At 39.7% G+C, this 58,650-nt stretch overlaps 2 protein-coding genes across 2 annotated transcripts; one reads left to right on the top strand and one right to left on the bottom strand.

The window, feature by feature from the left end:
• The first annotated feature begins 4,535 nt into the window (after positions 1-4,535).
• LOC106093452 (uncharacterized) lies at positions 4,536-11,183 on the top strand. Its single transcript, XM_013260508.2, has 2 exons — positions 4,536-4,629; positions 10,028-11,183. Exons 1-2 carry the CDS (start codon positions 4,585-4,587, stop codon positions 11,075-11,077), a joined length of 1,095 nt encoding a protein of 364 aa, XP_013115962.2. The 5' UTR covers positions 4,536-4,584; the 3' UTR covers positions 11,078-11,183.
• A 4,424-nt stretch (positions 11,184-15,607) lies between these two features.
• LOC106093363 (protein zerknuellt 1) lies at positions 15,608-41,273 on the bottom strand. Its single transcript, XM_059361560.1, has 3 exons — positions 41,184-41,273; positions 40,214-41,116; positions 15,608-16,528 (listed from the first exon to the last, which is right to left on the bottom strand). Exons 1-3 carry the CDS (start codon positions 41,271-41,273, stop codon positions 15,608-15,610), a joined length of 1,914 nt encoding a protein of 637 aa, XP_059217543.1.
• Between the last annotated feature and the right edge of the window lie 17,377 nt (positions 41,274-58,650).

Below are 58,650 nucleotides of genomic sequence, written 5' to 3'. Positions count from 1 at the left end.
GTAGATCGGTTTATATAAGAGATGTGCCTGGCTAAAGACAGATTCAGATCATATTTGACACGTTTGTTGAAGGTAATGGCGGAAACCGTTGTACAAAATGCCAAATCGGATAAGAATTGCGCACTCTAGAGGTTAAGAAGTATAATCAGGAAATCAGTTTATATGGTAATCAGGTAATGAATCGAAAAAGACCATGCTTGGCGCATATAATGCAAGCACCTACATACCGCTGGCCATTGGCCATGTTTTATAATATGGTGGACAATGCTGCATTTGCTGCATTAGCTGCATTTATTTCATACTTCGTGATGAAGCCAACAAAAAAAGTGACAGACGACGGTCATTCCTATACCAAACATAGAGGAAAGAGCGCTGAACAACCGCATATCCAAGGATGCGGAACGCAATGGAAGCATTTGATATAAAGGTAAGAAAAAATAATTATAATGCTCAAAAGCATAATAACTACATAATTTTGTCCTTTTTAGATATTATCAAGACCGGCCGAGGGAGCTGCACCGTCGTTTGCGTCTAGAACGAACAGACCGTCATATCGCCTATGCCGTTCTGAGTACGGATGGCAGCACAAAACAAGGGCCTATTGCCATTACTGTAACAATCCAGTTTGTTTGTGCGAATATGGTCAGGAAGAAGGAATAGGCTTTATAATTTATTGATAAAGCAAGGGGGCTGACCCTTCACCGTTACCCCAAAAACACCACCCAAAACCAAAAGTGGACCGATAAGGACAATATGGGTATCAAATGAAAAGTATGCGGGAGTTGATAACGAATCTGGCATACAAATTCATGTCGAAGTATAGGTGGTCACTCAACCCACAAAAACGCCCAAAATGGGCACATTAGCCAATCACGGATATATGGGTTTGTTTGTTCCGCATAAACCGAAAAACGCTGCATAATTTTTCGATATCGGAAGGGGGACGGACTCTTCCTCTTATTCCAAAAACACAACCCAAAATCAAAAGTGGATCGATCGGGACAAAAAAGGTATCAAATGAAAGGTATTGGAGTATAGAATACGAATATGGTATTAAAATTTGGGTCCATCGGGCCGCCCCAACCACAAAACTCCCCTAAACAGATATATTGGACGTTCATTTCAATATGGGCTCAAATGAAAGGTAGGTATTCGGGAGTAGATTTCGAATCTGGCATACAAAATCAGATCAAGGTATAGGGGGTCACGCAACCCCTCAAAATCCTCATTAGACCCATTATGACTATATGATACATGGCTGAACCGAATTTCTTATAATGTTCATAGATTGTGTACGTTTGTCTGGAGGCGGACGCTCCCCCTTACCCCAAAAACGACACCCATATCCGAAAGTGGTCCGATGGACACAATAAGGGTATCAAATGAGAGGTACTGGAGACCAGAATACGAATATGGTATTAAAATTTGGGTCCAAGTACCCAGCGGGCCCCCCCCCCCCCCAACTCCAAAACTCCTGTAAACAGATATATTCGAAGTTCACGTCAATATGGGACTCAAATGAAAAGTAATAGGCAGTTGATTACAAATATGGCATAACACATTAGGTCCAAGTAATGGGAGGTCGTCCACTCCCAAATGGGCATATTAGCTGACCATGGCTATATAGGATTCAAATGAAAGATATTTGGGTAGTAGATTATAAGTATAACATTAAAATTTGCGTTCAAGTCAAGGTGGCTCTTTTCCTCCTAAAAATACGCCGAACAGATAAATTGACCCATTATGGCAATATGGGACTCAAATGAAAGGTATTTGAGAGTAGAAAACGAATTTGAGATCCAATTGTGGGAGTACCCCTTAAACTGAACTTTATTTCCGACTATAGCAATATGGAGCTCAAATCATCGGTATTTGGGTGTAAAGAACGAATTTGATATCTATTTTCAGGGCAAAGTGCCGGTGGCCTGCCCAGCCCCAAAACACCCTCCAAACGGTTCATACTTACCGACCATGACAATATGGGGTTCAAAAATAAAGGGATTTGAGAATAGACACGAATTTGATATCCATATTTGAGTCGAAATGTCTCCCCTAAAAAGCACTCATTACTCTCATTACCCTAATTTAAAAAATACCAGATCTCGGAGATTGCTAATGCGATTAGTTCGAAATTTTTTGCACTCTAACAATAACCAAAAAAAACATGGTTTCTATTTCTATTGTTGGGGACGGGTGCCACGGGGATCGCTCAAAACCCGCTAAATGGATATATAGACCAATCACGACAATATAGAGCCATGTGTTTGGGGAGTCGCCCCACCCCACAATACCTCCCTATTATATAAAAACCATTTGGGGTGCAAAATTTATTGATTTTCGGGAAATTTATAAAGAGTGATTTGTTAAGAGCTTGATAACTTTTTTTTAAAAAAAAACGCATAAAATTTGCAAAATCTCATCGGTTCTTTATTTGAAACGTTAGATTGGTCCATGACATTTACTTTTTGAAGATAATTTCATTTAAATGTTGACCGCGGCTGCGTCTTAGGTGGTCCATTCGGAAAGTCCAATTTTGGGCAACTTTTTCGAGCATTTCGGCCGGAATAGCCCGAATTTCTTCGGAAATGTTGTCTTCCAAAGCTGGAATAGTTGCTGGCTTATTTCTGTAGACTTTAGACTTGACGTAGCCCCACAAAAAATAGTCTAAAGGCGTCAAATCGCATGATCTTGGTGGCCAACTTACCGGTCCATTTCTTGAGATGAATTGTTCTCCGAAGTTTTCCCTCAAAATGGCCATAGAATCGCGAGCTGTGTGGCATGTAGCGCCATCTTGTTGAAACCACATGTCAACCAAGTTCAGTTCTTCCATTTTTGGCAACAAAAAGTTTGTTAGCATCGAACGATAGCGATCGCCATTCACCGTAACGTTGCGTCCAACAGCATCTTTGAAAAAATACGGTCCAATGATTCCACCAGCGTACAAACCACACCAAACAGTGCATTTTTCGGGATGCATGGGCAGTTCTTGAACGGCTTCTGGTTGCTCTTCACTCCAAATGCGGCAATTTTGCTTATTTACGTAGCCATTCAACCAGAAATGAGCCTCATCGCTGAACAAAATTTGTCGATAAAAAAGCGGATTTTCTGCCAACTTTTCTAGGGCCCATTCACTGAAACTTCGACGTTGTGGCAGATCGTTCGGCTTCAGTTCTTGCACGAGCTGTATTTTATACGGTTTTACACCAAGATCTTTGCGTAAAATCTTCCATGTGGTCGAATAACACAAACCCAATTGCTGCGAACGGCGACGAATCGACATTTCACGGTCTTCAGCAACACTCTCAGAAACAGACGCAATATTCTCTTCTGTACGCACTGTACGCATTCGTGTGGTTGGTTTAATGTCCAATAAAGTAAACTGAGTGCGAAACTTGGTCACAATCGCATTAATTGTTTGCTCACTTGGTCGATTATGTAGACCATAAATCGGACGTAAAGCGCGAAACACATTTCGAACCGAACACTGATTTTGGTAATAAAATTCAATGATTTGCAAGCGTTGCTCGTTAGTAAGTCTATTCATGATGAAATGTCAAAGCATACTGAGCATCTTTCTCTTTGACACCATGTCTGAAATCCCACGTGATCTGTCAAATACTAATGCATGAAAATCCTAACCTCAAAAAAATCACCCTTTATCATTTTTGGGACAAAGACCCTGGGGTCCACCCTACCCTCAAACACAACTTTTTTACCGATCATGCCAATATGGGACTCATACGAAATGTTTCTGAAAGTAGAGTACGAATCTTATATTTAATATCATGGCCAAGTGACCACCCCCGAAATACCCCCTAAATCAGAAATCGGCAATATGGGACTCAAAAGAAAGGCATTTGAAGTAGAGTACACATTTGCCCAGGAACTGAGCAGGGCAAACTTTTATCACATCAATGAGTGCTTTCCGATTCAAGTTGAGTTTATCAACGATAAGGGACCTTTTTATAGCCGAGTCCGAACGGCGTGCCGCAGTGCGACACCTCTTTGGGGAGATTTTTTACATGACCATGCAAATGTCGCCAGCATTAAGAGGGGTAACCACAGTATTAAATTTTGTCCAAAGTTCCGCCAGGATTCGAACACAGGCGTTCTGTGTTATAGGCGGACATAGGCTACAGTAGCACGATATCCACCTTCAGGGCGAAGTGTCCCTACCCTAAAAAGATAAAGAGAGTTAAAAAGGCGCAGCTGTGCAGGCCCTGTCCAGCTAGTTCCTAATAAAATTGAAAAGAAATCTTTTTTTAAATTTCAGTCAAGGAAATAAATCAACTTATTCAATTTTATTATCAAATTTTTCATACACAACGATGTTAGTAAACAATTTGAACATTGCCAGAGATAACATTAAAAATCGTTGTATTGACTTAAATAAACTTTTTTTGCGATTAAACCTATTAAGGTAATCTAGTAGCAGATAACCAGTAGCGATATAGGGGCTTTAATGGATACAGCAGTTGTTGGCGATAGTGAATTTACGAACTTTGGGAAACCTCAAAACTTGCCAAAGTAGTTGGCTGAAATCTTTGCAAGTGTATGGATTAAAGAACTAAAAAATCGGCAAACATGGGACAATTTAAAGGGATTTTGCTGTTCATCGCTTTGATGTGTGTAAGTTTTTTTCTATTTTGTTTTTTTGCAAAGAGGAACCGTAAGAGCGGCATTCAATCAAGCGTCATTAAATGGCAAATAAATTTGGTATGAGGTTCAGAACACAAATTGCAGCTATATCGAGCTGTAGATCATGTTGACCAAATTTATCATTTGTGTCACGATGGTTTCCTAAGCTCCTTTTTGCAAATTAAAAGTAAGTAAAACTGTGCCAAAGCTAATATAAATGGCAAAAATATGGAAGACTATTTACAAGAGTAGTTTACTATAGAGTGAAAGAATTGGAGTTTCGCCTGGATTTAAGTGATCAAACACGGTAGCAAAAAAGAGAATGGTGACGCTCAGCACCTGGGTTCGAATCTTGGCGAGAACGTTAAAAAAGTTATCTCCTTCTAATGCTGGAGACATTTGTAAAGTACAATGCGTTGTAAAAACTTATTCCCAAAGAGGTGTCGCACTTCGGAACTGTGCGTCGTTCCGAAGTGCGAAGTGGCGCGGTTTGAGTTTTTTCTTTGCAAAAATCATATATTTTGAACTGAATAAGATAATTAAATGATTTAAACGGCATATGACTGATAAGTGTTCAGCCTATAAAATAAATGTTTGAAAGGGGTGCTAAGCTTTTTAGGTGCTTAGTTATGGCTTATCAAAGTCAAAATTTGTGCAAAAATGGTAAGTAAGTGGAGTAATTTTTTTTTAATTTTCGATTTTTTTCTCATTTAAAAGACTTTAATATTTTAAAATCATCAACCAAAAAGGGTATGTAATCCCAATCTTTCAACCACCGACTGGAAGATTGGTAGATTGGATGAGGCTGATGGTGAACGGAGACATGCAGTATTCGTATTAAACTCCGGGTGTCTCTGAAAATCTGAAGGGGTTGTATCCTATGGACTCAACAAGTTCAAACCGAAGGTCTATAGAAGCGGTGTGGTTGGGGAATCAAGAGACGACTCAGCAGTTGCCTTAGGAACTATCGACCACATCGGATTGCAGTAGACTGAAAATCCCCCGGCACAATCGAGACAGGAGGGGATGGCATCGAAATGGGACCCGACAAGCCCTGTGTGGGGGTCACAAAGTTGGACTGGGCTCAAAAAGTGCGCCAGCGAAGAAGCACGGAACTCAGAAAGCACTTCGACAGCAGCAGTTAGTGGATCATCTGAGGAGAAAACGTTCACACCGCAAGTGCCCAGTGTCCTGAGGAAGAGTGGTTCCACAGCTTTCTCACCTGCCCCTTGATGCAGGTGAGTGGTTCTACGAATCTTGTGAGGATGAACTCCTGGTGAAGTCAGAAGACGAGGTTAACACAACAGTGGTGAAAGTTCTGAATCCTGACTACGGTCCGGTTTCTACGGTTTAAAATTCTGAAGGGTACGGGGAATGGGAGACACAGAGTATGTATTTTTGCAAAGAGTAGTCTAAATGTTTTTCTTCTTCCGTCGCTAAGCACTGAAGATTTAGTAGTAGCCAGCCTTGAAATAAGTAAGTCTCATTATTGGCTGGCTTCCCTTTATATGACATACGATTCAGAGATGCCGCCTTTAAACCTTAAGTCGCTGGTTGATGCCGCATCTGTAGGGAAGAAAAGATTCATTGTAGCATGCTAATGCACATCACCAGATATGGGAAAGTTCGGATGTCAACGAAAGGGGTGAGCTTCTAATTGAATATATTATAAGTTGCAATTTGGCGATTTGTAATAAAGGGGATAAACCGACCTTTATTACCGGGAACAGGCAGGAGTTACTAGATATTACCTTTGTATCGGAAGTGGAAGAATATGCGACTGGCATGTGTTGGATGACCACAGCTTCTCTGATCATCGTTATATTAGTTTCAGCCTTGGAGAAAATACTGAAGTAGTGGTCCCTCAGCTAAACAGAAGAAAGGCGGATTGGGATAAATTTCGGCACAAATTCTGCACGTCTATCCCTTCTAGACCAGAAAAGAAAGTGGAAACTATGGAGGATATAGACAAAGTGATCAAGCGGATCACGAAGACCCTGAATAACTCGCTTGTGTCAGCATGCCCTAGTGCCTACCCAAGCGGACCACAGCGACCGCTATGATGGACCCCAGAGCTGGTTGGTCTAAGGAAGGACTGCAGAAAACTCTTCACACAGCAAAAGCCACAACTGCACCACACGATTGGGACGTCTATAAGGCTGAGCTTAGAAAATATAAGGGCGAGCTTAGAAAGGCTCAGAATAAATTCTGGGTAAAATTCTGCAGCTCCGTGGATGAGGCCTCTAGGCTAAGGAAGATTCTGTCCTCGCAACCTATTACGGTGGGGTATATTCAGAAGTCAGAGAATGTATGAATAATGTCTAGTGAGGAAACACTAGAACTACTCGTTGATACACATTTCCTGGGAAATTCTTCAACGGACAACGTGGCGCCAGTAGAGGTTGTCACTGGTATGCATTCGTCGGAGGCTATAAGGGAAATTGTGTCTGAGCCGAAAATCTTTTAGGCGATATAAGTTTCGAATCCTTTGAGCCGACACGCCCTGATGATGTATCACCGGTTGAATTACAAGATGTGTCTGATAGACTGGTTCCCTGGCTTAGGGAGATATACTCTGATTGTATCATAATGTCATATATATCTGTGGGATGGAGGGACACGAAGGTTATTTTCATTCCGAAAGCAGGAAAACCCTACTACGCGAAGGCGAAAGATTTTCGTTCTTTTAGTCTGTTATCCTTTATCTTTATCTTAGGGCAAAGATCCCTGGAGATCACCTGTCATGGTAGCAGCATGCATATAGTAAAGGCAAATCCACTGAAACAGCCCTTCACGACCTAGTCGGCTACATAGAGGGTTCTCTCGCTGTCAAGGAATATACAATGGTAGTATTTGTTGACATTGAATGTGCTTTCAATAATTTAAACCGACATCAATCATGAAGGATTTGGAATTTCTAGGCATCAACACTACCGTAAAAAAGTTTATTAATAACTTACTTACTAAAAGATATATTACGGCTGGCTTGGAATCTGTGGATCAAAAAAGATGGGTCAGCTGAGGAGCTCCTCAAGGAGGTGTACTACCTCCTCTACTTTGGCATATAGCCATTAACAATATATTACTGTCTCTGGAAGAAAAAGGTGTAAAAGTAGTCGCGTATGCTGATGACGTGTCAATTGCGCTTAGGGGAAAGCTCCCAGTACTCTACGATATATACTTCAGGAAGCTCTACGTGCAACAGCAAAGTGGGCTCCAGGTATAAATCCGTGTACGACAGAAGTAGTTCTTTTCAGCAGGAGATACAAGTTACCTACAGTGGAACCTGTCTCCTTAGGAGGAGAGAATGTTCCATTTACAGAAAGCGCAAAATACCTGGGTGTTTAGCTGGACTGGAAATTGAACTTCAATTCCAACATTTTGGAAAGGGCAAGAAAGGCAACTCTTGGCCTATACACCTTCAAGAGAGCCATTGGCAAAAGTTGGGGGCTTATAACGCGTGTCATGCATTGGGTATATATTGTAGTTGTCAGACCCATAATGCTATATGGTGTTGTGGTCTGGTGGACCCCGCTGCAAAAGTCCACCCACTACTCAATACTTAACCGGTTCCAAAGGATGGCTTGTTTGTGCATCTCAGCCGCACTGAGGACGACACCATCTGATGCACTGAATTTAATGCTACATCTTATGCCTCTGGACATTGTGGCTACCCAAATTGCAGCGACCACAGCCGTGAGGTTAAGGGAGCTCTCTCATTGATCATGTGGCGGCTACGGACACTGCGTTATCCTTGATACAATATCCGATGTTCCAGGCAGTGTGGATTACACCCTACCTGAGCCGCTTTTTGATAAAAAGTACTGTACCACTATTCCTGATAGAACCGATTGGAACTACGATTTCCCTGGTAACAGAAGTTACATTGACTTCTTAATGTATGGTTCCAAACTAAACGACCAGGTGGGCTTGTGGGGTGGGGTGTACTCTAAAGATCTAGAACTGGTCATATTGAAAAGGTTACCCTACCACTGCAGTGTGTATCAAGCATAGACAATTGCAATGAAGGAAGTGGTGGAATGGCTAAGATATAATGTGATTGCAACGATTGGTTTTGGCTAAAACTAAAGGCATTGGCTGCTGCGGGGCCATGGACGTCTTTTTCAAGATAGGTAATATCATCATATTGAGCCATCAGGCGGTATAGTGGCGGGACACTCGATAACGCCCAACGGACAGGGGGCCGACGACGAGGCAATCACCGACTCTCTTCATATTGGGAAGACTAGGATAGGGCAGTGCAGGAGTGAGAGACCCAACACAGCCTAACGAATGGGGACCCGACGACGGAACCATCAACGACTTTCTCGAGATTAGAAAGATCTAGGATGGAAAAAGATTCTAATGCTTAAACAGGCAGTGCAGTGATAGAGAACTCAATGCCGCCTAACGCACAGGGAGCCGACGATGAGACCATGACCTACTCCTAAGAAGCGTATTTATTCAAGATTCGGAAGACTAGTGTAGACAAAGATCCTAATATAGGAACATCAGGCAGTGCAGAGACGTTAGACTCAATACAGACTAATGGACTCAATACAGCCTAAGGAATACAATATGAGTACCAGAGCGGTAAAACGTGCCTCCTGGAAGCTTTTCTGCGAACAGGTCGATAGCGTTAATGACGCCGCCAAGATGAGACAGTTTCTCCCAAAACTCCATTGCCAACCTGAAATGTTATTAGACAATGACTTGAACTTTTTAGACCTCTCAAGATCCGTATCGAATTTGGTCCAAATCGGATTATAACGAAAGGTGGTTTTCATATATACCCGAGGTGGTGGGTATCCAAAGTTCGGCCCGGCCGAACTTAACGCCTTGATGCCTCTAATTCGAGATTTTCCCTTTCTATGAGAGTAATAAGGGTATTTGCAACTCTTGTGCTGTAGGAGATTTAATGATCCAATCGAAGCGGAACTGTGTAGAGGCTCTGATAGCAGCTCTCAGTTCTTCATAGACATTTTCCTTGCCAAAGCCCAACTTATGTAGCATGCAAACCAAAAATCAATCCTCAATTTCGGTAAAGTTTTTACCCTAATTATTACCTGCAAACTGCAAACGCCATAGATGGAAAGGCGTGGCATCTTTTGATCCAAACTTTTCTTGATGGACAAGCGTCTTTGTATTTTTCCCTGGAAAGAGTTGAAAAGATTTTTAGAAAAGTTAATTTATAATCAAATTATTTGCTTGGGGTAATAAGCATTTAAGATTTTAACCTAAATCCTTAAAAGATCTTTCTAACACCGTAGATAGACTTTAGGTCTATGGAACCTCAACTTTTAACTTTCAATATAATTTAGGTTTTTACATCACTAAAATATTCTGCAAAAAATACAGATTTTATTTCATCATTGCTGTTTCATTACAGCTCACGCACTGCTCGTTTGGGGCCAATGAGATGATCGGTTTGTTGGATAATTACAAAGACTTGACTGGTGATGAGATCAAAGCCTTGCTCCCCTTATTTGAACAGCTGCAATTGCAATACGATCTAATCATGAAGGAGGCCAATAAGGAAGATGTTAAAGTAGAAGGAGAATTTGCAAAAATTTATGAGGCCACCATCAAGGAATTTGATTCACAGTTTGCTTCCTTCATGGACGAGGATGCCACCACGGTCTATGACACATCATTGCCCACCGTTGAGGATATAATGGGAAAACCAGATTGGGAAAACATGACTCCGGAACAAAGGGATGAATTCCTGGACATACAAAGTATACTCCAAGACACCTTGGATGAGACAAAGGAGGGCCTTAACGAATTGGTTGCCCGGGCAGTGCAAATCGAAGCTGAACTTATAAAGATTAACAAACCCAAAATTGTAATGGGTGTACTCAATGGCTTGAGTGCCATATACAAAGTGGCCAGTCGTGTGGGTCGTGCTTCTTATTGTACCTACTCCCACATGCCCCAATTGAATGCTTCCTTGCATCAAGTGTATGATGGTGTGGACTGTTATCTCCTCACCACTTCCCTCATAGTGCGGATTCAAAATGAAATATATGACACGGTAAAAGTACTGCGCAAAACCATCTCCGATTTGGCTGTGGTTTATAAGAAAGTGGCCAACAAGAATACGCTAATGGGAAAAATTGTATCCATGATTATGAATATGAAAAAGGTGACTTGGAGTGTATTTGGAGCATTGCGTCAGGCGCATGATGTCATCGGACTTGTGGTTACCCAATTGCCGGAGACTACATCAAATATTTACAAATGTGGCACGAATATGCTGGACAATGTTCCATTTATAGTGGAAACGGTATCCAATGTGACCGAGTGCATTACATTTGTGGATAATTCCAAACCCGACTATGGTTTCTTGGATCCAGAGAACTCAACTCGTATTCCAGAGCTGTATCCCGATCCAGAAAGTGGTGAAACCGACAGCGATGAGAGTTGGGAATTGTTTTAATGATCTTATAAGACTTGAGAAAAATTGTAAATGTTTATATGTATGTTAATTGGTTTAGAGTAAAAAATAAATGAAATGTTAAAGCTTTTTATTATAGCAAAAATTAGTAGAAGATCTTTGAGCTTGTTGAATTTCTTTTTGTCATTTTTTGGTAAATATTAAATATTATTGAATTTGTTTGAAAACAGGGAAATCTTATATATAAAAATCAATTTGTGTTTGTTTGTTGGTTTGTTTGTGTTTTCTTATAGACTCAAAAACGGCTGAACCGTTGAAATTTGCACAGATGGTGCATAATGATCCCGTGGTGAAAATAGGGTACAAAATTTTTTGATATCTGAAGGGGGGCGGCTCCCTCCCCCTTACCCTTATTTTCAGAAACGCCATATCGCGGAGATGGGTAGTGCGATTTAAGCGAAATTTTTGTGGTCTCTTTTATTAGCCTAAAACCAAAAATATGGTATCCAAATTTTGGATGGGGTATCTAGGGGGGCCGCCCTACCCCAAAAACCCACCAAATTTATTTACAGACCAATCACGACAACGTGGGATTCAAATGAAAGGTATTTTCGATAAGAACACGAATCTGATACCCAAATGTGGGACCATGTGTTTGGGGGACCACCCCAACCTCCAAAACACCCATATATCGGAGATATTTACCCACCATGGCAATATGGGACTCAAATGAAAGGTATTTGGGAGTAGAATACAAATCTGATATCCAAATGTGGGACTTAGTTTCTGGGGGTCCACCCCTTACCCAAAACAACCCACAAAAAGGACTTATTTACTGACCATGGTAATATGGGCCTTAAATGAAAGGTATTTGAGTGTAGAATTCGAATCTGATATCCATATGGGGGACCAAGTTTTTGGGGGGGGCCGCCCCTCCCCAAAAACACCACCCAAAGAGGGCAAATTTACGGCCATAGCAATAAGGGGCTCAAATGAAAGGTCTTTGGAAGTAAAGCACGAATCTGATATCAATATTCGGGAAAAAGTGTCTATGGGGCCACCCCACAACATCACACAAGTAGGATGTATATGCTGACCATTGTAAATGAGAAGTATTTTAGAGTAGATCACGAATCACTCAATGACTTGGCAATAAGGCCAAGTCATTGAGTAACCGCCCCGCCCCATTTGGGTGTAGACCCCGAATCTGATATCAAAATTCGGGACCAACTGTCTAGGGGATGTCCCACCACCATAACAACCCCTTAATAGGACGTATTTGCTCACCAAGATAATTTGGGTCTTCAAGAGAGTGGAGCTCGATATTGAAAATTTTTAATGCCCATACCCCAAACCGGACATATTTGCTGACTTTTGCAATAAAGGGGTTAAAAAGGTATTTCCGAGGATGGCAAGATGCTAATATATTTTCAATGCTAAGTGTTTAGGCGACCACCCCAATCACCAAAATCCGACATATTTACCGACCATGCCAATCTGGGGCTCAAATGAAAGGTATTGGGGAGTAGAGCACGAAATTGATACCCACTTTTAGGATTACCTCAAAACACCCACAAACAACAATTATTTTCTGACCATCGTATGGGAATATAATAAGTATCTGATATTCAAATGTGGGACCATGTATTTGGGACACCGCCCCTTCCACAACCGATCATGGCAATATGGGGCACGAAATTTATAACCACTTTCGGCACTACGTTTCTGGGGGGTCCACACCACAACCTTAAGCCACCACCCTGGGCCCTTCTCACAACCGAAATCCATATGAGAATATCGAGCTCAAATAAAGTCTTTTAAGAATGGGGTACATCTAACATCCTAACTTAAATTAATGATTCATAGACCAATCAAGATCATATGGAATTCAGATAAAGGCATTTATATTGATATACTGTTCCTCAAGCGATATGCACATACTATTTTCGTAGCATGTTATTTTTACTAAGAGGTCTTTTATTGTCAAAAATAAATATTCAAAGTATTATTTTGTTCCATATAAAGTAAAAAAGGTGCAGCGGAGAGGGCCCGGTTCAGCTAGTAAACACATAAAATGAAAAATATATATATTTATTTTTTCACAGCTTGTGACTCTGTAACTGCATTCTTTCTTCTGTCAGTTATCAGCTGTTACTTTTAGCTTGCTTTAAAAAAAAGTGTAAAAAAGTATATTTGATTAAAGTTCATTCTAAGTTTTATTAAAAATGCATTTACTTTCTTTTAAAAAATCCGCAATTACTTTTTGGGCAACCCAATATAATACCTGAAGCGGTAAGTTTATCCAACCCGAATTAAGAATCAATCTCCGAAATCTTAATGCTGATCAATGCGGACCAAATTTTTCGTACGTATTTGTGTGACTCGTCGGACTTAATCCGATGTTTGAAACCATCAACTTCAAATCAAATCGTATAATTGGATGATAACTAAATTTGGCATGAGGTTCGGAATATAAATTGAAATAGTAGCTACAGTGTGCGCCTTATCTTAATCCATGCAAATCCATGATGTGTTTTACGGGCGTCCCCTCCCTCTCTGTCGGTCGGTGTAGGATATGATCCAACCAAGTCCATTTTCTCTTCCGCATTTATACATCGACAGGGGAAGCCTTGGCTTAATCCATGCGGATCCATGACGTCTTTTTCGGGCGTCCCCTCCCTCTCTGTCTTCGCGAGTTTCAGTCTAGGACATTTCCCGCCATATCATCGCGCGGTCGGTGTAGGATATGAGCCAACCAAGTCCATTTTCTCTTCCGCATTTATACATCGACAGGGAAAGTGTTTGTTCTTATTTGCAATTCTTCATTTAAAATACGGTTTGGCCAGAAAATTCAAAGAATTTGTCGAAGTATTGATACGTACGCGTATGTCTGCCTCTGATCCTCCTTCCCTTATAAGTTTGGCCCAAAATAGTAGAAGTTGTCAACGTCGTCAATAATATGGCCGTTTAAAGTTAGTGGTGTCAGATTTGATGTTCCTATCCTCATCAATTTGGTCTTTGCTATGTTTATTCTCAGGCCTACTTTGGCAGCATTTCCATTCAGTCGTTCCAGTTTCGACTTTATGTGCTCGAAGCGATGCGCAAAGAGGTAGATATCATAATCGTATGCCATAGGATGACTCGGCAATAGTTGTTTCTAATACGGAGTCTAATAAAATTAAAACCAGTAAGGAAAGGCAAAAGTCGGGCGGAGCCGACTATATATAAAACCCTACACCTACCCTACAATTTGACTCGGATTCGGCTTTAAAAAAGAGGCCCCTTATTATTGAGCTTAAATTGAATCGGGCTGCACTCATTGATATGTGAGAAGTTTGCCACTGTTCCTTAGTGGAATTCATGTGTAAAATTTGCAATTTTGTTACCCTTTTTTTGTACCTTTTTTGTACTTTTTTGTTCCTAAATGTCCAAAATCCCAAAAACTCTTTTGGCATCCCAAACTTTTGCATATTGTGTAGGTTGGTCTGGAAGGAAACATAGGCTATATAATTTTTCGGTATCGGAAGGGGGACGGACCCTCCCTATTATGCCAAAAACACAACCCAAAATCAAATGTAGACCGATCGGGACAATATAGGTATCAAAAGAAAGGTATTGGAGAGTAGAATATGGTAAATTTGAGTCTAAATACGCATCGGGCCGCCCCAACCCCAAAACTTCCCCAAACAGACATATTGGGCGTACAATTCAATATGGGGCTCTAATGGAAGGTATTTGGGAGTAGATTTGAATCCGACATACAAAATCAGATCGAAGTAAAGGGGGTCACGCCACCCCTCAAAAACGCCATTAGACACATTATGACTATATGATACTTGGCTGAACCGATTTTCTTAAAATTTTCATAGATTGTTTACTTTTGTCTGGAATGAAACATAGGCTATATAATTTTCAGATATTGGGTGAAGGCGGACCTCCCCCTTACCCCAAAAACGTGCAAAGTGCCGTTGACCACCCCAGCCCCAAATCACCTTCCATACGGTTCATATTTACCGGCCATGGAAATATGGGGCTCAAATTAAAGGTATTTGGAAGTGCAGCACGAATTTGATATCCATATTTGAGTCGTAATGTCTGAGGTGCTATCCCTCCTTTTTTATAGCCGAGTCCGAACGGCATCCCGCAGTGCGACACCTCTTTGGGGAAATTTATTTTAAATGACCATGCATGGAATTGTACCTCGCAAATGTCGCCAACATTAAGAGAGGATGAACACCGCTTTGTCCGATGTTCTTGCCAGGATTCGAACGCGTTCAGCGTTAAAGGCTACAATGCCACGAATTCGATATCCATATTCAGGGCGAAGTGCCCCCACCCTAAAAATATGTTAGAGAGTTAAAGAAGGCGCAGCAGAGCGGGCCCGGTTCGGCTAGTTTTATATATAGAACATATTTTAGGGTTTTATTACTTTACTAGCAAACTTATATCTAATAAATAGTTATATAAATTAGTTAATCTAAAATCTAAACCGAAATGTCCTATAATAAATATACCTATTTACAAAGGCTCTTCTCTACGAGTATATGTATGCATATATTAGATTAGGTTTCTTTACATATCCAAAAGATTTTGCACAAAATCAAAATCCATATCAAAATCTAAGGAACAAAAACTTGAGGAGGCTGAATTCGATAGGGATGATGCATTAGAAAATGAAGTTGAAGCTGTACTCTGCAATTTGTTGCATTGGCTGTTATCGAAGCTAGGCATCTCTTCGGACATAAGGAAATTCAAAACATCCTTTTCATTCTGGAAACTGGGTAGGACTTGCAAATCATCGAATAGCGAAGAATCGGCAGATGAATAAAATGCAGAATCCGAGGCAAAATATTCCATTGAAGCGGGTGGAGAATCCAAAGCAGCTTGATAATTATGATGCTCTGTGTTCACATAAATGGAATCGTTTAAATTCGAAGGTGATGCCTGAGGAAAGCTAACAGCAGCCAATTGATTGGGAATTTCAGAATGTTCTTGTTTGATCATTACAGACGGCAGGTAGTTGCAAGAGTTGGCTGCACTATTGGGTTCTGTCTTTATTATATCAATATTATCGCTTAAAAAAGCAGGCAGATGATCGTTATCCTTATTTACATCGCCATTCACAATTGGTGTTTGGGAGGAACGTAATGTATGGCAATTCCTGGAACCACGATTAGCATCTTTTTTGCTCTTCATGCGACGATTTTGGAACCAGATTTTCACTTGGCGTTCACTCAAGTCCAAACGATCGGCTATTTCAATACGCCTGGGGCGGCACAGATATTTGTTGAGATGAAACTCACGTTCCAATTCAATAAGTTGTTTGCTGGTAAAAGCGGTGCGTATACGCTTTGCCTTGGTACAGCTTCCCTTTGAGTCAATGGAAGAAGTGGGCGACAGGAGACCTGGGGTGGAGGTGATGCCGGAGCTGCAGATGGGGGACGGCGGTGAGACCATAGTTACCAAAGGGGAATTTAACATATTGCCAATGACCTAAAAGGAAAATGTATATCAGTGATGATTCTTCAATTACAACCTTAATTTTATCAACTTACACTAATATTTTGATGGTGCAATGTTTGTGCCAGATATTCTTCAAAGCTCATATTGTTTAAGAATTCCATGTTTTTCTTGGGTATTTCTTCCTATACTTCAAAAATTCCAATAGCTTAATTCGTATCTTCGTTTGCTCTCAGATGATGATGTTGTCTCTTTGAGTTGCAGCGGCTGAATGTGATATACTCTCTCACTACATCATAGTATTTATATCACACTAATCCTTAACAACTTTTTACCTGTTAGCTTGTTGCATGCGTGTGTGTATATGAGTGGCTTGTTGGATTTATTGCCAAGGACTCGATTTGCAAATCGGAATTGGTATCGTGGACTACACTAGGCTGTAGCACTGAAGCCTCCAGGTAGCTGGCTCTGTGTGTCCGCCAAGATTGAGGGTGATGAGCGAGAGGGATTGCTTGGCTGGGCAATAAGTCTGGTCTGGTCTCTACTTGTCTAAGCAGCCAGACCGGCGTTTTCGAGATGCGTGTACTTGAGCGTACATGAAAATGCGTAATAGCATTTCGACTAGTCTCGCCTATCTTCTTGTGGCCATTTTGCCCTGCATTGAGTAATTGGGTAGTCAGTCCATCGATTATTTAGCTAAGAGCTGTTTTGCACTTTTATGTCTTGTCCAAATATTTTATGGGCTTAATGCTTGTCACCACCGTCCAGAAGATTGTGTCTGCGATAGGTGTAATCACACACGCACACAGGATACATTTTCATCAATCAGGATTTTGTTTTCTCTTCTCCTTAAGGTGGACATTCCAAGGGGATGAGTCATCTTGGAAAAATGTCAACCAAATTTGAAGAAATTCTTAAACTATGTGCTTATCAATTAAAATGTTTAGTTTGTTGTTGTTTTCTTGTTGTTTGAAAGGGATAAGCAGGAAATGTGTGCATTTCTCAAAAAAGTGTTGAAATTGCATTGACTTAATTTTGGGGGAATAATTATATTTAGCCAAATAGAACTGTTAAGGTGCACCTTCGATCTCTTTTTGAGATGGTTTAATAACTACATAGAAACTTGTTAAACTTTTTAGAAAAAACTCTAAGTTTGACATGATCGAGTTGTTTGAAGAGTCAAATCTCATGAGCTGTTTATATTGGACACTACCTGGACCGGGCCCGCTCCGCTGCGCCTTCTTTTACTTTATATGGAACAAAATTATCCTTTAAATATTTATTTTCGACAATTCAAGAGCTTTAAGTGAATACCATGCTACGAAAATAGTAAATGTATATCGCTTGACTAACAGTAGAACCATATAAATGGCATTATGATCTCTATTGGTCTATGAATTCGCTCGAAGTGTTTTAGTTTGGATGTTAGATGTACTCCACTCTTAAAAGACTTTATCTGAGCTCCATATTCTCATGATGTCCGATTTGGGGGTGTTTACGGGGGTGAGGTGGACCCCCGGGCACTTAGCTCTGAAAGCAAGTATACAAAAATCGTGCTCTACTCTCAAATACCATTTATTTAAACCTCATATTGCTATAGGATTAAGGGAAGTTTATGGGATGAGGCCAATGGCAATCCATTGGCCTTAAAATTGGATATCATACTAGTTTTCTAATCTCAAATACCTTTTATTTGAACCCCTTATTGCAAAAGTCAGCAAATATTTGGGGGTTGTTATGGCGGTGGGACGTCCCTTAGATAGTTGGTCCCGAATGTTGAAATCACATACATCGTCTACTCCCAAATACTTTTCATTTGAACCCATATTTGGCAAACATGCCCGGTTTGAAGGATGTTTTGGGGGATGGGGCTGCCACTCATAGACTTGGCCCTGAAAATATTTCTCAGATTCATGTTATACTATAAAATACCTCTTATTTGAGCCCCATATTGCAATGGCCAGCAAATACGTTCTATTTGGGTGGTGTTACGGGGGTGGGATGGCCCCATATACACTTTTCCCGAATATTTATATCAGATTCGTGCTTTACTCCCAAAGACCTTTCATTTGAGACTTACATTGCTATGGTCGTAAATTTATCTTCTTGGAGGGTGTTTTTGGGGATGGGCGGACCACTTAACACATTTGATATCAGATTCGTATTCTTCTCTCAAGTACCTTTTACTTGAGCCCCATATTGCCAGGGTCAGTAAATAAGTCCTATTTGAGGGTGTTTTGGAGAAGGGATGGACCCCCAAAAACTTGGTCCAACATTTGGATATCAGTTTCGTATTCTACTTGCAAATACCTTTCATTTGAGTTCCATATTGCCATGGTGGGTAATTATGTCCGATTTAGGGGGTTTTGTGGGTTGGGGGCGGTCCCCAAGCACTTAGTCCGACAATTGGATATTTGATACGGTTTCTTATCTTAAATACCTGTCATTTGAGTCCCATATTGTCGTTATTGGTCAATATATATATTTGGTAGGTTTTTGGGGTAGGGTAGTACCCCATCTGAAATTTGGACATAAAATTTTTGTTTTTAGGTTACTATAAAAGAGTACACAAAATTTCGCTAAAAACGCACCACCCACCTCCAAAATCTGGTATTTCTGAAAATTTGGGTAAGAGGGAGAGTCCGTCAAAGTCAAAGGGTAGGAACCATTTTATTTTAATGCCCACCACCTTAGGATAGGGGGTATACTAGTCCAGTCAATCCGTTTGTAGCACCTCGATATAGAGATGTGGGACCCCATAACATGGGCTCCGATATCAAGTTGGCCTTCGACTTGACTTTTTAGACTACTAGAAGCTGTAATTATTATTCGATAAAGCTCAGACTCAGGCTTACGCAATAGTGGTGGAAAATCCGAATCCTGACTACAGATAATTCTCCACCATGATAAGGCCGATTCGGCGACATTAAAGATCCTTCTGATGTCAGGAGGATTTGACGTTGTTCTTAATCAGGAACCATTTGTGTGTGAACGAATGATTAGTGGACTAAGAGTTCCTGGATTTAAACTAGTCAAGGTTACGGGGAATGAGTCCTATTAGTCAGTCATCATTTATGCTGAAGACTCTTGAGAGGTTGATAGAAACATATCTTAGGGCAAAGATCCCTGAAGATCGCCTGTCGCGGCAGCAGTATGCGTATAGTAAAGGCAAATCCACTGAAACAACCCTTTACGACTTAGTCGGCTACATAGAGGGTTCTCTCGCTGTCAAGGAATACACAATGGTAGCACTTCTTGACATTGAAAGTGCCTTCAATAATGTAAAACCGACGACAATCATGAAGGAGTTGGAGTTTATAGGCATCAACTCTATTGTAAGAAAATTTATTAATAACTTACTTACTAAAAGATGCAGAGGAACACTTCAAGGAGGTGTACTGTCTCCTCTACTTTGTAATATAACCATTAACAATATATTAGTGTTTCTGGAAGAAAAAGACGTAAAAGTGATCGCAATTGCGGTTAGGGGAAAGTTTCCCAGCACTCTAAGAGATATAATTCTGGAAGCTCTACGTGCAACAGCAAAGTGGGCTACCGAAAGTGGTCTGGGTATAAATCCGTGCAAGACAGAAGTAGTTATTTTCAACAGGAGATACAAGTTGCCTACAGTGGAACCTGCCTTCTTGGGTGGAGAGAATGTTCCATTTACAGAAAGCGCAAAATACCTGTGTGTTTTGCTGGACAGGAAATTGAACTTCAAATCCAAAATTTTGGAAAAGGCAAGAAAGGCCACTCTTGCCCTATACATCTGCAAGAGCGCCATTCGAATCCTAACTGCAGATAAGTTGGGAGTTTAGACCGCGTGTTATGCATTGGGTATATACTGCAGTTGTCAGACCTATAATGCTATATGGTGTTGTAGTCTGGTGGACGGCTCTTCAAAAATCCACCTACTGCTCAATACTTAACCGGATCCAAATTGCTGCGCCCACTTCCGTGAGGTTAAGGGAGCTTTCCCATTGGTCATGTGGCGGCTACGGACTCTGTGTCATCCTTGATACAATATCCAATGCTCCAGGCAGGGTGTAATCCACCCGCTTTTGGTACTATACCACTATTCCTGATAGAACCGATTGGAATTACGATATCTCTGGTAATACAAATTATAGAGACTTCTATACGGATGGTTCCAAACAAAGGACAATGTGGGCTTAGTGGTGTACTCTAAAGATCTAGAACTGGTCATATTGAAAAGGTTACCTGGCCACTGCAGTGTGTATCAAGCAGATATCCTAGCAATTAAGGAAGTGGTGGAATGGCTAAGATATAATGTCATTACGAAGATAAGCAGCCATTAAATCCATGGAGAATGTATTTCTGAACACAAAAACCGCCCTCGACTTTCGCAGAACAGTTCAAAATTTTGAAATGGCTGAACAGTTCAAAATTCACCTGTTCTGGGTGCCGGGCCACAGAGATATCCCAGGGAATTGTAAAGCGGATGAGATTGCGAGACTTTTATAAGTTATAGTTTATAATGGAATTAATTGATGAAACTGCACTGTTGTGAACCAGCACAGTAAAATATAAGATATAATCTTGTTGTGCTTGGTGTTAAATAAATGAAATGAAAATGAAACTAGGAACTACCCTACACATTCCAGGGATACTGGAATCTGTGGGTATGCCTCAAGCGACATGTAGGCTAAGTTTTCAGGACCAGGCCCGAAGGACAACGAATGGTAGATGGTCCCAAAGAGGGGATTCCAAAACTATGTGGCCTAATCTAGACTTGAAGAGGTCTACTGCTTTGCTGTTATTGGCTAGAACAGACGTCTCATTGTGTCTGTCATGACAGGTGACTGTCCAAACGGAAAACATGCTGACAGACTGAAGGCTGTCAGCAATGACTTTTGCAGAAGCTGTGAGGACATCGAAGAAGAAGAGACTATAAAACACATTTTGTGTGTGTATTCCGCACTAGCAGTCAGAAGGAGTTCCGCTTTCTAATTTCTTTGAGAACCTGACTGATTTTGCGGATGTGAACATTCGGAAGTCATTGGGCTTTTAAAGCGATCTGGATGGTTCAACCGTAGGAACTAGAAGGCATCTTCCTTCTTCTGTTCCTGTGGTATTACAATGGACGAAAACGTCTAAGTGTGTTTGATGGCAGACTGCCACCTAACCTAATATAAATATTTAATTAAACAAGAAAATAAAAAAGTAAATAGCAAGGAAACCGTTCAATATAAAAAGTAGCTCAACCGATTAGAATAATATCAATGAAAAATCAAGTAAGAGCGTGCTTAGTTCGGTCGAGCCGAATCTTTTATACCCTCCACCATGGATCGCACTCGTCGAGTTCTTTGCGTGGTATCCCTTTTAAGGCAAACAAAGATTAATCGATTAGAATTGTTATGCTTTTGGAGATATATCAAGTATAGTCTGCTTCGGACCATAAATGAATTTGAATGTTGAAGATCATAGAAGTAATATTTCAGTCCATTCGGATAAGAATTGCGCCTTGTAGGGGCTCAAGAAGCATAATGGGAAGGTCGGTTTATATAGGAGCTGGATGAGGCTATAGATCCATCCAGACCATATTGGACACGTATATTGAAGGTAATTGGAGAAGCCGTTGTACAAAATTTCAGCCAAATCTGAAAATATTGGGTTGCCCAAAAAGTAATTGCGTTTTTTTTTTTAAAGAAAGTAAATGCATTTTTAATAAAACTTAGAATGAACTTTAATCAAATATACTTTTTTTACACTTTTTTTCTAAAGCAAGCTAAAAATAACAGATGATAACTGACAGAAGAAAGAATGCAATTACAGAGTTACAAGCCGTTGAAAAAATTTGTCAACGCCGACTAAATGAAAAATCCGCAATTACTTTTTGGGCAACCCAATAGTTGCGACATCATGATCCCAGATCAGTTTATATGGCAGCTATTTCAGGTTATGTACTGATTTGAACCATACTTAGCACAGTTGTTGGAAGTCATAACAAAACACTTCATGCACAATTTCAGCCAAATCGGATAAGAATTGCGCCCTCTAGTGGATCAAGGAGTCAGGATCCAAGATTTGCTTATATAGCATCTGTATCAGGTTATTAACTGATTTCAACCACATTTAGCACAGTTGTTGGAAGTAAAAAAAAACACCTCATGCAAAGTTTCAGCCAAGTCGTATGAGAATTGCGACCTCTAATGGCTCAAGAACCAATATCCATGATCGGTTTATGTGGCAGCTACATATATCAAAACATGGACCGATATGGCCCAATCGACATACACTGAAAAGAAGTATATGTGCAAAATTTTAGGCGACTAGCTTTACTCCTTCGAAAGTTAGCGTGCTTACTACAGACGGACGGACATGGCTAGATCTTTGTGGGGTCTTAGATGAATATTTCGAGGTGTTCCAAACGGAGTGACGAAATTAGTATATCTCCAACCTAAGGTGGGGGTTATAATCAACATCTTAGCTTGGAGTTAAGTGTCTGGTCATTAAACCCACAAATCGAAAAAATTTACATTCCAAAACAAAGGTTCTTCACATCACAATATTATTGGCGCGATACAAGTAAAACGAGGAATAATACTGGCAAACAGATGCTACTTTGGACAAAGTAAGCAGTTTAAAAACAAGGCCACCTCTCGACAGACGAAGATTACACTATACAAGACACTGATACTACCCGTGCTGTTATATGGTTCTGAAGCATGGGTACTTGTAAAAGCAGATGAGGCAGTGCTTGGAGTATTTGAGAGAAAGATTCTTTGTAAAATATATGGACCAGTTTGCGTTAACGGAGAATATAGGCGACGTATGAACCACAAGCTGTATGAGGTGTATGACGACGATAGCATAGTTACACGCATCAAAACACAACGGCTGCGTTGGCTAGGTCATATTGTCAGAATGGATGAAGAAGCCCCAGCAAAGAAGTCTTTTAAAGGCAAACACGGTGGTACACGCAAACCGGGAAGACCAAAAGCCCAATGAAAAGATCAAGTTGTGGGAGACACCTCGAAACTTGCTGGCAGAGATTTTAGAATGAGCGCAGAAGATCGAGGCGCTTGGAACGCTATTCTACGTTCGGTGGAACAAATATCCTGTCATAGCCAATTAAAGTAAAGTAAGATACAAGTAAATAGAAACAAACTTATTGTAAAATTGTTTGCGATGCGTGACGAGTAATTAGCCCTGCCATAATCAAAGAATGTGGTATTATTCTTTATTTCCCTGTTTGGTTAGAATTGTTGTTCTCTGACATCCTCGTCAAACATTTAACTTTACTTCCGGTTGTTTGAATACAAATTAATGCTTTGCAGAAAAGACCCTTCGAAGGCCAAGATGATAAAAATTCGTTTTACTGCTAATGCATGAACTAAACACAGAAATTGCATCAATGTACCTTTTCCCCTTAAAACCCTATCTTATCTTGGCTGTAAAGTAGCCAGCTTTGTTTTTGTGGTACACTACAGAAGGTAACCAAACAAATTTTTTTTTTGGGTAGACAAAATAGAGCCACTTCAAGAATGTCCTTCATAAGACAACAAGAAATTTTCAAATGAAAATGAACCACTAAGACAAGAATAGGGAACACTTCATTATTGGGCAAGCTTAAAGGAATGTGAAAACACAATATTTAAGATGTTCGATATACATAAAAACACTTTTGTAAAAAAATTTTAACAATTTCGAAAAAGGTTTTTTTACATGTAAAGTTTGTATGGTATTTGAATTTTCTAAAAAAAAGAATACTTGAGAGCTTATGAATTATAAACAAAACTGTAAATTTAGTTTGATAAAAAATTTTACAAGGTTTGATAATACCATATTCCGCCCGAAATATGATTTTAAACAAGCAAAAGCGCAATGGAAAAAACGTCCGCCGACTTTATAACAGAGCACGTCGTAAAAAAGCGTAAATTGATTCGGATGTGTATTACGAGGGTTGTCCTTTATATTTCGGGATTAGAGAATACAAAAACAAATATTAAACATCGAACATAGCTTTAATGTTTTCGTTGGAACCAATTTGATGAAACACTTTTGCCATGGATTAGAGAATACAAAAACAAATATTAAACATCGAACATAGCTTTAATGTTTTCGTTGGAACCAATTTGATGAAACACTTTTGCCACTCTGATTGAGGTATTTCCAAAACATGCATTTTTAAAGCATCAACCGCTTCTTCAGGAGTCGAAAAACGTTGACGTCCCATTTTAATTTTTAAGTACGGGAATAAAACGAAATCATTCGGTGCCAAGTCAGGACTATACGGCGGATGATTCATCAAATCGATGTTTTGAGTGCTCAAAAATGAAGTTGTTTGAGCCGACGTGTGAGAGCTCGTATTGACGTGGTGAAGAGTGATCCATCTTCGGCGGTTGATTTTTACTGATTTTTTGGAAGACAAATGGTTGTATACCACTCAGAATTGACTGTTCTCCGTTGTTCTAGTGGTACGATTGCGACATGTCCAGATTTTTCTAAAAAAAACAGGCGATCATTTGCTGGGAAGCAACTTTTATTGGCTCATCTTGAAACACCCATACAGTCGACTGCTGTTTACTTTCGGGCGCATACGCGTAAATCCACGATTCATCACCTGCCACGATGTCATAGACGTGTTTCGAAGCACCGAGATTGCATTTTGGAGCATTTTTTTCGAACAATCAACACGAACCTTTTTTTGAACGATTGACAAATTGTGTGGGATCCAACGTGAATAAATTTTTTTGACGGACTAATTTTTTGTTGTCAAATGTTTGTTAGTAAAAACAGCAAATATTTTTGGTGAAACAGCAGAAAGTCTGCTGAAAATGAGATAGCAGTAATTTGTGGCTAAGGCAGCAAACATTATCTGCTGTTTTCAAATTTAAGCAAATAAAAAGGCGTTAAGTTCGGCCGGGCCGAACTTTGCATACCCACCTCGGGTATTTCTTTCGTCACAATCCGGTGAAAAATGCATAAACAAAAAGTAATTGCGGATTTTTCATATAGTCGGCGTTGATAAATTTTTTCAACGGCTTGTGACTCTGTAATTGCATTCTTTCTTCTGTCAGTTATCAGCTGTTACTTTTAGCTTGCTTTAGAAAAAAAATGTAAAAAAAGTATATTTGATTAAAGTTCATTCCAAGTTTTATTAAAAATGCATTTACTTTCTTTTAAAAAATCCGCAATTACTTTTTGGGCAACCCAATATATCGAAATATGTTCCGATTCCAAATACCAATAATTGCAAGTCATTGTTCAATTGTGTATAAGAAAATATTGGTCTTTTTAGTAGGTATATCTAAAAATAAACCGATCTGAACCATTTACGACACGGATGTCGAAAAGCCTAACATAAGTCACTGTGTCAAATTTCACTGAAATCGGATTGTAAATGCGGCTTTTATGAACCAAAGACTTTAAATCCAGATATTGATCTATATGGCAGCTATATCGAAATCTGGACCGATCTGGGCCAAGTTGCAGAAAATTGTCGAATGGCCTTACACAACTCACAGTGCCAAATTTCGTCGAAATCGGACAATAAATGCGCCTTTTATGGACCTGTGTCACTGTGTCAAATTTCACTGAAATCGGATTGTAAATGCGGCTTTTATGGAGCCAACACTTAAAATCCAGATATTGGTCTATATGGCAGCTATATCGAAATCTGGACCGATCTGGGCCAAGTTGCAGAAAATTGTCGAATTGTCTAACACAACTCACTGTCCCAAATTTCGTCGAAATCGGACAATAAATGCGCCTTTTATGGGCCCAAAACCTAAGATCGAAAGATCGGTCTATTTGGCAGCTATATTCAAATCTTGATCGATCTGAGCCAAATTGTAAAAGTATGTCGAGGGGCTTAACTTAACTCACTGTCCCAAATTTCGGTGACATAGGACAATAATTGCCCCATTTATGGGCCAAAGCCTTAAATCGATAGATCAGTCTATATAGTAGCTTTATTCAAATCTGGACCGATCTGAGCCAAATTGAAGAAGGATGTCGAACTTCCCAACACAACTTACTGTCCCAAATTTCGGCGAAATCGGACAATAAATGCACCTTTTATGGGCCCAAAGCCTTAAATTGAGAGATCAGTCTATATGGCAGCTATATTCAAATCTTGATCGATCTGGACCAAATTGAAGAAGGGTGCCTAGGGGCTTAACACAACTCACTGTCTCACATTTTTGGCAAAATCGGACAATTAATGCGCCTTTATGGGCCCAAAACTTTTAATTGAGAGATCGGTCTATATGGCAGCTATATCTAAATCTGAACCGATCTAGACCAAATTAAAGAAGAATGTTAAAGGACACAACACAACTCATTGTTCCAAATTTATGTAGCCCATCTTCGAACTTAACCTCCTTACGGACAAAAAAAGAATCTGGACAAAATTTCAGCTCAATATCTCTATTTTTAAAGACTGTAGCGTGATTTCAACAGACAGGCGGACGGACATGTCTAGATCGTCTTATATTTTTACGCTGATCTAGAATATATACACTTTATAGGGTCGGAAATGGATATTTCGATGTGTTGCAAACGGAATGACATGTGTAGCAAACGGAATACCCAAGCCCAGCAAGGAAGGTTATGCGACACCAAACACTTTCAGACCTATAAGCTATACGTCCTTTCTACCCAAAACGTTTCGAGGATACCATGATAAAGAGTAGGACATCCAGCTGACCGCTCAAGTACAAACAGCATGCCTATGTCAAGGGAAGGTCGGTGGAGACTAGCCTACACGAGGTTGTGCATAAAATAGAAAGGAAACCATCGATGCCAAGACGTACGCAGTGGAGGTATGCATTGACATCGAGGGGGCTTTTAACAATGTGCGGACAGACACACTGATTCTATTCTTAGACCAGTACCGGGTGAACCCGGTCCATAGAGACTGGATAAACCATATGCTTAGGTGGATAAATTGTGTGTTCCATGACATAACTATAAGGGAGAAAGTGGCATAAGGTACGTCAAAGGGGGGCATTTTATCGCCACTCCTATGGGTGACCATAGGAGTGACGGATGCTGACTAAGTTGGGATTTTCACCTGTCTGCTGTGTCTGGTAAAGTGAATGGAGACTTGGATTTAAGTCGATGAGAGAATGGATTGAGGATGGGAGCAACTCATACCATCGCGGTATAATCGAGGCGACGATAGGAAAACTGAAGGGGCATGCGGGGAAGTTGATGACATGTTGGAGCATTTCCTTTGTCATTGCCCGGATTTCGCGTCTAACAGATAGCCCCAATCAGGTGGTGACACAATACCAGGCATGAACCAACTTAGGGGCGTGGTATGAAAAACAATTAAGAATTTTTTAAGTAGCACGGAATTCCAAACTTAGATTTTCTTTTTCGAGGTTACTTTTTCAGTATTTAGAGCGCAAAACAAGACGATTAGTGGCTTAGGAATATATCCATAGCTGCATGGGGCAGATTTATATCCTCTTTCGATCTAACTTAACTTAACCTATAACTTTTATTTTATCAAGTATTCTATTTTGATGCATAAATGTCCTAGTAATGTGCCGACTTCTCTCACATGCTGTTTGCCCTAAAGACAGCTTCTGTACATTGTGGTTATCATCTGACTGGTTATGGCCAAAACATCATCATGGCGCAAAACAAAAACACATTAAAAGAACAAAGCAAAGATGAAGCCAAAAACCAGTGGGTGGATCTTAGTCAGGACTCTGCATAGACTAAAGACAATGAAGTCGCACTAAACATTGACTGGCAGATCATGCTAACAGGGACAGTACATCATGGTAACGATTGTCGTCGTGTTCATGTCACCAAAGTCATATTTGCCTACAAAACCAATGACAGTGTAAACAGACGTTGGGTGGAATGAACGAAAGGACGGACATTTTTCACACTTACATTGTTATGTGCTCAATGTGGCACATTATGTGCTTCGAAACATCCGCCCACGAGCATGTAAACAACAGGACGAAGCATTGGAAGAAGTGGACAGTAGTACAGGACTAAATTCAATTTGGTGGCTTAGACACGCCATGATATCGCGACACTAAAATACCAAATAATAGAGTGTGTCCTTTGCCAGCCAATGTTCTTTGGTGACGATTGACTTTGGAATGATGGCATGATGATGATGGATGGATGGATGGTTAGCGCCGTTTTGTCAAGTCTTTGAGCACGCGACAGACGACTAGCCGTGTTCGGAAGGCTTTACTATGCCTTCTAGACTGGTTTTGTTCCCTTCTTAAAAACACTTTTTTTGTTTGTTTGTCCTATTGTACAGTATTGCATGTAAATATTGACAGCATGAAAAAAGTCGCGTCGCGTCGTTTCGTCGAGTCTTTAGTTTTATTTTGAGTTTTGTAATTTATAAAATTTTGTGACAGGCATATGTTTTGATTCTTTTTTTGCCAAAAGGTTTAATGACCATTGTGAGTTCAGTTAATTGGCACTTCCTTTGGGCATTTGGCCATAATTGTCTTGACGTAACAATTAGCCAACTTTTGGCCAAACAAAAAGGTCATCGTTAGTACGATAGCAATTTGAGACATGCCTATTAATTGAAGAATGTCTACTTTAGAAAAACTAGATGTTTGAGTTTTCAGTTTTCGGTGAAAGTAAGCTTTACTTGCTAATTTGTGCACTCTAAAGAGAAGTCACTATCTAGACCACTAACATTTTGTCACCCGATTCGTTCGTCAATTCGTATAAAACAGCTGTTTTCCTTTTATAAAATCATCTGTTTTCAATGAATTAGTGAAGAAATCGAGTAAAAAAAATTAAGAATGAATATTTTTGAGAAAATTTTGCTTGTATCCCCTAGCATTTTCCAGATAATCAAAACTTTAAGAGAGTCGTTTAAAAATCAAAATTGTACTCCTCATTCTACTTAATATTTGGGGATGTGTGAAGTTTAAGACAATGTAGCGCAGAGGTTAGTATGTCAGCCTATGACGCTGAACGAATGGCTTCAAATCCTGGCGAGACATCAGAAAAAATTTTCAGTTGTGGTAATGGTTTCTGGTTGTAGCATGTTGTATGCTACTGAAACCTCGACTAATAAATTGGGTGGTTGACACAGGTTTCCGACGAAAACTACTGAATTAGGGCTTAATTGCTTGATTTCCCTAGACCGTATATGGGCACCAACACACATCAGCACATAAAATCCTATGCCCACGAACAGAAGCACACATACAGTATAAGCAACTTCGTGTGGCTTCGTTCGGTTGGCGCATTGTAATGATTTCCCAAAGCAACCTCACTTCGTTGGTCGTTCGGGTTTTACTGCCCCCCATACAAACATAGTTTAGTTTTTTTAACTAAAGTTCGCCTATGATGCCGTACGCTTGGGTTCGAATACTGGGGAGAATATCAGAAATAAGTGAAAAGGCGTTAAGTTCGGCCAAGCTGAACTTTGGATAACCACCACCTTGGGTATATGCGTAAGCCACCTTTCGTCAAAATCCGGTAAAAAATGCATGCCTTATGCAGAAAAATTTCGAAGAGCGTAACACAACTCACTGTCCCGAATTTCGGTGACCCCAAAACCTTAAATCGAGAGATCGGTCTATATGGCAACTATATCCAAATCCGGACCGATCTGAGCCAAATTGAAGAAAAATATCGAAGGGCCCAACACAACTCACTGTCGCAAATTTCGGCAACATCGGACAATTAATGCGCGTTTTATGGGCCCAAAGCCTTAAGTCGAGAGATCGGTGTGTATGACAGCTATATCCAAATCTGGACCGATCTGGGCCAAATTGAAGAAAAATGTCGAAGGGCCTAACACAACTCACTATCCCAAATTTCAGCAAACTCGGATAATAAATGTAGCTTTAATGGGCCTAAGACCCTAAATCGGCGGATCGGTCTATATGACAGCTACATCCAAATTTGGACCGATCTGTGCCAAATTGAAGAAGGATGTCGAAGGGCCCAACACAACTCACTGTCGCAAATTTCGGCAACATCGGACAATAAATGCACCTTTTATGGGCCCAAAACTTTAAACCGAGAGATCGGTCTATATAGCAGCTATATTCAAATCTGGACCGATCTAGGCTAAATTGGAGAAAGATGTCGAAGGGCCTAACACAACATACTGCCCCAAAATTTCAGCAAAATCGGATAATAAATGTAGCTTTAATGGGCCTAAGACCCTAAATCGGCGGATCAGTCTATATGACAGCTACATCCAAATCTGGACCGATCTGTGCCAAATTGAAGAAGGATGTCGAAGGGCCTAAAACAACATACTGTCCCAAAATTTCAGCAAAATCGGATGATAAATGTAGCTTTTAAATCGGCGGATCGGTCTATATGGGGGCTATATCAAGATTTAGTCCGACATAGTCCATCTTCGAACTTAACCTGGTTATGGACAAAAAAAAAAAAGAATCTGTGCAAAGTTTCAGCTCAATATCTCTATTTTAAAAGACAGTAGCGTGATTTCAACAGACTGACGGACGGACGGACAAGGCTAAATCGTCTTAGATTTTTTCGCTGATCAAGAATATATATACTTTATAGGGTCGGAAATGAATATTTCAATGTGTTTCAAACGGAATGACAAAATGAATATACCCCCATCCTTTGGTGGTGGATATAAAAATGTTCAGCGGTTGATATACTCTCCTAATACTGGCTATATTTGTAAAGTACTGTCATTTGAAAAAGTATTATGGCAGCCATGTAAAAAGTACTCTCCAAATAGATCTCGCAGCATGACGTTCAGACTCGGTTATAAAAAGAAGGTCCCCCATCATTGAGCTTAAACTTGAATCGGACAGCACCAATTGATGTGTGATAAGTTTGCCCCTTGTTCATTAATGGAATTTTTGTGGGAAAATTTGGAAGTTTGTGTGCCCATCATTGCCTTAGACCAATGATCTTAACCTGGGAAAAAAAAGCATTCCATTCATAAGGAGAGAAACTCCCTGAATTGGGCTAAGGAAACAGCATCAGGTCAGGCTGCCATATTTCTAATGCAGCAATAGCAACTGTAAAATACGTTGACTGACTGGTGGTCATATCAATTCTCAGAGGCGAAGAATAACAGACCCAACTTGGTAATGGTAATAACATGTGAATTGTGATTGTATTGCAAGTTAAATATTAATCCATAACGGTCTCTTAAAGGAGAGAGAAGACTTCTCTTATATCAATCAGTGGTGCCCGACTCAATTTTAAGCTCATTAACAGGGGTCGTTCTCTTCATACCCGAATTCGAATGGTATGCCGCTGAGCGACACCATTTTCTAGAGAAATTTTACATGTATGCAAAATGCAAATTTGCCTTTAAGGGACAGGGACAAACTTCTCACATATCAATGAGTGCCGCCGATTCAAGATTTTTAAGCTCAATGATAAGGTGCCTCCTTTTTTATAGCCGAGTCCGAAGGGCGGTCCGCAGTAAGACATCTCTTTGGGGAGAAGGTTTTATATGGCAAAGCACCTCACAAACGCCACCAGCATTAGGAGAGGATAACCAACGCTGACAAATTTTTATACCCTACACCATAGGATGAGGATATACTAATTTCGTCATTCTGTTTGTAACTCCTCGAAATATGTGTCTCAGACTCCACAAAGTATATATATATTCTTGATCGACATGACTTTTTAAGTCGATCTAGCCATGTCCGTCCGTCTGTCTGTCGAAAGCACTTTAATTTTCGAGGGAGTATAGCCAGCCGTTTGAAATTTTGCAAAAATACTTATTAGTTTAGGTCGGTTGGGATTGTAAATGGGCCATATCGGTCCATGTTTTGATATAGCTGCCATATAAACCGATCTTGACTTCGCAATTCTTATCCGATTTGGCTGAAATTTTGCATGACGTGTTTCGTTATGACTTCCAACAACTGTGCTAAATATGGATCAAATCGGTCCATAACCTGATATAGCTGTCATATAAACCGATGTGGAATTTTGACATATTGAGCCTCTAAAGGGCGTTATTATTATCCAACTTGGCTAAAATTTTGAAAAATGGGTTTTCCCATAACCTTTAACTTACGTGTCAAATATGTTCCGAATCGGTCTATTGCCTGATACAGTCCCCATATAAACCGATCTCCCTATTTTACATCTTGAGCCCCTAAAGGACGCAATTCTTATTCGAATCGGCTGAAATTCTACACAATGACTTCTACTATGGTCTCCGAATCGGACCATAACTTGATATAGCTTTATTAGCATATCAATTCTTATCTTTTATCCTTTGTTTGCCTAAAAAGAGATACCGGGAAAAGAACTCGACAAATGCAATTCATGGCGGAGGGTAATAATTGGCCCGACAACTCTTTTGTATAGACAATGAACCATCTTGGGATTCTGTCTCTATTTCCAGTGGCTTTTCTGCATAGTGGCCAACACATATTAGGCTTCTCTTCGAGATCATCGCCAGATCAGTGTTGCCGTTTTTGGTAGGTTACTACCAAAATAGGTAGGTTTTTATTCTCTTGGTAGGTTGGTAGGCTGACCTCATTTTTTTGGTGATTACCGAACAAATCGTCGGGTATGACTCAAAATTAATTCACTTCGTGTCGTTTCTGTGTATTCGTTAAGAGTGCAGAATTAAGCCAAGGATAGCGAGGGGCCAGGGGTTTATAAAGGGTCTCATTGCTTCAAATGTCAAGAAAAAGGGCGTAATTTCTGATATTGACCGTATCTGCTGGTACGAGTGTTAAGGGATATCTTTCAAACGTCGTGGATTCTGGATTGAAAATGGGGCTTTTGTGCGTTCAGTGGCTTCAATCGCAAAACAAGGCTATGTGGTAGCTGCATACAAATATGGGACATCGGTATAAAGGGTGCTATAGCCAGATATAGGCCATCTTTAAACTTCAGGCTGTAGAGTGATTTCAACCTATATAGAGACGGTCGTGTCTAGATCCTGTATGAATACCGACGATCTAGTTTTTTGTAGCTTTGACAATTAAAAGCGTGCTAAGTTCGTTCGGGCCGAATCCATGGAAACCGTTAAAAATATACCCTTATTAACTGAGTTGGTATTTTAATTATTTTAGTCTCCAGAAGTCAAATCTGGATATCGGTACCGATATGGGGCCGTTATTACCTAATTGACTGATTCGGATAAAACTTGGCACTGATGTTTTGAGTCATAAGATAGGATTTTGGCCCAAATTTCAGCCAAATGAGTTGAAAATTCAGGCTTTTAAGAGCTGAAGAAGTCAAATACGGGAATCGGTTTATTAGGGGGATATATTTGTTTATAGGCCGATTTGGATCATACTTGCCATGGATGTTGGAAGTCATAACTTAAGTCTTTGATCTACATTTCAGCCAAATAGGATGAACATTGAGGCTTCTAAGGTCTGAATAAGTCAAATCAGGGTATCGGTTTGCATTGGGCTAAATCTGTTTATAGACCGATTCGGATCATACTGAACATGGATGTTGGAAGTCATAACTCAAGCCTTTGTTCCAAATTTTAGCCAAATCGGAATAAAATTAAGGCTTTTAAGGGCTGAAGAAGTCAAATCGGGGGATCGGTTTGTATGGAGGCTAAATCTGTTTATAGACCGATTCGGATCATACTGAACATGGATGATGGAAGTCATAACTCAAGTCTTTGTTCCAAATTTTAGCCAAATCGGAAGAAAATTGAGGCTTTTATGGGCTCAAGAAGACAAATCGGGGGATCGGTTTATATGGGGGCTATATCCAAATCTGAATCGATATGGCCCATTTGCAATCTCCAGCGACCTACATCGGAAAGAAGTATCTGTGCAAAATTCGTTCGACTGCTATCGTGATTTCGACAAACGCACGGACAGACATGGCTAGTTCGACTCAGAATGTCGAGGCGATCCGGAATATATATACTTTATGGGGTCGCAGATAAATATTTCGAGGTGTTACGAACGGAATGACTAGATTAGTATAATCCCATCCTATGGTGGTGGGTAAAAATTGTATAGTTTGATGTGTACCAAATGGAATGCCAAATGACCAACTCTTCCGCTTGTGATTTCGACAAACGCACGGACGGACATGGCTAGTTCGACTTAGAATGTCGAGGCGATCCGGAATATATATACTTTATGGGGTCGCAGATAATTATTTCGAGGTGTTACGAACGGAATGATCAGATAAGTATAATCCCATCCTATGGTGGTGGGTAAAAATTGTATAGTTTGATGTGTACCAAATGGAATGCCAAATGACCAACTCTTCGGCTTGTGGAACATTTGGTAGGTTTTAGTGGGGTTTGGTAGGATTTTTCTTAAATTTTGGTAGGAAAAAATTTTCTTCATATGTAACTATGTATGCCCGATATTGAGATCGCTCTACCAAAGAAGCGTGGCTATTGACTCAACTTCTGCTTTCTAGTGAATAGATATATCACTGTTTTAGAGTTGACGTTGGGACCCCTCGAGCTAGTGAGAGAGTAAGCAGCGTTGAAATTTTTTTTATTTTTTTCTCCAGAATTCCAACATAAATATTTAGAGTAATAGATTATTTAATTTACAAAAACTATTCTGGAGATGACAAAATTGTTAAAAAAAAAAATTGGAATGTCATTTTAAAAAACTGTTGTTGAGTCAGTTTCATATCCAACATTTCTAAAGCAAATAATTCTTGTTAAAAACAAATAATTCGATGAAAAAGTCGTATAAAAAGATTTGCTTCAAAAACGTTTCCACTACCTTTACCCAAACCCCTCTCAAACTAAACAAAAACCATATAATTTCGAAAAAATTACATACTTGCTTGCATAGGCTACTCAAAGGTGCAAGCGCTTCCCTTTTTCTTCTACAGTAAAAGTGTAACGCGGATTAAGTTTATATGACAGGCAGGGTTATAAAAATCTATTCGCTGGTAGCATCAGTGATTGAAAGAGAAATTTTCTGGTTTTTCCTGGGGTTTTCCAAAAGAATTATGAATACTTTCGGTTTCGCTTAAGCAGGTACCTGATTAAATATTTATATCCCTTATCCTTGAGTGTGCATACAGGCACACACACACACAAGGCTCACCTAATATCCCATCGTATAACGAGGATTAGTTAAGTTCGTCGAAGTAATCACACCCAATAAACCAAAGTCCTTAGGATTGTTTACATTTTGTTTGAGTGCTGTTGTAAAATGTAATCTGCAAATGTAAAACTACAGAGGATAAAATTATGCCTGGCTTTTGTGCTCGAGCTAGTCTATGAGTTTTCTTTTGGATTTTCCCAAATGTTCAGTCGTTCAAAAAATGCTCAGAATTATTGGCCAACGAACTACCTTGTTCCAACACCGGTGGTTTTAGCTTAGTCTCAATTCGTAAGGTTTGCTAAACCAAAGCCTTCGATTAATAAAATCGCCCAATAAACCAGCCAGGGGGAATAGGTATATTTGCAAAGTTTTATTTCCTTTAGCAACGAAGCTATGATTACCAAAAGCCTTGATTATCTTTGGTATACGTGTATAAAAGCAGAATTTCCTAAAACTGTAGGTCCTAAAAGTGGGTAAATCCATATGTGATGCTTATTTCTACATAAATTTTTATCAAAGTTTTGACAAGGAAATTAAACTACCATCTGTCGAATATGTTTGTAAGCATTTTAGCTAAATGTAGCTCCTATTTATTTTTTGTTTGGTGTAAATTTTTCGATGATAAATAAAGTATAGCTTTTAAAATAACGTTGCTCTGGATATTTTTTTGGTCTGGCAATGCTTACGGAAACCCTGCATTATCGACTACTGGTAATAACATTTTAAAAGAGAAATGTGGCTCGTCCTTTCATAGCTGCCCCGATTGCAAACTCCTTGCAAATTTTTAAAAGTGTGTACTCAGAATTCTGGATTTTCTGAAAAACATTCAAATGTTCATGGCTTTTCCCTAGTAAAGGAAAATTTTTTATACCCACCACCATAGGACGGAGATATACTAATCTAGTCATTTCGTTTGTAACACCTCGAAAAATTCGTCTAAGACCCCATAAAGTATGTATATTCTTGACCGTATCGACGTCCTGAGTCGATCTAACCCTGTCCGTCTGTCGAAATCACGATAGCGGTCGAACGCGTAGAGCTAGCCGCTTGAAACTTTGCACATATACTTTATATTGATGTAGGTCGTTGGGAATTGCTCCCATAGAAACCGATGCCCGCATTTGACTTCTTGAGCCCTTACAAGCCGCAATTTTTGTTCAATTTGGCTGAAATTTTGCACATAGTGTTCTGCTACGATTTCCAACAGCTGTGCCAAGTACGGTTCAAATCGGTCTATGACCTGATATAGCTCCCATATAAACCGATCTACCTATTAGACATCTTGAGTCCTTACAAGCCGCAATTTTTGTCTGATTCGGCTGAAATTTTGCGTGTAGTTTTCTTTTATGACTTACAACAAGATCTACATCGATCTATAACCAAATATAGCTCCCATATAAACTAATCTCCCCATTTGATTGCTTGAGTCCTTACAAGTCGCAATTTTTGTCCGATTTGAGCGTGTGTCGAATGATAGACTAGTGACTCTACAGGAGCGTAATTATACCAATAATTAGTTACGCCTCAGTAGTTTGGTGGACTGCGTTAGAGAAAAAGTTAAATGTAAGGATAATATAACAGGTTCAGAGAACAGGTTATCTTGGTATTAGCGAACTATGGGGACCATGCCCACAAGGGCACTGGAGACTATTATAGATATCCGACAGATAGACATACAGATTAAGTGTGAGGCAGCCAGTGCGGCTAAGAGACTTAAGGTGATGGGAGAATGGATAGAGTATAAAAGCAAGTCATAACGTCGCGGTATAATCGAGGCGACGATAGGATACCTGAGGGGAGACTTGAGGTCGAGTACGAGGCACTGCTGGCACCGGCACTTGGATTGACGAAACCCTAGTATTGGCCAAAGCTAGAGAACAGAATGGGCCTGAGGGTCTACATTGAGAACCCAGAGATTGAAATCTTTTTTAAACTGTCTGATCATAATAGGGTCCTGCATCGGTCATACTAGGTGCAGAGGCTTCAAGAGCCATACATTGGTAGGTTGTACTTATACCGAACATACCGCGAAAACGTATCTACGATGTGAGCATGACACTAAAACAAGTCTGCCACCTTTCACACGCTCTTTTCGACTACATAGCTTCCATTGCACACGAATGTCAATCGTTTCCAACTTTTGGCAGTTTTATTCATGGCAACGGCTCTCGCTGCTGCGGCCAGGTTCGAATCCCGGTCAAAGCCATTAATACAACTTCCAAAGATATTCGTAAAGACAACCACACTTTGATTGAAAGATTAGATTCGGTCTATAAATAGTGTGTTAACAATCAGTTCAAAATACAGCTCTGTCTTTATGACCAAATGTCACCGCCGATGGGTCAGTTACTGCAACCAATAGCGACCACAATTAAAAAAAAAATTGTGGTATATTTGCCAATTTCACAGTAACTGAAAAATTTGGTCAATTTTCGATTTTGAAAAAGTGTGGGGTGCCCCCCCCCCTCTCCTCCTAAAATAAAATCATGGCTACGTCCCTAATGGAAGCTATAGCAGGTTAAAAACTGATTCGGATCGTACTTAGCACAGTTATTGGAAGTCAAAACAGAACAGAATATGGAAAATTTCAACCATATCCGACAAAATTTGCGGCTTCCAGGGGCTCAAGAAGAGAAATCAGGAGATCAGTTTATATGGGAGCTATGTCCAAATCTGAATGGTTCACTTGCAATTCCCAACGATCTACATCATTATTAAGTATCTGTGCAAAATTTTAAGCGGCTAGTTATACGCCATCGTGATGTCGACAGACGGACGGACGGACATGATGTCGACAGATGGACGGACGGCCATGATCGACTCAGAACGTCGAATCGATCAAAAATATATATATTGGTTTGCCCAGAAAGTAATTGCGGATTTTTTAAAAGAAAGTAAATGCATTTTTAATAAAACTTAGAATTAACTTTAATCAAATATACTTTTTTACACTTTTTTTCTAAAGCAAGCTAAAATTAACAGCTGATAACTGACAGAAGAAAGAATGCAATTACAGAGTCACAAGCTGTGAAAAAATTTGTCAACGCCAACTATATGAAAAATCCGCAATTACTTTTTGGGCAACCCAATACTTTATGGGGTCTAAGACGAATATTTCGAGGTGTTACAAACGGAATGACAAGATTAGTATACCCGCATCCTATGGTGGTGGGTATAAAAAGCGAACGCGTTTTATTCAGCTAACGGCATATTAGATACATTGCTAGAAAGTTCTTCATCTGAAGACGCGGATGCGATATTTACCGTATTATGATAACATATGGACATATGAATATGTTCGATTGAAAATGCAAATAGTGTAACACTATGAAAGGGTTGGGGCGACATTTGCAACCAAAGGCTGCACAAAACCATTCATTGGTAAATGTTGTTGCTGAACTCGTGTGCACTGAAAACACATGATGTTGTATTTCAAGACTGCTGAAGAGCGAGACACTGAAGATGGAGTAAAACGAACAAGTTGCTATTGAGTAGATGATTTTGAAAAAAGGACCACCATTCAGTGCTTTGGATATTTTTATATCGAATTTATCGCCGCTACAGCGAGATATGAGAAATTACTCGCTGTATATGAAAGTGTGCGGCTGTAATTTTCAGGATATGAACTGATCACACAAATCGTTGGCAAACTGTTTGTTTTCTCATATAAAATAACTAGGATTTTATGTATGTGTGTGTGATTACCCATGCTTTTGCCAAATCAAGGACGTTGCCTTCGTACGAATTTCGCACTACGAAAGCAGACGTCAAGAAAAATAGTACTTTATCTGAAGCAAAATGTACACGAATACTTGTATTGTACAACATGCACTCAGTGAACTCCCAATCATCTTTCTTTTTGCTGAAAGGCTCATTTTTTGCATTCACTCATCTCGTTTTCTTGGTGTCTAATTATCTGTTTTACTCAGTTCTCAATTGTATCAAACATGTTGTATTGTTAAACGAAGAGTTCAGTTCTTGAAATACTATATGATTGTTCTGGAATTACTCTATGACAGTCAAAGTGTTAATAATAACACACACTTAATTGCCCAACTTGTATAAGTTCTTTGCTATGGCATAATTTGAATAGAAAGCGTTTGAAAATATTTTCATCCATTTCACATTTACAGAAGGGCTTTGAGAATTTTTCGATTTGAACCACAGTGTGGTGGTGTTGATGAAGATACACGGCGTACCAGAAATCGCGATCCACCATGCCAGTTAAAGTGTTTTGAATAATAGCACACACTTGCTCAACTCTTATAAGTTCTTTCTGTGCTATTCCTTGAATAGAAAGCGTTGAATATAATCTCAAGCTAGAAGATGTTCGAAAAATCAAGAAAATATTTTTTTTTTTTTAATTTATTAAATTTTTATCAACCACTACTACTAACAACTACTTATGTTATTTAATATATATAAAGGTACATTCATAAGCTAATATATCAAGAGAAAATATAATTTAAAATTATATTTGTACATCGAATTAAAACTTAAATATAGATTTGGTATAATATAAACGAATAAATGCTTTTAAAGACGTATTCACATGCACACATGACTTCATGATTAACGTCAATTAAAGTGACGCTTAAACCTACGAGAAAATAACTATACAAATTTACATGGCCGTCAAAGTAATCGGAGGCCTATTGAAGTCCTCTTAACCCCCTAGTTAGACCTAATGATGTCCATTATTAGCTTGAAGATTATTAAAATTATAGTAAACCATAGTCGAGGAAGCATTAACATGGGCACGATTGAATTTCGTGGACTTGGCAGCTGGTTCTCCCCAGCTGACATTCAGGGAAGGTGTGGGTGTGACACTTGGAACACTAGACCAGTTCTGGCCTTGTTGAGTGTTTCTAGACCATGCCTGGGCAGACATTTCCAAGTCCCGTTTAATGGATTGCAGTACCATATCCAAATTATAGGAGGAATACGAAGAGGAGGTATTCAAGGAAGTTGTTGAGGAGTTTTGGCTACTCGCAGGGGAGCTTTCCGAAAGATGATCCAAAATTTCACTCAAATCTGGGGTGAATGAGGGTTGAGGTGGTAACTGTGCAGGGGCTACTATTTTAGGCTGTGCATTGTGTGTGGCTACCTCCTTGGCTTTTGTTAGCGCAGCCACTTTGGCCCCGGAAGAGTTTTTGGGAAAAGCCTTGCTATACGAACGTTTTTCAGCCTGTTGCAAATTTGGATCCTGCGAATAAGACATTAAACGTTGTACAATACCCTTGTGCTCATTTTGTTCGGCCAGGGGTTGAGAACTTTTGGTTGCTGTGGTCTTTGACTCCTGAGGTCCTTGTATGTCCTTCTTGTATTTCATACGACGATTTTGGAACCAAATTTTAACTTGTCTCTCGCACAGGGAGAGTCTTTGGGCTATCTCAATGCGTCGGGTGCGATACAAATACATATTCCGCTTAAATTCACTCTCCAACTGGACCAATTGAGAACTGGTGAAGGCGGTGCGAGAACGTTTCAATTTGGTACGTGGTGGCTCCGACTGGGGGATGCTCTCATCGGAGGAGGCACGTTGCATTTCAACATCTGTGGATAGGCTATTGCAGGGGGCATACGACTGATCCATGGGTGTGGGATAGATTGGCTGGCTATGCTGGAACATCATCTAAAAATCAACAACAATAAAACGTAAGTAAAATTGCTTACGAATTATGTTTCTCCTTTGAACTTACATTATTGTAACCTCCCACAACTGGTGCCGTATATACAGTTGGACCTTTTGTGGCTTGGTGCATGGGATAGTAATGCATTACTGAAGACATGTTTTCTTTTTTTAATAACTTAAATTTGTTTTCCTTTTTGAGATCTTCTCACTGGGAATGTAAAATGTTGACTGTTATCTTTCTTTGAGATGATCAGTGTTTATATACCACAAACACTGGACCTAAGCTACCTGTCTTCATGAACATTTGCAAAATTTGCCTAAACTCGCGTTTCTGTGCCATCATAAATCCTTTTGACGACGATGTTTCCACCATGGCCATCTTTCGTCAGACATTACTATGGCTATCCCTGAACCATCTTCGTAATATGAGCAATTCTTCTTCTACGTATAGCATAGGACAGGTAGCCACATAATGTCATTTGTCATCTACTACGCTAGAATTCTATTCCTATAGAATTGTTTTAAAAAATATTAATTTCAACGAATTTGCAAAGTAAATAGCAACAGAGAAAATGTTGCTGGCTAGTCCTTTCTATTGTAACCAAGCACATTCCTATTTGTTGAGATATTTTATTGAAGAAATGGATGGAGGGCAAAGAACAATTGATGATGATTGTTATCGGACTAGGAGAACATAACAGAAATCCATATTTTATTAATGCTCTAGAAAATTTCAAAATTAATATTTATTAAAAACCATTTCAATAGATAATAACCATTCTCAATAGATAATAACCCATATTGAGACATAAAGCGCGCTCAGTTCATCCCAAGCTGCGCCCTGTCAAACATTGGCCACACCCGACAGGTTGTGGTCACATGTGGAAGAGATCCACTTTACCATGTTCGAGAAACACGAGGACCCAGCATTGGTTGGGTACATCTCAAAGGCTTACTTCGTGTTGATAGGAGAGGCGCTGGGATATAAGGAGAACCAATCGATTCAAAAACAGATCGATCAGGAATTGCCTCCACAACAGTCGGGCAATTACTTGTCAAATCAAGTGAATTTACCAAATATCACAATCCCCCGGTTTAATGGGGATAACACAAAATGGCAAACCTTTTCCGATATATTGGGGAAAAAGATTAACGAGCGTTGCCACTCTTTCAAAAAATGTGGTATCTCAAGGCAAATATGACGGAAAAAGCAGAGAAGCAGATCCGGCATTTAGAGTTCACTGAGGCCAACTATGACATCGCCTGGAGGACACTCATAGAGAGGTACAACAACAAGAGGATTCAAGTTTCAACTGCCATTGAGAGGAACTGAACCTACCCAATATGTCTGGCGTTTGCAGGTAAGGAATTCCATTACAGACTGCATGTATCCTTGTTGGCATTGGAGGGACTGGGAATGAATCTAAAAAAGTGGGATCCGCTCTTTTCATTCCCCATGAACCAATGACTCTTCATAACGCAAATGGATATTGAAAATTTGCCCATGCACATTTCTTTAGGGAACAAGGGCATACTTCTCACATATCCAGAAATGCTGACCGATTCAAGTTTAAGCTCAATGATAAGGGAACTTTTTTTTATGATCAAGTCAGAACGGCGTCTCTGAGAGCGATAGCATAGTACCTCACAAATGTCACCAGCATTAGGAGGCGAAAACCACCGCTGAAAATTTTTTCTGATGACCTCGTCAGGATTCGAACGCAGTCGTACACCATCACAGGCGGAAATGCTAACCTTTGCGCTACGGTGGCCTCTATAATGCAGTCCATACCTATTATTAGGGCTACGTAGTTTGTAGACCATACACGTCCAATAAATTTGAAAAATCCAGTCAAGTTGAAGAACTAGGCAAAACCATCTGCCCTGTTTATCAAACTGCAAGAATTTAAGACGTGGTAATAATTCGACAAGGTAATATGCATAGGAGTTAAGTAACACACACTTCTCTGCCGCAGATAACTATAGAACCCCTGCTGGCGCATTCGTCTGCCCCTTCATTTCCTGGAATCCCTTCATGTCCGGCAACCCATGTCAGCGTCACATCGTGGACTCAACCTATCCAGGGAATCCAAACAATCTGCCGACCTCACCGGCCTCGAACCAAAGACCTTGGGCGCCGCCTTACTGTCCACATAAGTACTGCGATTTGATGGCGGTAAATCCCTTACCTGAATTTCTCTTACGGCTACTGTAATGGCACAAACCTCTGCCTGAAAGACCGTACACTTGTCCGGTTGTCTCAGAGTCATACCGGTATTGAGTGTGTCAGAGTAGACCTCCAATCCAGTCCCTGGCACCATTTTGCCATCAGTGAAGATCAAGGTTTCATCCCCGTCAAACACAGCGTCCTAATCCCAATCAGTACTGTTGTCAAATAGTCGGAGTTCCTCCTCAGTCTAACCTCCGCATAAATAGCATCCAGAATGGAACTGTGACCGCAACTGTCCTCAACATGCCGAGCTCCCTCCCGACCTTGGCGGTGCAGTTCCACATACAAATGTTGCTCGGGATAACTATGAGCATAATACTGACTGGAACTAATAGCTCCAATCTGTGTGTTATTCTTCGTTATCACGAGAAGCTTAGCTTGGAGCTATCGGGTGTGTCCACAGATAGCGGATAGAGGAATGCTCCATACGGAGTAGTTATAACTGCAGTCGGGTGAAAAGTCTCAGTGAGAGGCCGGGCGGTACCGGTTCTTGCAAAAACACTGAGTGTCTATGATGCTCTATATGACAATGCGAGTTATAAGCGCGTTTGAATGACCAGCGGCCACCATATTCCCACGGCAGTCGGAACCGGAACGAGCCTGCTAATCCGCAGGAGCTTGATGAGGATCGCCACCTTCACATATTGGAAACGCACAACAAGCCGATTTCTGGCTTAGGTGTATATCCATAATGTCATGGGGTGGATTAATATCTGTCTCCTTATTTCAATTAAACCTAACATAATTATATCCAAATATGGTCCGATTATTCGCCAAGGATCTGAAGGAGTCTAGCACAACTCGCAAAACCGGATCATTGATGTGCGATTTATGGGGTCAACGCCTGAAATCGGGTGAAAAAACTACATGTGAGCTTTGTCTGAATATGTTACGATTTCGACTAATTAGGTCTGATGGTCTTAGGTTCTGATGCAACTCGCTACACCAAGTTCCAGTAAGTTTAAATTATAAATGCTCTAGGACCTAACTCGGGGACTCGGTTTATATGGCAGCTATGTATATATCTAAATATGGAAATTGGGTAATAAATGCGACTTATAAGGGTTAAAGAAATTGGAATAGTGAAAACAAGTAAAAGCGTGCTAAGTTTGGCCGGGCTGGGCCGAATCTAATATACCCTTCACCATGGATCGCATTTGCCAAGTTCTTTGGCTGATATCTCTTTATAGGCAAACAAAGGATAATGGATAAGAATTGCTATGCTATTTAAGCTATACCAAGTTATGAAGCGATTGGGGCCATTCTTGGTTTGGCTGTTGGAGACCAAATTTGTGGGCCAAATTTCAACCATATAGTAGCTCAAGAAATAGAATCGGAAGATCGTTATATATATATATGAGCTATATCAGATTGTGAACTCATTTAGACCATACTTGGCACAGTTGATGGAAATCAAAACAAAAAACTTCATTCACAATTATAGCCAAATCGGCTTATAATTGCGGCCTCTAGAAGCTTAAGAAGTCAAGATCCAAAATCGATTTATATGGGAGCTATATCAGGTTATGAACCCATTTGAACCATACTAGGCACAATTGTTGGAAATCAAAACAAACCACTTCATGCTAATTTTCAGCTAAATCGGATAATATTGCGCTCTCTAGCGACTCAAGAAATCAAGACCCGAGATTGGTTTATTTGGGAGCTTTATCAGGTTATGGACAGTTGTTGGAAGTAATGATAAAATACCTGTTGCAAAATTTCAGCCAAATCTGATAAGAATTGCGTCCTCTATCGGCTCAAGAAGTCAAGGTCCAGGATCGGTCTATGTGGCAGCTATATCAAAACATGGACCGATATAGCCCATTTACAATCCCAACCGTCACAGTTGTTGGTGGTCAACCAAAACACTTCATGCAAAATTTCAGCCAAATTGGATAATAATTGCGCCATCTAGAGGCTCAAGAAGTCAATATCCGATATCGGTTTATATGGGAGCTATATAGGTTATAAACCGATTTAGACTATACTTGGCAGAGTTTTCGGAAATAAAAACAAAATAATTTAGGGAAAATTTCAGCCAAATCGGATAATAAGTGCGCTCTCTAGCGGCTTAAAAAAAGTAAAGACCCGAGATCGTTTTTTGGGAGCTTTATCATATTATGAACCGATGTGGAACATACTTGATATAGTTGTTGGAAGTAAAAATACAATACCTATTGCAATTTAATATCGGATAAGAATTGCGTCCTCTAGAGATTCAAGAAGTCAAGATCCAGGATCGGTTTATGTGTCAGCGCCCTCTAGAGGCTCAAGAAGTCATATATACCCTCCACCGTAGGATGGAGGATAAAGTTTCAGCTCAATATCTTCATTTCAATGACTGTAGAATAATTTTGACATTAGTAGGAAATTAATGACAAAATAAATATTCACCCCTCCTTTGATGGTAGCTACTAAAAGTTTCATAGGAAACCGATAAAACATTTAGATATAAATTTGTTGAAAGGCTTACAAGTTTTTGAAAACCTCTGGTTCCAAAACTTTCAAAATTATGTGCATGGTAAAATTCAAAATCCACATTCTTCACCTAACGTTATCCTTGGGTCGATTTGAAGCCTCGCTAACCCAGTTGCGACTGCCTTCACATCTCTGTTCACTGAGTTGCTTTTTTGTGTAATACCCTAAAAAATTTTACTTTAGCTCTCTTCTTGTTTACTTGAGAAGCATTTTATCACTGGGTTGTAAGGCCATGCACAAGGATTACTCCATGTATTTTCTCTTTCAAAGATAACATCGAACGCATTTGGCATTTGCAAACAGGATTTTGGCCGACTGAAGATCATCAAAATATAAAGGCGGAATCAGTTCAGTCGTACACATACGAATTCTTATAAAATTTTCCATTGTTACAGCATTGTGTTACAAAAGAAGTACATTTTTCCACGTCCATAAAAATTTTGACATTTTGCAATGCAATACGCATAGTCTGTATTCGACATTGATCTCCATTCTTCCAAAAAAAAACTTTTGGCGACACGAAACCCCGAAATGAAATGAAGCGTAAAGCGACTGACTGGCAACTTCACATAGCGCCAGTTCAAACCATCTCGACAAAGATTTCAGGTTAGAAATTCTAACGAAAAGAAACACTAAAACATTGGCGCAGACCAAGTCTAGCCAACAGAGTTGGCCGGCAACAAACCTAGCCAGCAACTGAGTTCATTGTCGTCGTCACGCAAGCAACACTCCCAACAATGGCAACGACAACATTTTCCTGCCATGGCCTTTCGACAACGTTCTTGTCTAGTCATCGCATTCTATTGCCATAAATTGGATTTGTTCCCTTAGCGCCTGTTTGTCCTCCAGCATCTCTGTAGACATCTCCTCCTGCTTGCCACAAATAATGTTCATAATCCTTGGCTATGGCATTGTTCAGCAATGATGGTTGTTGCAAAACTTTTCGCACCTGTTACAGCAGGACACATCTTTCCATCAGCGCCGGGCTCACCATCAAAATCCATGGCTCATCAAAAACAAAAAGGTATCGAATTGTTAGAGAGATGATCTCTCGTCACGGAGAAAAGAAAATGAAAGTGAAATACAACGATTGGCAATGGGAATGAGAATGCCTAGCGATAAATGCTATTTGCGTGTCAATGTCCTTGTCTGTGGCAAGGATATTAAAATGGGTAAAGCTTTGTAGTTAGCATTTGCTGGGTTGACATGCGCAGAACTTTCTGAGGATTGCATAAAAGTCAACTGAAAAAATGTTTAAACTCTGTAGACTGCCTGTGAAAGGAAGATCAATTTAATCGATTTTATGTCGACTATTCTGAGAATCTGAGGCGTTAGCTTTTTTACTTTATTTCGCTTTGGCTAAAATATGGTACATTTGGGAAGTGCCTCCGATATCCACACAAACTCCGGTCCAGATAGTTAAATCAAAAGGTTTAGACCCCATCTTTGACTTCTTGAAGCATTAGAAGTCTGAATTTTCTAAAAATTGGTGCAAGGACAACACTAATGACCTCATTCCACTCAATTAGGTTTATATATATGTTTACCTCCTAGTCAGAATGAGTAGCGGTGACACGACTGAAAAACAACAAGGAAGCAGGAACCGACGGGTTACCCGCTGAATTATTTAAGACCGGAGGCGACACGATGATAAGGCGTATGCATCAGCTTATCTGCGTAATCTGGCTAGAAGAACGCATAACCGGATGATTGGAACCTTAGCATACTATGTCCCGTACACAAGAAAGGAGACAGGACGGAATGTGCCAACTACAGAGGAATAAGTCTCCTCCCCATAGCATACAAGATACTCTCGAACTTACTGTGTGAAAGATTAAAACCTAAAGTCAATGCGATAATTGGGCGCTAGCAGTGCGACTTTAAACATGGTAAATCCACCCTGGACCAGATATTCACACTGCGCCAAATCCTGGAAAAGACCCGTGAAGGACAAATCAACACCTACCATCTCTTTGTTGACTACAAAGCCGCCTACGATACTTCTTTACGTTCATAGGAATTTCAAGCCAAAATTAATAAGACTCTGCAGGATGACACTTGCTGATACGCGTTCCTCAGTAAGAATAGGAAAGAATCTCTCCAAACCATTTAATACCAAACGAGGTTTCAAACAAGGAGACAGCCTATCATGTGATCTCTTTAATATCCTGTTGGAGAAGATTATACGAGATGCAGATGTGAATAGATATAACGCACTAATCACAAGGGTACACATGCTAGTCGCCTATGCCGACGACATCGAAGTAGTAACTGAAGCCTTTGAAAGAATCAAAAGAGAGGCGGCAGTGAAAATGGGTCGACAGTAAATGGAGATAAAACGCCTTGTACAACCGAGCAGATAAAGAAAATGGAGAAAGTTGGGAACCACAACTTTGAGATAGTCAGTAACTTTATCTACCTCGGCACCGGCGTAACCGAAACGAATGACACCAGTTTTGAGATAAAGCGAAGATTAATACTAGCAAGCAGATGCTACTTTGGACAAAGTAAGCAGTTTAGAAACAAGGCCACCTCTCGACAGACGAAGACTACACTTTACAAGATACTGATACTACCCGTGTTGTTATATGGTTCTGAAGCATGGGTACTTGTGAAAGCAGATGAGGCAGTGCTTGGAGTATTTGAGAGAAAGATTCTTCGTAAAATATATGGACCAGTTTGCGTTAATGGAGAATATAGGCGACGTATGAACCACGAGCTGTATGACGATGATAGGATAGTTACACGCATCAAAATACAACGACTGCGTTGGCTAGGTCATGTTGTCGGAATGGATGAAGAAGCTCCAGCAAAGAAGTCTTTTGAAGGCAAACATGGTGGTACACTCAAACCGGGAAGACCAAAAGCCCGATGGAAAGATCAAGTGGTGGGAGAAATCTCGAAACTTGGTGTCAGAGATTTTAGAATGAGCGCAGAAGATCGAGGCGCTTAGAACGCTATTATACCTACGGCTAGTGGAACAAATATTCTGTCATAGCTAATTTAAGTATGTTCATATATAGATGACTAGTGTATCGACTACGCTGAAAGCCCAATCCTTTTAAGGGGTTTAGTTGTGCCGACTTGGAACTTTCACCTTAACTAAGAATCTGCCACCCTCCCAGAAGGGTTGTTGTTCTGCGTTATTCATCTCTGACCCACTTTAATATCCATCATTCAAATCCCAAAAGGCGCCTCGCGTTTTTATTTTCTTTATATACACAATGCAAAGCTGCGAAAAAGGATATTTTCTTGGGTCTTTTCTATGGACATTTTTCACAGTTTATGGTATTGTGTAAATTTTCATGTTCAGATCTGTTGTTTTGTTCTTCTTCTTTTCTTTTTACGACCAAGATTTGGCTGCAAAGTCCTTCATAGGCGCCGGCCGGCCAAGTTTTTTTCCGATCTGATCTGTGCCCTCAGCCATATACAAAGTTTCGTATGAATTTTGAGTATTGTTATTCGCTTTGCATTTTTGTTGTTTGCATACTAGTCCTTTTCCTTTTTTCTTTAAGACATTTATGGCTGGCGCTAACGCGGATTTTCGTTGTTCTAAGAATTGTTTCGTTCTTTTGTCCCGATGCTTGTTCTCTTCTCTCCTAATACTGCCATAATGAAAAAGTCAAATGCTTCGAACAATAGACAAAAGCCTTTCAAATTTCAAGGAGGAATAGAAATTTTGTTCATTTGTTATGGCAGATTTCCATACAAATTGCTAATTGTAGTTTGTTTACTTTGGAAAAGGGTTGAGAACACATGTCATTTGATGTATATCAAAGAACTCAAAATTACAAAAATTGGCAAGAGAACGGATGACAAAATTTTCATTAGTTACATGATGTTTGTTCTAAATTTTTATTTGTTTATTTTATGACATTTTTGGGCTTATTTCGGCTTTTTACCAACTGGAAACAAAAACAAGTAAAAAGGTGTTAAGTTCGGCCGGGCCGAACTTTGGATACCCACCACCTCGGGTATATATGTAAACCACCTTTCGTCAAAATCCTGTGAAAAATGCATACCTTATGCCCCATAGCAGCTATATCGAAATATGTTCCGATTTGGGCCAAATACTAATAATTGCAAGTCATTGTTCAATTGTGTATAACAAAATATTGGTCTTTTTAGTAGCTATATCTAAAAATAAACCGATCTGAACCATATATGACACGGATGTCGAAAAGCCTAACATAAGTCACTGTGTCAAATTTCAGTGAAATCGGACTATAAATGCGCCTTTTATAGGGCTAGGATTTAAAATCGAGATATCGGTCTATATGGCAGCTATATCCAAGTCTGGACCGATTTGGCCACCTCGCAAAAAAATTTCAAAGAGCCTAACACAACTAACTGTCAAAAATTTCGGCGAAATCGGACAATAAATGCGCCTTTTATAGCCCCAAAACCTTAAATTGAGAGATCGATCTATATGGCAGCTATATTAAAATCTGGACCGATCTGGGCCATATTGCAGAAGTATATCTAGAGGCTTAACCTAACTCACTGTCCCAAATCTCGGCGAAATCGGACAATAAAGTGCCTTTATTGCCCAAAACCTTAAATCGAGAGATCGGTCTATATGGCAGCTATATCCAAATTTGGACCAATCTGGGCCAAATTGAAGTAGGATGTCGTAGGGCCTAGCACAATTCACTATCCCAAATTTCAGCCAAATCGGATAATAAATGTGTTTTTTTATTGGCCTAAATGTGTTTTTATTAACCCTAAATCGGCGGATCGGTCTATATGGCAGCTATACCCAAATCTTGACCGATCTATGCCAAATTTAAGAAGGATGTCGAAGGGTCTAACACAACTCACTGTCTCAAATTTCAGCAAAATCGGATAATAAATGTGTCTTTTATTGGCCTAAGACCCTAAATCGGCGGATCGGTCTATATGGCAGCTATACCCAAATCTGGACTGATATGAGCCAAATTGCAGAAGGATCTCGAAGGGTCTAACACAACTCACTGTCCCAAATTTCAGCAAAATTGGATAAGAAATGTGGCTTTTTGGGCCTAAGACCCTAAATCGGCAGATCGGTCTATATGGGGGCTAAATCAAGATATAGTCCGATATAGCCCATCTTCGAACTTAACCTGCTTAGGGACAAAAAAAAAGGATCTTTGCAAAGTTTCAGCTCAATATCTTTATTTATAAAGACTGTAGCGTGATTTCAACAGACAGACGGACGGACATGGCTACATCGTCTTAGATTTTTACGCTGATCAAGCATATACATACTTTATAGGGTCGGAAATGGATATTTCGATGTGTTGCAAACGGAATAACAAAATTAATATACCCCCATCCTTCGGTGGTGGGTATAAAAACTGACCTAACAAGGGTAAATTTTTTGCGAAATCCATTGTATTGGGTACCCAAGATTTAGCCCGGACGAATTTAGCACGTTTTTACTTGGATGGGAAATTTACGAACTACATCATGCAGTTTGTAGCGTCTCGAAATAACGATGTTTAATCCTACAGAGTATAAATATTCTGTCTGTCAAATGAGTAGTCAGCCACTTGAAATTTTACAATTCTTTGCGGAGAAGTTTTTACATAGCTGTCATGACAAAATGGTACAGTACCTCCCAAATGTCGCCAGCATTAGGAGGGGATAACCACCGTTGAAAATTTTTCTGATGTTCTCGCCAGGATTTGAATCCAGGCGTTCAGCATCAAAAGCGGACATGATAACATCTGCGCTACGGTGGCCCCAATTGCAACTAGGTTTCTAATATATCGTTTAGGGCACAATATATATTGGGTTGCCCAAGAAGTAATTGCGGATTTTTCATATAGTCGGCGTTGACAAATTTTTTCACAGCTTGTGACTGTGTAATTGCATTCTTTCTTCTGTCAGTTATCAGCTGTTACTTTTAGCTTGCTTTAGAAAAAAAGTGTAAAAAAAGTATATTTGATTAAAGTTCATTCTAAGCTTTATTAAAAATGCATTTACTTTCTTTTAAAAAATCCGCAATTACTCTTTGGGCAATCCAATAATTAGATTTTTATTAAGAAAATTTTGTTGATAAAATTTCCGTAGTTTCTTCTCATTTCGCTTAATAATAATAATTTTGCCAATTTAAGATTTTTTAATTTTACTCCATTCGTTAGCATAACAAAAAAGTAACCTACCCCTAAAATCGCACCCAAGCCATCCTATATGGTCGAACAACTTCCTATTTCCGTTTGTCTCTTCCTCATGGTCAAAAGTCATGGAGGGCGTTTGTTTAGTGAGTGTGATTTCAACCTTTTTAGTTATTCTCACTAAACGCTGAATAGTTATTGGATTATCATAAAAGGCGCCGTGCATTATTTCAATTCATGGCACATCGGGAAATTCCCAATTTTATATCAAAGACGAACATACGAAAGGCCACCACCGCACCAGGTCAGGGTAACATCATAAACTAGTGTCCAAGCGCCGCACACACATCACACCATCGTCTTTCGGTAGTGTATTGCCTAAAAAGCAAAACATCCTTCGGCAAGCCTACCTAACTAGAGTATCATTGCCAGCATACAATAGAACAATTGCCATTACACAGGTATGACAATGGCTAAGCAAAGGACGATCATAAAAAGAGATTTAAATACCAGTTTTAGTGGCATTATAAAACGATTTCTTTCACGATTCGCGGAATTTGTCCGCGAAACAGGTAGATTACCGAAAATCCGCGAAACTCGAGAAGAAAAATTTTAAATTCATAAGATTTTCGGAAAACCCAGAATTCCACATGAACGAATGTACACAGCAAATCTGACAAAGAGATTTTATGGCAGGCCAAATCACACGTGTTGATGGTTTATGCATCTCACGTAGGTTCATTTCGCATCTATCCTCCCATAAGATCTATGACGCATGAAGAAGAAGTTTGGCGATGGTTTTGATGTAATCAGGTATGGAAACCAAAATTTCCACTAATATATATTGGTTAAAAAAGTACAGTTCTTATGTTGTTGGAAGAGAAATACACTGAGGAAAAACATTTTCTAATAAACTCAACAGATAGTTTACATTGTAGTTAAGTGTTCACAGAGGTGGCCTAAACGCATGGGTTGCGAACGGAATAATAAAGTCGGTGTATTCCATGTTGCAGGGGCAACGTATGTCCCTGTTCTTAAATGGAATTTTCATGGGCAAATTTGCATTTGCGTTTTATTTCATGTTACTATTGGGTTGCCCAAAAAGTAATTGCGGATTTTTTAAAAGAACTTTAAAAGAACTAATAAAACTTAGAATGACCTTTAATCAAATATACTTTTTTTACACTTTTTTTCTAAAGCAAGCTAAAAGTAACAGCTGATAACTGACAGAAGAAAGAATGCAATTACAGAGTCACAAGCTGTGAAAAAATTTGTCAACGCCGACTATATAAAAAATCCGCAATTACTTTTGGGGCAAACCAATATTTCCAAAACAATGAAAAAGCAAAACAGAGCAATGAAGCGGTTGTTCTATTGGGTCATACCTGTGTATAGAATCGGCTGGCATGGTATTCTCTTTAAAAATCAATAAGGTAAAGCTTTTTAGTTTGTGAGAGCATTTGTTTGGCTTAACAGCCTTTAAATTGATTATCCTGAAATTTTCATAAAATGTAGAATTTGATCTCCTATGTTGAAAATAAGGTACTAATCTTAATTTTCAAAAATTCTCTTAATTCGGGGAATGAGTCTAATTAGTCTGTCATCCTTTATGCTGAAGACTCTTGAGAGGTTGATAGAAACATATCTTAGATCCCTGGAGATCGCCTGTCGCGGCAGCAGCATGCATATAGTAAAGGCAAATCCACTGAAATATTGGGTTGCCCAAAAAGTAATTGCGGATTTTTCAGGTCGGCCAAATGAAGTTGATGATGACCAAATCAAAGCATTAATCGAATTAGATCGTCATGTAACTGAGCGTGAGATAGGAGAGAAGTTAAATATACCAAAATCAACCGATCATTATCACATAAAAAGTCTTGGACTGTTGAAAAAGCTTGATATTTGGGTACCACATGTATTGAAAGAAATTCATTTAACAAACCGAATCAACGCCATTGATATGCAACTTAAACGCAATGAATTCGATCCGTTTTTAAAACGAATCATAACTGGAGATGAAAAATGGATTGTTTACAACAACGTTAGTCGAAAACGATCTTGGTCCAAGCATGGTGAACCAGCTCAAACCACTTCAAAGGCTGATATCCACCAAAAGAAGGTTATGCTGTCTGTTTGGTGGGATTGGAAGGGTGTGGTATATTTTGAGCTGCTTCCAAGGAACCAAACGATTAATTCGGATGTTTACTGTCAACAATTGGACAAATTGAATACAGCCATCAAGGAGAAGCGACCACAATTGGTCATTCGTAAAGGTGTCATATTCCACCAGGACAACGCTAGACCGCACACATCTTTGGTCACTCGCAAAAAACTGAGTGAGCTTGGCTTGTAACTTTTGATGCATCCACCATATAGCCCTGAACTTGCACCATCAGACTACCATTTATTTCGATCTTTGCAGAACTCCTTAAATGGTAAAACTTTCGGCAATGATGAGGTTATAAAATCTCACTTGGTTCAGTTTTTTGCAGATGAAGGCCAGAAGTTCTATGAGCGTGGAATACTAAATTTGCCAGGAAGAAGGCAAAAGGTTATCGAACAAAATGGCACTTATATATTTGATTAAAGTTCATTCTAAGTTTTATTAAAAATGCATTTAATTTTTTTTTTTTAAAAATCCGCAATTACTTTTTAGGCAACCCAAAGCTCTTTACGACCTAGTCGGCTACATAGAGGGTTCTCTCTCTCGCTGGTAGCATTTCTTGACATTGAAGGTGCCTTCAATAATGTAAAGCCGACGTCAATCATGAAGGAGTTTCTCGGCATCAACTCTATCGTAAGAAAGCTTATTAAAAACTTACTTACTAAAAGATGCATTCAACAGGCTTGGGATCTGAGGATCTAAAATGATGGGTCAGCAGAGGAACACCTCAAGGAGGTGTACTATCTCCTTTACATTGGAATATAGCCTTTAACAATATATTATTGTCTCTGGAAGAAAAGGGCGTAAATGTGGTCGCGTATGCTGATGACGTGGCAACTGGGGTTAGGGGAAAGTTATCAGCACTCTAAGAGATATACTTCAGGAAGCTGAAAACATTGTCTCTGGAAGAAAAGGGCGTAAATGTGGTCGCGTATGATGATGACGTGGCAATTGGGGTTAGGGGAAAGTTACCCAGCACTCTAAGAGATATACTTCAGGAAGCTGAAAGCAAAGTGGACTACCGAGTGGTCTAGGTATAAATCCGTGGAAGACAAAAGCAGGAAATACAAGTTGTCTACAGTGGAACCTGTCTCCTTGGATGGAGAGAATGTTCCATTTACAGAAAGCGCAAAATACCTGGGTGTTTTGCTAAACAGGAAATTGAACTTCAAATCCAACATTTTGGAAAGGGCATGAAAAGCTACTTTTGCCCTATACACCTGCAAGAGAGCCATTGGCAATAGTTGGGGGTTTAGACCGGGTGTCATGCACTGGGTGTATTCTGCAGTTGTCAGACCTATAATGCTATATAGTGTTGTGGTCTGGTGGACGGCGCTTCAAAAATCCACCTACTGCTCAACACTTAATCGGATCCAAAGGATGGCTTCTTTGTGCATCACAGCCGCACTGAGGACGACACCATCTGATGCACTGAATTTAATGCTACATCTTATGCCTCTGGACAAATTGCAGCGACCACTGGCGTGAGGTTAAGGGAGCGTTTTCATTGGGCATGTGGCAGCTACGTACACTGTGTTATCCTTGATACAATATCCGATGTTCCAGGCAATGTGGGTTACACCCCACCTGAGCCGCTTTTTGATAAAAATTACAGTACCACTATTCCTTAAGAATTGGAACTACGACATGCCTGGTAACAGAAGTATACGGATGGCTCCGAACTAAACGATGAGGTGGGTTTTGGGGTGTACTCTAAAGATCTAGAACTGGTCATATCGAAAAGGTTACCTGACCAATGCAGTGTGTATCAAACAGAGATCCTTGCAATTAAGGAAGTGGTGGAAAGGCTTAGATATTGAGTTGCCCAAAAATTAATTGCGGATTTTTCATATAGTCGGCGTTGACAAATTTTTTCACAGCTTGTGACTCTGTAATTGCATTCTTTCTTCTGTCAGTTATCAGATGTTACTTGTAGCTTGCTTTAGAAAAAAAGTGTAAAAAAAGTATATTTGATTAAAATTCATTCTAAGTTTTATTAAAAATGCATTTACTTTCTTTTAAAAAATCCGCAATTACTTTTTGGGCAACCCAATATAATGTCATAACGACAATTGGCATTAATATCTTCTCATACAGCCAGGCAGCTTTTAAATCCCTGGAGAACGTATTTCTGAACACAAAAATCGCCCTCGACTGTCTCAGATCTCTCAATGAGATGGCTGAACAGTTCAAAATTCACCTGTTCTGGGTGCCGGGCCACAGAGTTATCCCAGAGAATTCTAAAGCACACGAGCTTGAGAGACTAGGAACTACCTTGCACATTCCAGGGATACTGGAATCTGTGGGTATGCTTCTAGCGACATGTAGGCTAAGTTTTCAGGACCATGCCCGAAGGACAACGATGGTCACAAAGAGGAAGCTGTGAGCATTCCAAAACTATGTGGTCTAATCTAGACTTGAAGAGCTTTGCTGTCATTAGCTAGAACAGACATCTCAGTCATTGTGTCCATTATGACAGGTCAGTGTTTAATCGGAAAACACGCTGACAGACTGAAGGTTGCCAGCAACGACTTTTGCAGAAGCTGTGAGGACATCGAAGAAGAAGAGACTATAGAACACTTTCTGTGTCTGTGTCCCGCACTAGCAGTTAGAAGGAGTTGCACTTTAGGTTCTCATTTCTGTGTGAACCTGTCTGATTTAGCGGATGTGAGCATTTTCAGGTTATTGGGCATTTTAAAGCGAGCTGGATGGTTCAACGGTAGGAACTAGTCGGCAGCTTCCTTCTTCTGTTCCTGTTGTATCACAATGGACGAAAACTTCTATTCCTATTTCTGTCAAATGTGGTCCAGATCGGAGTAATTTGGATATAGCTGCCATATAGACCGATCTCCCGCTATAGTATAATGAGCCTATAAAAGGAGCATTTTTCAACCTATTTGGATGAAAATTGGCACAGCGAGCTCTGGTATCCCTCTAAACCTTTTTGTTGAATATCGTCCAGGTCGGACAATATTTGGATATAGCTGCCACATAGACCGATCTCGCATATAGAGTATTAAGCCCATAAAAGGAGAATTTTTTTAATCCGATTTTGATGAAACTTAAAACAGAGAGTTTTGATAGACCTCTACACTTTTGTGTCGAACATCGTCCAGATCGGACCATAATTGAATATAGCTGCCATATAGACCGATCTCCCTATATCGAGTATTGAGCCCATGAAAGGAGCATTTTTCATTCGATTTTGATGAAATTTAAAACAGTGAGTTTTGATAGACTTCTACACATTTGTGTCGACGATATTTGGATATAGCTGCCATATAGACCGATCTCCCGATATAGAGTATTGCAGGGCAGCTATATCCAAATATAGTCCGATCTGTACCACACTTCACAGAAATGGGTAGGGGACTACCAGAACCCACTGTGCCAAATTTCATCGAAATCGGATGACAAATTACCAATTTATTGCCTCAATACTTTACGTTTGGAGATCGGTCTATATAGCGGCTATATATAACTAAAATCCGATTTTATGAGATCAGAAGATCAGTTTTATATAGGAAGAATACGAGTTCATCAAAAATTGTTTGTAGAATATTTAATATTTTTATACCCAAGATATCCGCAAAATTATAAATACCCAGCTTTTGGGTATAAATGGGTAAATACTCGGATTTTTACTCAATTTACCGATTAAATAACTTTTGGGTATTTACCCATCGCCCATCTCTATAAATTGGTTGAGTGGATGAAGCTTTGACTACGAGAGCTCCTCTCTGGTCCACCAGTTTCTCTTCGTTTTAGTCTTGTGTTTTTCGTGCTACTGATGTGTAGTGTGCACTGATCTGATGTCTTTGAGTGAAGTTGCTAGTCTCGAACCTTTCAAATTATCATAACCCAACCTTAACTAACCTATCATATACGTCCCTAACCTAACTCATGCGAAATATATTTTAAAGTAGCTTACAAATTCGCTATTCATCCAAAGGTGCATGGTTCCATGTCTTGGAAGTCTAGACATATTTAACTTGTAACTGGACGAGAATTGGTTGTAGGGGTGGGGGGACTGCCATCAGTATACTTGATGAATGCGAAGCACATTGGGGCGAAGCAGTACAGGTTAGACCGGTCGGTAGGACGATGAGAATTTTATGGGAAGATCAGGGCAAGACGTGACTATTACTGAAAGGAAGCCAGAGTGGGGTCAATATGGCTATCGTAATCTTAAAGAGTCCAAGCATACTTATAAAGAATTCGGAAAGCAAGTGACAGCGTATGTATTGTTTGCCCAAAAAGTAATTGCAGATTTTTAATATAGTCGGCGTTGACAAATTTTTTCACAGCTTGTGACTCTGTGATTGCATTCTTTCTTCTGTCAGTTATCAGCTGGTACTTTTAGCGTGCTTTAGAAAAAAAGTGTAAAAAAAGTATATTTGATTAAAGTTCATTCTATGTTTTATTAAAAATGCATTTACTTTCTTTTAAAAAATCCGCAATTACTTTTTGGGCAACCCAATAGATTGTGAGATGTTGGAACATAGAAAATATAGAATGGAATATGATTAGGAATTTTTTAATCAACACGGAATTTCTGTAA

This window comes from Stomoxys calcitrans, chromosome 2, assembly GCF_963082655.1.
Source record: "Stomoxys calcitrans chromosome 2, idStoCalc2.1, whole genome shotgun sequence".
NCBI classification, from domain to species: domain Eukaryota; kingdom Metazoa; phylum Arthropoda; class Insecta; order Diptera; family Muscidae; genus Stomoxys; species Stomoxys calcitrans.
This window is presented reverse-complemented; position numbering and strand designations above follow the sequence as displayed.

Bases quoted from the DNA above. Each gene is read 5' to 3' on its own strand.
- LOC106093452 (XM_013260508.2), top strand. From the start codon at position 4,585: ATGGGACAATTTAAAGGGATTTTGCTGTTCATCGCTTTGATGTGT. The intron at 4,630-10,027 runs GTAAGTTTTTTT...GTTTCATTACAG, and splicing joins TGTTCATCGCTTTGATGTGT to CTCACGCACTGCTCGTTTGG.
- LOC106093363 (XM_059361560.1), bottom strand. From the start codon at position 41,273: ATGTCTTCAGTAATGCATTACTATCCCATGCACCAAGCCACAAAAGGT. The intron at 41,117-41,183 runs GTAAGTTCAAAG...GTTGATTTTTAG, and splicing joins TTGTGGGAGGTTACAATAAT to ATGATGTTCCAGCATAGCCA. The intron at 16,529-40,213 runs GTTTACTATAAT...TTTTCCTTTTAG, and splicing joins TTAATGCTTCCTCGACTATG to GTCATTGGCAATATGTTAAA.